This window comes from Lycium barbarum, chromosome 8 (assembly GCF_019175385.1).
Source record: "Lycium barbarum isolate Lr01 chromosome 8, ASM1917538v2, whole genome shotgun sequence".
NCBI lineage: Eukaryota > Viridiplantae > Streptophyta > Magnoliopsida > Solanales > Solanaceae > Lycium > Lycium barbarum.
The window spans coordinates 68,074,259-68,146,347 of record NC_083344.1 but is presented as its reverse complement, the minus strand read 5'-3'; the positions used below and the strand labels follow the sequence as shown (position 1 = coordinate 68,146,347).

Here is a 72,089-nt window from a genome sequence, read left to right as displayed (position 1 = left end):
CATAATACAATATATATGCATCCCCTCTAGTTGACACATGTCCAACCAAAATGACATGTGTCCCACTTGGACATGTCATCCTCCATATCCAATTATATTTATCCATGTATTTTAGTGGGGCCCACTTAATAATCTGATTTGGTTAATTAATTTCCCAGTTCACTAATATCTCCACTAATTGTAATTAATTACCAAAACCGTGCAATATAAAAATCGGAATTTAAAAATCCTTGTCTCATGTCTCAAAATAATCTCATCCTTAAATGTATGTCGATTAGCTTACGAATAATCCAATGTACAAAAATACGGGATATAACATCCTTTCCCCCTTTGGAACATTCATCCTCGAATGTTAAACTAGTCCTGCACTCCCAATATTTCCTTGAATGTCCTTTTATTGAATTATGTCCTTCACATGCCTTTTTCATCTGTCGATTCCATTCAATTTATCATGACGCATTCCAGATCTCTAAGTAACCATTCCCGTAATATTTCCTCTTTCTGTTGCTTCTCGAGGTAATGATTCCACGTCGTTGTCTTTATGGTTGATAGTTGTATTGCAAGCTCTCTTGTTGAAATGTTACTCTCTCTCTTGTCTGCATACTGTTAAGTTGTATTCATGGTGCTCCTAGTCATAACTCAACTTTTTCTTCTCCTATAGTTACTCTTTTAAGGTGTATCGTTCACCTCGCTTTACCTTTCAATCTTTAAATAAGGTCTTATAACGCGCAGACTTCCCTCTTTGATTTATTAGACTTTACAATTCTTGAAGTATTTCATACCTTTGGTAACTCGTAGACCCTTCACAGACTTTACGAATAAAACGACATTTCCCAAGGTGTAACATTATTTTACTCCACTAACCTTGCATTGCTCTGCGGTTACAGTCCGTATTCTGGAATCCTCAGCATCATGTGTTACTTCTCGACTTTTTTTAAAAAGTTTTTAACAGTCACTTTGCCTTTTGCTCTTAATCTAGATCTTTAGGGTTGGCTATTGAGTAGCGTTGGAGTTCCCTCATATAATAACTTTACATAAATCTGCTCTGTAATCTTGCTATATAATTCTGAAAGAATTTTTGATCTGACATATAAATTCACCGTCTTCTAGTAACCAGCTCGTTCTGATCGTCTCGCTTAAACCATTTCATGATTTCCCTTAACCCAACTTGTAACACTTTAGGCATATTATCTCGTGTCGTTTCCTTAATTTTAATTCAAACTCTTCTATTGCTTCTTTACTCAGATTTTGCTCTTAGTTTTTTTTTTCTATCACACATTATGTTGCAATCTTTACAAGAATATGCGAAGGTGCACAAATTAGCCCGAGAAATACTTTAGCGTCGTTCCACTAGTCTTTATGTCTTACCTTGCATTCTCCTTTTGTACCTTTCAATCGGTATCGGGGCTCAACAATGGCCATGTCCTATTCGCCTTCAGTACTAATCCTATCTCGGTAATCTAGCTCAAACCATCTTACGCCTTCCCTTAATGTATCCAAAATATCACATACGCATTGTTATTACTGAATCCTTACTCTTCTTATCAAGTACTAACTTGGTATCATCCTTAGTATACAAATATCCGTAGGTTGCATAACTATTCTTGTACAACTTATATAAAACATATCCAATCTTAGTCATAGCGTTTCCTTCTCCTGGTTCATTATGCTCTACTTATAAGTCGCAATATCATTAGCGAACAACTCTATTGCCAACATCTTAGCCTTTAACCAGTATAGCGTAACTATTCCTTATAATATCTCTTATGTTACTCGTTACCATTCTCTTGTCATACTCTTTCTTTTTATAAGCATCCACTTTTAATGTACTTAAATTCAAGATCATTACAAATGATTCTCAGCTCTGTCTCAAATACCACCCTGGCTTCTATCCATTTATTGTTGGCTTTCAGATCTTATTAACTTGTTTCAGCAAGGGATCTCCATTGAAATTTAAGCATCTATCTCAAATATATTGCAGTGTCAATTGTTTCCATCTTACACCTGCATTTCTCTCACCCGCTTCCCCCCTTTAGGGTGTACTTATATCATTATCTATTTATATTCTGCTCTTTGTCCCCATTTTCAATCTCAAATTCATCTGACTCTTTTTTGATTCACTTGGTATACTGTACCATATCCATGTCCTTTCTTTACAATTTATAACTTTGATTATCCTCGTACGAAACCTTAATAAAATCACGAAGTCACGAGAACCTTTCTATATATAGTGTAAAATCTCATATGACGATCTGTACTTGAGTAATGCAACCCATGTAGCAACTTATCCAAGGCCACATTCCACTTACTCCGATCAGTAATTAGTTAGTACTTGTAGTCGTTCCCAATTCTCAATTAGATAGCACTTATTTTCGGATGATAAGTGTCCAAAGTTCTATTAATATTATCTTTATTCCAACCTATATCATATATTTCATTTAATAAATTCACAATACCTCATCTGTTCCTCAGGCCTACAGTCCTTATCCTTTAAGGATTTCACTACTTCCGAGGTGAAGTCATATACACGCAATACCCCCTTATGCCTTATACTCTTTTACCCTTGTTGTGTACCCAAAACTGGCTTCTAACTTACTCAAAATCATATTAAGTTCATCTTCATAATGGTCTTATCTTATCACCTTGTCGTCATACTACACCTTTAAGCTCGTTGCTATATATTCCCCTTTTATTTTTCACTCGTACTCAATCAATTACGTCTATCTTGGGTGCTTTATTTAGCATTCCTTCCCGTTTCTCCATTCCGTGTCCATCTTTTATTCTGTGCACGAGGAATCCCTTGCTACTCCTGTATCCTTCAGAAAACACTACTTCTACATAATCCCTTTCTTTTTTTCCAAGTGTATTCTGTTCATCCCTATTTGTTCTTATCATACCAGTCATTTTCTGGCACTCATTCTGCTTCGTTGATCATCTTTCGGTAGTTTGGTCTTTCACAACTCTGTCACTTATATTACTCGTGTTCTCGGCTATACATGCCGTAACTTATTACTGCACTGTTATCTCGCTCGCTTCCTTCTTATTTCCTTCTTTCAATTAACTCCTTCTTTTCTTGTGCTCGCTTTTCTTTCCGTTATCACATAATCTGAATTCTGAACCTTTCCTATAAAAGAACTTTATAAGTCTTTCTTATTCGTTTTATACCTTGCCTTTCCATTTCACATTTGCCTTTATACTTTAGTCACATAGATCACGTCATATCTTTTAGTCACTTCCTCACCGGGATTTACTCATTCTCATAACAATCCTCATTATATTCGCATTATATCCTGTTCGTAATCAATCCCATACTGTAACACTCTCTCCTCCTTTTTTTTAACCCTATTCACGATTCTGACTATAGTTTAATCACACTCTGTGGAGTAGGCGTACCTAACCTTTTACCCTTTCTGGTTAATCTTAACCTCAATACCTCACAAGCCATCTTAACAATACATTCATAATTTTCGCGATTCTTCTTCCTCTGTACTCCTGTCTCAATCATACTGTTATTTCTTCTAACTATAAACTCGTCATAATTTATCCCTGCTTGTCAATTCAGTGATACCTCAATAAAATACCCTCTTAAGATTTGCCAGCCTTTTCTATATCATCTCTTAGTATCTCAAGCCCTTCCAAATTATGCAAGCATTTCATCAACAACACATGAAACACATGATCTAAGACAACCCACAAGTCTGAGTTTTCCTTCTATAAATTCCATCTCCAATTAGTTAATTAAGAACTAATAAACTCAAGGACATAAAGATATGATGAAATGTTACCTCAACAACACAAAAACGCTCCAACTCCAAGATTATGTCACCATGAAGCGTCCTCCAAAACTAGCACATGAAGAAGAACTAGAATCCGACAAGCACCACTGGACTTCTAATGCTTGATTCACATAGTTCACCTCCAGATTTGTTCTTGGGTCGTGAATGAACTATTTAGTTCATAAACTACTTGCTGTATGCTTTGTACTCTTCAAATAAAAGTGAAACTTAATTGTGGACGTTTTTGCTCTTCAACATGAGCCTCTTCTAAGGTAAAATGTGGCTGGAAAGTATTCTGGTCCGGTCAAATGAATTCCAAACTTTGCTGCTCATATTTGCTTCTTCGAAATAAAATTTCCCAAATAAAAATAAGGCCTTTTACGGATGACATGGAGGGTATCACTTAAAGCTTTAATCCAACATGATAAATTTACCCTATCGATATCGACCTCATAATTAGCATTACTATCAATTCAACAGTTAACCTTATTTCTCGAAGTCAGCCTTGCAACTTGGTCAAATCCTATTATTACTGTTGAAACGACCTTTCAAGACATATTACGAACTTATATCTCATTCCCTTTTTATTTCTAAGAAAATTTTGGCAGAGTTTCCTCTATATTTCTTACTATCTCAAAACCTGCACGCAGGAAATACCAATAATGCCTCACCGGGCCAACATATATACGTATATATTATCTCGTATCACAGCCGCATAAGGCTCCCAATTTCAAGTAAAAGTATGAAGATGTCGAAACTTACCTCACATATCACACCTCGAGACGTACCTGATCCTTTAACGATCTGTCCTGTTATACCTTCCTATCTACCTTCCCTTTCATTCTTCAACTTTACACTTCAATCATACTTCAATATTCTTACCTTATCTGACGTGCATCTTTCGCACCGGTGCTTACCTGTGTACTTTATAGCTTCCAATATCATCAGTCACTTTCTTCTGGCGATGCCGTTCTTCAGCTGAAATCAAGGGTTAGTATAAGGAATTTCATTTCCTATGGCTGGGCTCTATCGCACGAACTAAGATAGAAGGAAAGATAACATCCTAAGAACAATATGGAAACTTTGCAAAAATAACCTCAAAGGTTCACAACGTCATCATATATAGGTATCCAGATAACCTGTTTCCTGAGGAGTCACAACTAATCAAAATATAATATGATACGCAAGCCGGCAAGGCTGCCACTACATGTCAATATGAAACGCAAGCCGACAAGGCTGCCACAACATGTCAATACCACACATAAGTCGACAAGGCTGTCACAACAGGTCAATACTATACGTAAGCCACAAGGCTGTCACAACATGTCAATACCATACGTAAGCCATATAGACACAGCTGAACAAAACTTATACACAACCCACACATATGTCTACAGACCTCTATGAGTGTCGATAGTGGAACATGACGGGACAGGGCCCCGCCATACCCCTGGATAAATATACATATATATATATCATAAGATTTGTATCAAACGTCTAGGCTCCGGAACAATGGAGCTCTCCCAAACAGCTGAGTAGAAATCCTAAGCTGGAGGATCACCCAATTGGGTATCTGTACCTGCGGGTATGAAACGCAGCCCCCCGGAGAAAGGGGGTCAGTACGAGATATGTACTGAGTATATAAAGCATGAAATATAATAAAGAGGATTATGACTGAAATAGAGATCACAGTAGACAGGTATGACATTCAAAATACCAATACACTTGCCTTATGAAATGTAGATCAGGCATATCAATATCATATACCATACCCGGCCCATTATGGGACTCAGTGAATAAAGTCATCATATGCCATCCTTGGCGCCATAATCACATCATCATATCATCATATCATCGCATCATCATATCATCATATATACATATATACCGTACCCGGCCCTCTAGTGAGGGACTCGGTGAACAATGCAGTGAAACTGTGCACGAAAATATACCCGGCCCGGGACTCGGTGAAAGATATAATGACATTATGCACGAGCAGAGTAATGAGTAACCATATGCAAATCAAATCATCATCTGAGACTCTATAGGGTAGACAGAATGAACTAACACTTGAATATCAACGAAGGTAGTTATGTCAAGTATCCCTCGAACGTCATTATGAATTATGTCAAATGGGACTACAAGAATCATAAACGCGTACCGAGACAATATGAAATAACTTATGGAAATCAAGGACAATAACTACCCTAGTGTGTCTAAGAATAGGAGCTTATACATTCGTCGTTTGTTCATTTCATGTAAATCATGCCAAAAAGAAAGAAGGGTAAGCTTTACATACCTTTAACGCTTATCCGTGATACGATACGTATACACTGCCCGCCATGTCTTAACCTATATTAAGACGTCAAGACTATGATTAAGCTACGGATAGGCATAAAACGTATTTCAACGTTAGTAGCTTATTTCTAAACAATTGGGCGGCACTTCCCCTATATTGTTCACTTCCCTCTCTTTTAAGCCGACTATAAAATGACCAAGACAACATTCAATAATCGCTAACATAACAGCTACGACATATTCAAATTACTCCTAAAAATCTACAGCCACCATACTTCATCGAAATGGCTTTATAATAGTTCAACAATTACCATAACCCAACACATAATCTTATTAACACTTAGTCCTCCAATTTAACACCATCAACAACACGTCCCAAACAACCCTTAAAAGAAATACAACTTCCACTTAAAATATCAAAATCTCCCATTTTCATTATATAATCAATGACAATAATAACAACAACACTAATTAAAAATTTATTCACCATTTCTAGATTAAGACAGCCCCCTATACGGCCCAAATAAAATCTCCACATCAATCATACACAGTTCTTTGCATCCAATTCCATATAATACAAATTAATCTCTCCCTTACAACATCTTTAACTCCAATTACATTTCAAGAGGAAGAAATCTTACCTTGAATTAATTAGGACAGATCCTATAATAACTTGCTCAATTCGCACCACTTCCTCTTCCTCACTTCCACACCCTTAGGTTGCTGCCTTCTTGACGTGTAAAACACCTTAGGGGATTATATTTTTTTTTTATTGAAGCTGGCCGTGAGCTGCGCCAAATCTGCCATTGCCGTGAGTTGCCATGGCATGGAAGCTCTTTTCTCTTTCAACAAGTTGGTGAAATGGAAAAATATGATTCATTAGTCATCATAATACAATATATATGCATCCCCTCTAGTTGACACATGTCCAACCAAAATGACATGTGTACCACTTGGACATGTCATCCTCCATATCCAATTATATTTATCCATGTATTTTAGTGGGGCCCACTTAATAATCTGATTTGGTTAATTAATTTCCCAGTTCACTAATATCTCCACTAATTGTAATTAATTACCAAAACCGTGCAATATAAAAATCGGAATTTAAAAATCCTTGTCTCATGTCTCAAAATAATCTCGTCCTTAAATGTATGTCGATTAGCTTACGAATAATCCAATGTACAAAAATACGGGATATAACATCCTTTCCCCCTTTGGAACATTCATCCTCGAATGTTAAACTAGTCCTGCACTCCCAATATTTCCTTGAATGTCCTTTTATTGAATTATGTCCTTCACATGCCTTTTTCATCTTTCGATTCCATTCAATTTATCATGACGCATTCCAGATCTCTAAGTAACCATTCCCGTAATATTTCCTCTTTCTGTTGCTTCTCGAGGTAATGATTCCACGTCGTTGTCTTTATGGTTGATAGTTGTATTGCAAGCTCTCTTGCTGAAATGTTACTCTCTCTCTTGTCTGCATACTGTTAAGTTGTATTCATGGTGCTCCTAGTCATAACTCAACTTTTTCTTCTCCTATAGTTACTCTTTTAAGGTGTATCGTTCACCTCGCTTTGCCTTTCAATCTTTAAATAAGGTCTTATAACGTGGAGACTTCCCTCGTTGATTTATTAGACTTTACAATTCTTGAAGTATTTCATACCTTTGGTAACTCGTAGACCCTTCACAGACTTTACGAATAAAACGACATTTCCCAAGGTGTAACATTATTTTACTCCAATAACCTTGCATTGCTCTGCGGTTACAGTCCGTATTCTGGAATCCTCAGCATCATGTGTTACTTCTCGACTTTTTTTAAAAAGTTTTTAACAGTCACTTTGCCTTTTGCTCTTAATCTAGATCTTTAGGGTTGGCTATTGAGTAGCGTTGGAGTTCCCTCATAATATCTCTTATGTTACTCGTTACCATTCTCTTGGTATCATCCTTAGTATACAAATATCCGTAGGTTGCATAACTATTCTTGTACAACTTATATAAAACATATCCAATCTTAGTCATAGCCTTTCCTTCTCCTGGTTCATTATGCTCTACTTATAAGTCGCAATATCATTAGCGAACAACTCTATTGCCAACATCTTAGCCTTTAACCAGTATAGCGTAACTATTCCTTATAATATCTCTTATGTTACTCGTTACCATTCTCTTGTCATACTCTTTCTTTTTATAAGCATCCACTTTTAATGTACTTAAATTCAAGATCATTACAAATGATTCTCAGCTCTGTCTCAAATACCACCCTGGCTTCTATCCATTTATTGTTGGCTTTCAGATCTTATTAACTTGTTTCAGCAAGGGATCTCCATTGAAATTTAAGCATCTATCTCAAATATATTGCAGTGTCAATTGTTTCCATCTTACACCTGCATTTCTCTCACCCGCTTCCCCCCTTTAGGGTGTACTTATATCATTATCTATTTATATTCTGCTCTTTGTCCCCATTTTCAATCTCAAATTCATCTGACTCTTTTTTGATTCACTTGGTATACTGTACCATATCCATGTCCTTTCTTTACAATTTATAACTTTGATTATCCTCGTACGAAACCTTAATAAAATCACGAAGTCACGAGAACCTTTCTATATATAGTGTAAAATCTCATATGACGATCTGTACTTGAGTAATGCAACCCATGTAGCAACTTATCCAAGGCCACATTCCACTTACTCCGATCAGTAATTAGTTAGTATTTGTAGTCGTTCCCAATTCTCAATTAGATAGCACTTATTTTCGGATGATAAGTGTCCAAAGTTCTATTAATATTATCTTTATTCCAACCTATATCATATATTTCATTTAATAAATTCACAATACCTCATCTGTTCCTCAGGCCTACAGTCCTTATCCTTTAAGGATTTCACTACTTCCGAGGTGAAGTCATATACACGCAATACCCCCTTATGCCTTATACTCTTTTACCCTTGTTGTGTACCCAACACTGGCTTCTAACTTACTCAAAATCATATTAAGTTCATCTTCATAATGGTCTTATCTTATCACCTTGTCGTCATACTACACCTTTAAGTTCGTTGCTATATATTCCCCTTTTATTTTTCACTCGTACTCAATCAATTACGTCTATCTTGGGTGCTTTATTTAGCATTCCTTCCCGTTTCTCCATTCTGTGTCCATCTTTTATTCTGTGCACGAGGAATCCCTTGCTACTCCTGTATCCGACAAGCACCACTGGACTTCTAATGCTTGATTCACATAGTTCACCTCCAGATTTGTTCTTGGGTCGTGAATGAACTATTTTGTTCATAAACTACTTGCTGTATGCTTTGTACTCTTCAAATAAAAGTGAAACTTAATTGTGGACGTTTTTGCTCTTCAACATGAGCCTCTTCTAAGGTAAAATGTGGCTGGAAAGTATTCTGGTCCGGTCAAATGAATTCCAAACTTTGCTGCTCATATTTGCTTCTTCGAAATAAAATTTCCCAAATAAAAATAAGGCCTCTTACGGATGACATGGAGGGTATCACTTAAAGCTTTGATCCAACATGATAAATTTACCCTATCGATATCGACCTCATAATTAGCATTACTATCAATTCAACAGTTAACCTTATTTCTCGAAGTCAGCCTTGCAACTTGGTCAAATCCTATTATTACTGTTGAAACGACCTTTCAAGACATATTACGAACTTATATCTCATTCCCTTTTTATTTCTAAGAACATTTTGGTAGAGTTTCCTCTATATTTCTTACTATCTCAAAACCTGCACGCAGTAAATACCAATAATGCCTCACAGGGCCAACATATATACGTATATATTATCTCGTATCACAGCCGCATAGGGCTCCCAATTTCAAGTAAAAGTATAAAGATGTCGAAACTTACCTCACATATCAAACCTCGAGACGTACCTGATCCTTTAACGATCTGTCCTGTTATACCTTCCTATCTACCTTCCCTTTCATTCTTCAACTTTACACTTCAATCATACTTCAATATTCTTACCTTATCTGACGTGCATCTTTCACACCATTGCTTACCTGTGTACTTTATAGCTTCCAATATCATCAGTCAATTTCTTCTGGTGATGCCGTTCTTCAGCTGAAATCAAGGGTTAGTATAAGGAATTTCATTTCCTATGGCTGGGCTCTATCGCACGATCTAAGATAGAAGGAAAGATAATATCCTAAATGTCCTGTAGCTTCCTGTTTATAGATGTGGTGCACAACACACCGATAAACAAGACTCTACTAGACACGGTCTGTAGACACTCTGAGGATGAACTGCTCTGATACAACGACCCAACCCCGTGGGCCATGACTAGTGCCCGAGCTGGACACTCGTATACGTACCTGTTAAATATAGACAAAATGATTCTTAAGAACAATATGGAAACTTTGCAAAATAACCTCAAAGGTTCACAACGTCATCATATATAGGTATCCAGATAACCTGTCTCCTGAGGAGTTACAACTAATCAAAATATAATATGTTACGCAAGCCGGCAAGGCTGCCACTACATGTCAATATGAAACGCAAGCTGACAAGGCTGCCACAACAGGTCAATAATATACGTAAGCCGACAAGGCTGTCACAACATGTCATTACCATACATAATCCATATAGACACAGCTGAACAAAACTTATACACAACCCACACATATGTCTACAGACCTCTATGAGTGTCGATAGTGGAACATGACGGGACAGGGCCCTGCCGTACCCCTGGATAAACATACATATATATATATATATATCAAAAGTTCTGTATCAAAAGTCTAGGCTCCAGAACAATGGAGCTCTCCAAGACAGCTGAGTAGAAATCCTAAGCTGGAGGATCACCAAATTGGGTATCTGTACCTGCGGGCATGAAACGCAGCCCCCCGGAGAAAGGGGGTCAGTACGAGATATGTACTGAGTATATAAAGCATGAAATACAATAAAGAGGATCATGACTGAAATAGAGATCACAGGAGACAAATATGACATTCAAAATACCAATACACTTGCCTTATGAAATGTAGATCAGGCATATCAATATCATATACCATACCCGGCCCATTATGTGACTCGGTGAATAAAGTCATCATATGCCATCCTTGGCGCCATAATCACATCATCATATCATCACATCATCATATATACATATATACCGTACCTGGCCCTCTAGTGAGGGACTCGGTGAACAATGCAGTGAAACAATGCACGAAAACATACCCCGCCCGGGACTCGGTGAAAGATATAATGACAGTATGCACGAGCAGAGTAATGAGTAACCATATGCAAATCAAATCATCATCTGAGACTTGATAGGGTAGACAGAATGAACTAATACTTGAATATCAACGAAGGCAGTTATGTCAAGTATCCCTCGAACGTCATTATGAGTTATGTCAAATGGGACTTCAAGAATCATAAACGTGTACCGAGACAACATGAAATAACTTATGGAAATCAAGGACATTAACCACCCTAGTGTCTCTAAGAATAGAAGCTTATACATTCGTCGTTTGTTCATTGCATGTAAATCATGCCAAAAAGAAAGAAGGGTTAGCTTTACATACCTTTAACGCTTATCCGTGATATGATACGTATACACTTCCCGCAGTGTCTCAACCTATATTAAGACGTGAAGACTATGATTAAGCTACGGAAAGGCATAAAACGTATTTCAACGTTAGTAGCTTATTTCTAAACAATTGGGTGGCACTTCCCCTATATTGTTCACTTCCCTCTCTTTCAAGCCGACTATAAAATGACCAAATCAACATCAACAACCACACATTCAATACTATATTAAGACTGGCTAAGACATGACTCATGTATACTCCGAACAGCCCATATAACATTCCAATCAGCCCATGCGTTACAACATTCAATAATCGCTAACATAACGGCTACGACATATTCAAATTACTCCTAAAAATCTACAGCCACCATACTTCATCAAAATGGCTTTATAATAGTTCAACAATTACCATAACCCAACATATAATCTTAATAACACTTAGTCCTCCAATTTAACACCATCAACAACGCGTCCTAAACAACCCTTAAAATAAATACAACTTCCACTTAAAATATCAAAATCTCCCATTTTCATTATATAATCAATGACAATAATAACAACAACACTAATTAAATATTTATTCACCATTTCTAAATTAAGACAGTCCCTCATACGACCCAAATAAAATCTCCACATCAATCATACACAATTCTTTGCATCCAATTCCATATAATACAAATTAATCTCTCCATTACAACATATTTAACTCCAATTACATTTCAAGATGAAGAAATCTTACCTTGAATTAATTAGGACAGATCCTATAATAACTTGCTCAATTCGCACCACTTCCTCTTCCTCACTTCCACACCCTTAGGTTGCTGCCTTCTTGACGTGTAAAACACCTTAGGGGATTATAATTTTTTTTTATTGAAGCTGGCCGTGAGCTGCTCCAAATCTGCCATGGCCGTGAGTTGCCATGGCATGGAAGCTCCTTTCTCTTTCAACAAGTTGGTGAAATGGAAAAATATGATTCGTTAGTCATCATAATACAATATATATGCATCCCCTCTAGTTGACACATGTCCAACCAAAATGACATGTGTCCCACTTGGACATGTCATCCTCCATATCATATTATATTTATCCATGTATTTTAGTGTGGCCCACTTAATAATCTGATTTGTTTAATTAATTTCCCAGTTCACTAATATCTCCACTAATTGTAATTAATTAACAAATCGTGCAATATAAAAATCGGAATTTAAAAATCCTTGTCTCATGTCTCAAAATAATCTCGTCCTTAAACTTATGTCGATTAGCTTACGAATAATCCAATGTACAAAAATACGGGATATAACATGATAATAGTGATAATGATATTGATGACGATTATAATAGTCATAGCGATGACGATAACGATGACGATGATGATAGTGATGATAATAGTAAAGATGCTTATGAGCCATTATGTATATGTGTCTATGTATGCCTATTATGGAACCCCGAGCTTATAAGACCGGGTAGAATATGTATGTATGTTTATGTAACGCGCGCGCACCACTGCAGTTGGGTACGGACAACACTGAGCCTTGGTAGGTCCAGGTACGGACAACACTGAGCCTTGGTTGGCTAGGTATGTATGATCACCGAGCCTAGCTATGGTTGGGTACGTGATACACCGAACCTTCGTGGTTGGGTATGCTATGTAAATGATATGTGTAGGACATGTATATGTGTATGCTATGGGTAGGTATATGATATAGGTATGAGTATGAATATGAATATGATACAATTACGAATAAGAATATGTACATGATATGAATGTGAATAAGTATATGTAAATGAGTACGGATATGAATATGGATGTGGATACGGATGTATGTACACAATCACGCACTCGAAATGGAAAGTTCCTATGTAAGGCAAGTAAGTGCTTATGACGATGATTCCACTATCTCCAATCTTATGCTATTTCTTATGTTGCTTATTATGCTTCTATATTGATATTGATCATGCTTTACATACTCAGTACATTCTTCGTACTGACGTCCTTTTGTTTGTGGATGCTGCGTCATGCCCGCAGGTGCACAGGGAGACAGACTTGATCCATAGCTACATTCTCAGGGACTGCATAGCGGAGCTCCATTTCATTAAGAGCTATAGCTTTTGGGTACTTATTCTTTTGTGTACATAATTATGGGCATAGCGGGGTCCTGTCCCGCTTATGTGACATGACATACTCTCCTTAGAGGCTCGTAGACATGTGTATATGGTTAGATATGTTTGGCCTTGTCGACCTATATTTTGTATATCATTTTGTAGCCTTGTCGGCCTATGTACATTGATATGGGCATAGATGTTAATGATGCTATAAAGGTACTGTTGTCCAATGAGACTAGTATGATTGATGAATAGAAATGTATGTTTGAATATGTGGCTCACCTAGATCTAAGTGTAAAGGTACGCTAAGGGGTGCCCGGGTGGGCTAGCACCAAGTGCCTGTCGCGACCCCTAGTTGGGTTGTGATAAAAGTGGTATCAGAGCAGTTCTGTCCTAGGGTGTGTCTACGAGCCGTGTCTAGTAGAGTCTTGGTTATGGGTGTGTTGCGCGCCACACTTATAAACAAGAAGCTGCGGGCATTTTAGAAATAAATGACCTTCTTTCTTCATAAGAATCGTGCGATAGAGCTATGATATAGGAACTTCTTGTTCCTTAACCGTGTGTTGTGTATTTCAGAAATGCCTGTAAAGAGAAAGCCTACAGCAGCCCAAAAGGGCAAGACGGTGGCAGAAAAGCGGGCTGAAAGAGCACCGCAACTGGTAGTAGAGGAAAGTAACTCCCAGAGTGCGGCTCAATCTCAGTCCTCCCGTTCAGTACCTACATTTGAGGAGCGTGAGGGAGCCTCATCCCCAGCTCCAGCACCTCCGGCTCCTCCACTGGATGCTTCAGGCCAAGATGTAAAAGAGGCCATACATTTGCTTACTCAATTAGTTGCTGCCCAGACTCAGTGGCAAAGTACAAGGCAGGGTGATAGGGCTGTTAGTGCAAGGGCCCGTGACTTCATTACCTTGAACCCTCCGGAATTCTTTGGATCAAAGCCGTATGAGGACCCTCAGGATTTTATCGATGGTATGTTGAGGACGCTTCGGTTGATACATGCTTCGGACACCGAATCGGTAGAGTTAGCGTCATATAGATTGAGAAATATCTCGATCCATTGGTACACGGTTTGGATGGCTTCACGGGGAGCCAATGCATCTCCCCCGGTATGGTAAGAGTTTGTTGATGCTTTCCTCCGACATTATATGCCTCTAGAATTTCGGTGAGCTCGAGCCGATAGGTTCTTAAATTTGAGGCAGGGTAGCATGAGTTCTTTAGAGTACAGTCTCCGCTTCAATTCTTTGGCGAGGTATGCTTTGGCCATGAGTTCTTTAGAGTACAGTCTCCACTTCAATTCTTTGGCGAGGTATGCTTTGGCCATGGTAGCGGATATGGGTGACCGAGTGCACCGGTTTGTGAAAGGCCTAGGGCCACATTTGATGGATAGGTGCTTGACTGCGTCCCTTCAGGACAATATGGATATTGCACGCATTCAGGCCCATGCTCAGAACTTAGAAGAAAGCCTACAACGGCAAAGAAGTGAACGCGAGCATGATAGGGGACATAGCAAGAGGGCCAGATCTTCTGGTCCGATGAGCGAGTTCAGAGATGGGCGCAGGCAACAGTTTTCTAGGCATTCAGGAAATTCTATGACCAGTGCACCTCAATAGTTCTCAGGCCAGAGAATTGATAGATCTACTCGTTCCGGGCCGAGTCAGAGTTTTTCGGGGTCTCAGTTCAGAGGTGATTCGGGTCAGGCGAGGCCACTGATGTGCCGCGGATTTGTGGCACATTCGACACCTTTTTACTATGAATTTTTGATGTTTTCAAGTAAGTCTGGTTCTCATTAATATGTTTTGTTGTGTTTTAGGAAAACAATGGCCTAAAAGCAAAAAGCAAATAACAAAAGAAAAATTGGCCAGAAATGAAGAATCGAAGTTCCGTCGATCAGCTGACGAACCGTCCTTTGAAGCGTCGATAAGCTCGATTTTCCAGTGATGACAAAGTTGTAGACGACAAAGGACGGAGGCATCGACGAAGCGTCGAACTGATCGACGAAGCGTCGAACTGATCGACGATTCATCATTTGTGTCGTCAGGCAGGATGTCTCAACAAGAGCAGAGAAAGACGAAATACTCGATGGAGCGTCGAACTGGTCGAAGACACCGTCGAATGGAACACATGGCTGAAGGTACAAAGAACGGAGAAATCGACGGATCGTCGAACGATCGACGGTCCGTCGATTTGCTATCAGGGGCAATTTTGTCAGTTGCTGCTGTGCGTTTTTGGAGCCTACTTAAAGAACATTTTAGGTTTTGTTTGGCAGCCAGATTTTATTGTAACCACGTGAAAAGTTCCATTGGTGGGTGAGCATTGAATACTCCCCTTTTGGAGCTTAGTGAAGACACCATGATTCCATTTTCCATCATCTTTATTACACTTTGTAAGCTTTATGTCTCATTTATTGCTTACTACTTTTGAGACCATAATGTGTGAGTAGTTTCTTTAATCAAAGTCGTGGACCCAAATGATGGGTGCTATGTAATGGGTGTCTAACATTGCATATATATATAATGGGTTGTGATGTGTTTTATTATTTCTCGTATTCATTGTTCTTTTAGTGGTTGCAAACACTTGTTCATGCACAAACCCTAGTTTATTTGGAAAGATTAACTAGGGTGTGATTTGAAATAATATAACAAGGACTCGGGGCGCTAACCCTCGTTTAATGAACTCGCTTAGGGATAAGATGAGTTCTACTTGACATATTTAATCAACCTTATTTATAACCTTTCTGCATTTGGGAAAATCATGAAAAGAAATATTTTCTAACTATTGAAAAATATTAGAAAGTGTATTAGAGATTAAGTGCATACATAACCTCGACCCATTAGAAATATATCATATTGACACCCATAGCATAACATCTAATCATCGCGGGGACACAACTTTGGTTCTCCAAATCCAAACAAATTCCAAACATTTCAAAATAGCAAATACAAACCAAATCTCTTTTAAAAATATTCGGAATAGGATTAAAGCCTTTAAAGACTAGTATCGCATACAATTAGTACCCTTTTCTCTCCATATTCCCTGTGGGATTCGACCCCAACCTTGTTTGGGTTACTATATTTGACAATGTCCGCTTTACACCATTAATAGGTGTAATTTGAGCGTATCAAATTTTGGCGTCGTTGCCGGGGAATACGGTTTAGAAATTACGGATTGTTGTGTACTCTTCTTTAAAACTTTTTCTATTCCATCACACCTTCTTTGCTGTTGTGGTGAACTAGGTGAGCATGGCAGGAAGACAGAATCAGAATCAGGGAAACCAAGGTGGACTCCAAGTGAACCCACCTGCACCAGAAGAGGATGAGAAAGAGAATATATTTGCGGAATTCATCAATGAAGCTGATTATGCTTCTGCTGTAATTCCTCCCAGAACTAGAAATGCTACTTTCAAAATTGATAGTTGTATCTATCAGCTACTGAAACTTGAAGGTTATTTCCGAAATTCTTTAGAGGATTTTCCACTCCGACATTTGAAGAACTTCTTACATGTGTGTGCTCAAAAATCCGAAGGTGTTGTTTCTGCTGATGCACTTCGGTTACGGGTCCTTAAATATTCCTTGGCTGGCCAAGCAAGGGAATGGTATGAAAAGCTCCCCAACAATTCTATTCATACATGGAGCGAGTTAGCCAATACATTTTTGAAGAAGTGGTTCCTACCAAGCAAAAAGGCTGAGCTTCGAGATAAGATCTTTGAGTTCAAACAATTTTTGAGGGAACAATTATATTCGGCATTGGAGCGTTTCAAGTACTATCTAGCTCAATCTCCAACTCATGGGTTTCCGGATGCTATTCTCGCCGAAAAGTTCTGCAAGGGGTTAGATACAATGAATCAAATTGCTGTCAACACAGCAGCTGGGGGATGCTTCATGGACAAATCATTTGTCAGCATCACCAGGTTGCTCGATAAGCTCACCACCCACAATCAAGCTTGGAACTCAAGCAATAGTGAAATCCTGTCATATGGCAGTCCCTCTGCTGCCGCGGTGGCCAAAGAAAATCATGAGCGAGATCATGCTTTTGCTCAATTGCAAACCACCGTGGATTTATTTCAAAGAGGCTTACGGAGAAAGAAGCTAAAAGTGTGAATGTTGTCGAAGAAATGCCATCTCATGCTCCCGAAATGTACCAAGTCTCAGAAGAAGCTTATCTAGAGGGGCAGCCACAACGTGAGGATGCTAATTATATCGATCACTCTCAGGGGGGTTATCAAAAGAAATGGAGACCCCAACAACAAAGCAATCAATATGGCCAAATGAATATGGTGGTTCGGATAGGAGGGATTACAACAACAACAATTATAGTAATCGGAACTCCAATGCCTATGTTCCACCAAAGGGTCGTACTTCTAACTCTCAAATTGGCGAGAAGGTACTTCCAATGATCAAGGGGCCTCTCGAATGGAATCTATGCTTGAAAAGATATTGGACAACCAACATAAGAGTGACAAGAAGATGGAAAATTTGACCGAAGTGGTAGGCTCTCACACCGCTTCGATTCATAAACTTGAGTCACAAATGCGAGATATTTCTCGTGAGCAACATCCACCACAAAGAGGGGGCCTTCCTAGCGACACAATTCCGAACCCAAGGGGTAGTGGAGGTGATCACATTGCCTCATGCAAAGCTATTTCTACTAGAAGTGGAAAGATCATTAATGCGGTAAGGCAGAGAGTGGTTGAACCTATCATTGTCAAGCCGATTGTTGATGAGGTTATTGAAGAAGAAGTTAAAGAAGAAATAGAGGCACCAATTGAGGTGCCTACTATTGTTGAGAAAGAGAAGGAAGCACACCCTAGTGGTTTAAAGGGTGACGAGGAGGCAAGTGTTGAAAAATCTACCGATGGTAGCACCCAAAAGAGCAAGGTCACGGGGGAAATTAAACCCTTGACCCAAATATATAAATCTCCTCCCCCGTTCCCACAAAGATTGATGAAAAGAACGGAGGATGCCAAGTGCTAACACTTCTACGACCAATTGAAAGGGTTGTCAATGAATATCCCATTTCTTGATGCATTCCACGAAATGCTGGGATTTGCTAAATACTTGAAAGATTTATTGATGATGAAAATACCAATCAAGCATGATGCGGTAGGAGTCACCCACCGTGTGAGCGCTATTATTTCGTCATCAAATGTTGAGAAGAAGGGAGATCCCGGGGCTTTTACTATCCCTTGCACCATCAGTCATCATGATTTTGCTCGTGCTTTATGTGAGAATAGGGCTAGTATTAATTTGATGCCACTAGCCATATATAAGCAAGCCGGTTTGGGAACACCTAGATCGACGAGCATGCGTTTCCAAATAGCCGATAGAACCATCAAAAGACCAGTAGGGGTTGTTTATGACATCCTTGTTAAAGTGGGGGAATTCTTATTACCGGCAGATTTTGTCATCCTTGATTGTGCGGTTGACAAAGAAGTCCCAATTATCTTGGAAAGGCCATTTCTTGCCACCGGGAAAGCTCTAATGGACTCAGAAAAGAATGAAATAAAATTTCGGGTCAATGATGAAGAGGTAACTTTCCAAGCTAGCAAGGGGTTAAAATTGCCTAGTGCTTATGAGAGAATTTTGGTCATTGATTCTTTCGATGTGGTAGACAAAGCGGTGGATCATAAGTTAGATGAGGAGCACTTTGACGAAACACTTTCGGCTATTTTGGTGAACTTCGAGGCAGATGACATGAAGGGGTATATTGAAACAGTTAATTCTCTCATTGGCCGGGGTTCGTACTCTTATGAACCGAAGAAATTATCTCTTGATCTTGATAAAAGAACCACTCCTCCGGCTAAGCCGCCAAAACTTGAGCTCAAGCTACTTCCCCCTCATTTGAAGTATGCTTTTCTTGGCCCAGATAATACTTTACCGGTTATTCTCTCATCTTTGTTAAATAAGGAACAAACTCAAAAGGTGCTTGAAGTGTTGCAGGCTTATGGAAGATATATTGGGTGGACTATTGTGGATATTAGGGGAATTCCTTCCGGTATTTGTGAACATAGAATCGAACTTGAGGAAGATAGTTCATCAAGTGTAGTGCATCAAAGGAGGCTAAACCCTCCTATGGAAGAAGTGGTCAAGAAAGAGATAATCAAATGGTTGGATGCGGGTGTTGTATACCCAATTGCGAATAGTCCATGGGTTAGTCCGGTGCAATGTGTGCCAAAGAAGGGGGGCATCACTGTTGTCCCTAACTCTAAGAATGAGTTGATTCCTACAAGGACAGTCACCGGATGGAGAGTGTGTATGGACTATTGAAAGCCAAACACCGCAACTTGTAAAGACCACTTCCATATGCCTTTTATTGATCAAATGCTTGATCGGCTAGCAGGAAGAGCTTATTATTGCTTTTTGGATGGGTACTCGGGGTACAACCAAATTAACATTGCACTTGTCCTTATGGCACTTTTGCTTTCAGTCGCATGCCTTTTGGCTTGTGCAATGCCCCGGCTACTTTCCAACGGTGTATGATGTCTATTTTCTCGGATATGGTGGAAGATTTCTTGGAAGTCTTCATGGATGATTTTTCTACTGTTGGTGACTCTTTTGACGAATGTCTTTCCAATCTCGGTAAGGTATTGAAGCGGTGTGAAGAAACCAACCTTGTACTTAATTGGGAGAAATGTCATTTCATGGTGAAAGAACGGATTGTCCTTAGCCATAGGATTTTCGAGAAGGGTATTGAGGTGGACCGAGCAAAATTTGATGTTATAGCCAAGATCCCCCCACCAATCTCTGTCAAAGGGGTTCGTAGCTTCTTGGGACATGCCGTTTTCTATCGGTGGTTCATCAAAGATTTTTCCAAGATCGCCAACCCGATGTGTAAGCTTCTTGAAAAAGAAGCTAAGTTTGCATTTGATGAGAAGTGCCTTAAGACATTTAATGAGTTGAAGGAAATGCTCACCTCTACTCTAATTATTGTATCTCCGGATTGGTCAATGCCATTTGAGCTCATGTGTGATGCAAGCAGATTTGCTATTGGTGCGGTGCTTGGGAAAAGGCACAACAAAATCATGTACCCAATTTATTATGCGAACAAGACCCTCAATGGAGCTCAAATGAACTATACCGTCACCGAGCAAGAGCTTCTAGCCATTGTCTACGCGTTTGAGAAGTTCCGGGCCTATCTACTTGGATCCAAAGTGGTTGTTCATATGGATCATGCGGCCTTGAGATATTTGATGACAAAGAAAGATGCAAAGCCACGGTTGATTCGTTGGGTATTGTTGTTGCAAGAGTTTGACTTTGAGGTCAAAGATCGAAAAGGTTGTGAAAACCAAGTTGCGGATCATCTATCTAGACTTGAGGAAGCTGGGAGACCAAGTGGAAATCTTGAGTTAACTGATGTTTTCCCTGATGAGAGGCTCTTTGCTGTATCTTGTAAGGTTGGCCCTTGGTATGCAGATATCGCCAACTTCTTGGTGACGGGCCTTATCCCCGATGATATCAAGGCTTATCAAAAGAATAAATTTTTTAGAGATAGTTATCAATACTATAGGGATGAGCCCTATTTATTCCGCACTTGTGCCGACAACATCATTCGGCGATGTGTGGCCAAATTCGAGGCCATGGAAATCTTGAAAGCTTGCCATGACTCTCCCGTGGGGGGTCATCACAGTGGGAACCGCACAACAACTAAAGTGCTTGAATGTGGCTATTATTGGCTCACCATTTATCATGATGCAAATTTGATGGTGAAATCTTGTGACCAGTGTCAACGCCAAGGGTCAATTGGGAGGAAGCACAAAATGCCAACGAATTTTGTCATGGAGGTTGATCTATTTGATGTGTGGGGCATCGACTTTATGGGCCCATTTGTGAGTTCTCATGGTATGTGATACATCCTTGTTGCGGTTTACTATGTGTCCAAGTGGGTTGAAGCTGTAGCATTGCCCAACAATGATGGCAAAAGTGTCACCAAATTTCTCAAAAGAAACATATTCACAAGGTTTGGCACTCCATGGGCAATAATTAGTGATGGTGGCACTCACTTTTGCAACAACCAACTCACTAATCTCTTTGATAAATATGGAGTGCAACACAGGGTGGCAACTCCTTACCACCCCCAAACTAGTGGGCAAGTCGAAATCTCCAATCGGGAGATAAAGAGCATTTTAGCCAAGACGGTTAATGCAAACAGAACTGATTGGTCATCTATTCTTGATTATGCTCTTTGGGCTTATAGAACAGCGTTCAAGACACCCATTGGTACTTCTCCTTATCGGTTGTTGTTCGGTAAAGCTTGTCATCTACCTGTTGAACTTGAACACAAGGATTTGTGGGCATTAAAAAAATTGAACATGAATTGGGACGAAGCAACCAAGCTGCGGTTGTTTCAAATGAATGAAATGGATTAGTTTCGGTATCATGCCTATGAGAGTGCGAGTTTGTACAAAGAAAGGATGAAGCACTATCATGATCTCAAACTTCTGAAGCGATATTTTCAACCGAGTGATTCGGTGTTGCTGTTCAATTCAAGGTTGAAGCTCTTTCCAGGCAAGTTGAAATCCAAGTGGTCCGGCCCTTTTACTTTGGTGAGTGTGTCACCCAATAGGTCAATGGAGTTACAGTCCGACAATGGGACACGTACTTTCAGGGTAAATAGCCATCGGGTAAAGCACTACTATTGGATGGTTGATGGAGACAAGATTGTTGATGCTCACCGGTTGAAACATGGCACCGGATCTTAGCATCAAAAGTGGTATTACGTCGTGCCACGACGTTAAATTGTGCGCTTCTTGGGAGGCAACCCATGTGCATTTTCGTAATTTTTTTTATTCATTCTGTTGCTTTTTGTTGTTGTGCTGTTTTAATGTTTGTTGATGTGTTGAGGAACCTAAGTCTTGAACTCAGAAATTTCCAGGAAAGCAATTACACGACACATTCGACGGAACGTTGATCAGATCGACGAACCATCGAATTCCCCGTCGAGTGGATCGAATGAAAGATTGGTCACTGGAAATAATGGCAATTCGACGACAGGTTTGACACTCCCTCGAACTGATCAACGGTCAGTTCGACGGGCGTTCTTCTCTTTTTTTCATATAAAAAAAGGGGTGTTCACTCGACGGAGCGTCGAGTTAATTGACGCTCTATCCTTTTTACCCGACGGTTCAACAACGTGGGTTATAAACCCACGATTATTTGCATTATGCCTCATTTCCATAACGTCTCTCTCTCTCTCTCCACCTCTCCCCCTTGCCATAACCGTTACCCCAACCCCACCCACTTCGCCCTTCTTTTACCACCCCACACCCGCCACTCCCCCCCTGACCTACTACTCTGTCCCTCTGTGTGTGTGATTGTTCGGGTGTTTTTCCTTCTTTAAGGGATGAAATCATATTCTTTCTATTTTAAGGTATGTTAATTATTGGATTGTGTGCTCCATTGTGTTGATTGTTTTTGCATTCCATGGCTTGTTTTGATTATTTTTGCATTATTTTATTATTGCACCTGGGATGCTCATATTTTTTGCTGGGGGTGGTTTGTTGGTTTATTTTTGGTTGATTGGGTCATTGATCTTTAGTCGAGTCGGAGGGCATTACGACAAACACAACTCATTCATGAGGTTGTTGTTATTTTGCCCACCAACTGTTCGATGAAATGCCAAAGTAAGGCATTGTGTGTCACGATGGCTTGGAGGACATTACGACCTTTGAGTTGTGTTGCCCGCCAAGTGATTTCCCTAGTCTAACCCAAGCCAACATGGGGTGAAGTCTTAGTAACCCCAAAATACGCGACGATTGGCACATCGGCCAAAGAAGTGTATGGGGTCTATAGTTTTAGCATGCGAAAAAATTCGACGTTGAGTAGGATGGTCCGTCGGTTGTGGTTTGTTGTTTTGTTTGTGGTTGATTGGGTCATTGATCTTTAGCCGAGTCGGAGGGCATTACGACAAACACACCTCATTCATGAGGTTGTTGTTATTTTTCCCACCAACTATTCGATGAAATACCAAAGTATGGCATTGTGTGTCATGATGGCTTGGAGGGCATTACGACCTTCGAGTTGTGTTGACCGCCAAGTGTTTTCCCTAGTCTAACCCAAGCCAACATGGCGTGAAGTCTTAGTAACCTCAAAATACGTGACGATTGGCACATTGGCCAAAGAAGTGTATGGGGTCTATAGTTTTAGCATGCGAAAAAATTCGATGCTCAGTTCGAATGAGCCTTATCAAAAGTTCTTAACCAAAACAACATCGACGGTGGATTCGACGACCCGTCGAATCGATCGACGGGGCATCTTTCTCACCGTCTTTTAGTCAAAATTTCAGTGGCTAACAAGAGATCGACGGCTCGTCAATCAATTCGACGGGAACTTCGACGCTCCGTCGATCTGTTCGACGACTCTTGTAGCATATCGACAGACCACTGGCAGCTTTAACATTATCGCATGTCTTGTACTTGTGTCTGATTCTGGTGTGTTTCTATGGTTGTCTTAACAATAAAGTGTGTTATTTTCTCAGGTATGCCTCCAAAGAATCCAGTCAAGCGGGGTGGTGGTCCCAGAAAAGGCCGAGGTCGGGGTCAAACAACCCTTACTCTTAGGGATGAACCCTCTGGCTCTGAATGTCAAGCGGTAGTCCCAACGACTAGATCGAGGGCACAGACCACTACGCCCCAAGCAGAATCACCCACTTTACTCTGCTCTCAGTCTACAGAGGGGACTTCATTCTCCACATCCGCTAATTCTAGCGATGCAGCAACAGAACAACCAGCCGCTCCTGAGCGAAATTCAGATGAGGAGCAAGAGCGGCTGCGGCTGCAAAAGATGGAGATAGCTGCAATCCGCTTCCCCTATGAAGGGTACCACAAGTACTATGTAAAAGGGGCCACTACAGTTAGCGGGGGTAATCTGAGGAGAAATATTCAGGAAGAAGAACAAATCAGTATGAGCGGCTTAGAGAGCTACCCTCGGATTACTGATCTCATCCAGCACTATCATCTTGAGGCATTCACACAACCTCCAGGGGATTATTGCCCGATCATGGTTCGGGAATTCTATACTACCTACAGAGTAATGCTCGAGCAGCGGCACAAGAACAAGAAATCTTTGAAAGCCGCCCCTCCATTAGACACAGTGTATGTTCGAGGTGTCCATGTTGACATCTCAGCCCGCACAATCAACAAGTTTTATTTTGGTGATGACTTCGTGGCACTGACCACGGTGGAATATGATGATAAATTTGAAAGAAGGGCTGAGAAATCTGTATGGGAATGGTTTACGATGGTGATGGCTAGAGGGCCGGCGGACCGGGCCCCATGGGTGAGAAACTTGGCTGCCAAAATCAATAAGGCAGATATCAGCTTGGAAGTTAAATTTTGGTGGAATTTCGTCATATATCGGGTTCTGCCCACTGGAACAGATATCATAGTCAAGCCGGACAGAGCAGTGGTTGTGGCTGTTATGCTATCCAGGTACCCAATGAACTTGGGTGATCTGATCAGTAGAGCCATTCGGGCACGCGTATTGTCACGACCCAGCTAGGAGCCGTGACGGGTCTTGTCCCGTCTTCATGTTTAGCACTCCAGTAGAGGCTCGTAGATACGCAGTGTGGGTTAGATGGTCTCACGAGATGTTATCATGTATAATATGTATATATACTTTTGATGGCCAAGATGCTTATGCATATAAAAGTATTCTACGTTCTAAACTGATAAAAGATGATTTTCTTATGTCTTGAGTATGAATTGATAAAAGAGCACTAAACGAGTAGATGAGTAGCAGCACGAGTGGTGCTCAGTGGCTAGCCCCGGGTACCCGTCACGGCCCCTAGCTGGGTCTTGACAAAAGTGGTATCAGAGTAGTTCATCCTAGGAAGTGTCTACGAGCCATGTCTAGTAGAGTCTTGTTTATCGTGTGTAGCGCGCCACACTAATAAACAAGAGGCTACAGGGCATTTAGGAAAAATGACCATTTTTCATCTTAAGAGATCGTGCGATAGAGCTGTATTATAAGATTATCCCCTACCTAATTGTGCGTTATAGTTTCAGCAAAGCTGATGAAAGGAAAGGCTACGGCAGCCCAGAAGGGCAAGATGGTGGTTGAAGAAGGGCTTGATTGAGAGCCGTCTATAGATGTAGAGGAGGGCGAACCCCAGAATAAGGCCCCACCTAAGTTTTCCCATACTTTGCCCACTTTTGAAGATCAGAGGGGAGCTTCAACTTTAGCTCTAGCACCCCCTGTTCCTCCTCCGAACGCCTCAGGCCAAGAGATGAGACAAGATATTCTTCTACTGACTCAATTGGTAGCCGCTCAAGCTCAGCGGCAGGATATGGGCCACGATAACAGGGATTGAAGAAAGAGGGTTAGTTCTTCAGGGTTTGATCATGAGTGTAGGGGTGCTCCGAGGCAACAATTCTCTAGTCACTCGGTTCGTGAACAAGTGGTGCTCCTCCATTGTTTCCTAGACCCAGATTTGATGGATCTACTAATTCTAGGTCACCCCAGAGTCTCAGAGTTTCTAGTTCTCGAACTCAGAGTGGTTCTCGTCAGACGAGATCCCCGGTACCACGATGTACTCAGTGCCGCTTGGGCTCGAATATTTGTTATACCTGTACTCGGCCAGGCTATATCATGCGCGACTGCCCATGGAGGCGTGGTAGAGATAAGGCTCGACCTATGGGGTTAGTAGCTGGCTCTTCGTCATTAGTACGCCCTCCAAGGCCAAGGCCACAGGTGTTAGTAGGTGGTGATAGAGACCAAAGAGTAATGCCCAGTCCAAGTGGATCCCAGTATCATATCCATACGTTAGCTGAGCGACAGGATCTTGAGTCTTCCCTTGATATTGACCCAGGTATATTGTCAATGTCCTTTTACGATATGTGTACATCGATTGATTCGGATCTTATGCTGTCATGAATCACCCCCGTTGTGATGATTGTGTTGAGGTGGGAAATATGAGCCAATCCGACAATTTGAGATGACTATATTTGTTAGTAACCTAGTGATAGCCAGAATCATGATTTCGAGTAAGTTGATTGATAGCGAGTAAATATACATAATATGTGTATGTCTATAGATATTGGAATTCTAGACTGAGTGTGCAGGCACAACTTATGGGACAAACTCTACTATGTATATTCTTTAGTAGTAAGTGACCTTGTGTTGTGCAGTTGTGTATTATGTGTGTTCCGATATATGTCATATTGAGACGTCAGACGTGTTTTCTGGGCTATGTGCAGGTTTGGGATCGTTATGTTTACGAGAAACTCTGCCAAATTTTCCTAGAATCCAAGGGAGATAAAGTATAAGCTTGTGACATGTCCTGACGAGAAATGATAACGTGCAACAGGGTAATGGCAAGACGAGATTATGTTAGGAGTATCATTGACAACTACAAGAGATTAGTAACGGTAATTATAAGATCGACAATGATATGGTAAAGAGAAATACTAGGGTAAATTAGGAAGACCGGTAGTGCTGAAGCACAACGTAGAAGATAAAAGGTAACTCCAATAGAGTGCGATACCGAGGTATTGATTGGAGGGATAAGCACGAGAAAGACGCGATACGTTTACTAGCGAATAAAGTAACAGTACCCGGAGACAGAGGTACGAATACAAAGGGTTATGATGAATGAGAACACGTTAATAAAATGACTTATATGGTAAATGTAATAGACCTGATTAGGAGGAGTAAATGATTGATCATAAATGGGAGAAAACAAGATAAATTGAGGAGGAAAGGAATGTAGAGGAATAAGGATAGGAATAGGAAGAGAAGGAAATGTGCTGCAAAGTACGCGCACTTGAGAAGTAGTCATGTTACGATTAAAGTAAAATGTATCTCCTATGAGTATCCTATACCAAGTTAGAGCAAGTAAAGTATATGAAGTGATGAGCTGAAAGGAAGAAAAACGGATCTCTTCGAATGTGTATCGATTACAGGCAATTGAATAAAGTGATAATAAAGAATAAATACCCTCTTCCCAGAATCGATGATTTATTTGATTAACTGCAGGGTGCCAAATGGTTTTCAAAAATCGACTTGAGGTCGGGTTATCATCAAGTAAGAGTTAGAAAGGCGGATATTCCAAAAACTGCTTTCAGGACAAGATATGGCCACTATGAGTTCCGAGTAATGTCATTTGGGTTGACAAATGCCCCGGCGGTGTTCATGAATTTAATGAATAATGTGTTCAGGCCATTTTTGGATATCTTCGTGATAGTATTTATCGATGATATTCTGGTGTATTCTCGCACAGAATCAGAACATGCAGATCACTTGCGAATTGTCCTTGGAATTCTTAGAGCTCGAGAATTATATGCAAAGTTCTCAAAGTGCGAGTTTTGGTTGAATTCGGTGACATTTCTAGGTCATGTTACTTCAGATAACAGCATCCGAGTTAGCACAAAAAAAAAAATAGAAGCTGTGAAGACTTGGCCAAGGCCTACGATGCCCACAGAAGTTCGTAGTTTTCTGGGTTTGGCAGGCTATTATAGAAGGTTCGTAATGGGCTTTTCATCTGTTTCAGCCCCATTGACGAAGTTAACTCAAAAGTCCACTAAATTTCAGTGGAACGATGCATGTGAGCATAATTTCCAAGAGTTGAAAGATAGATTGACCTCAGCTCCAGTGTTAACACTTCCGGAAGGGCCAGATGGCTATGTTGTGTATTGTGATGCTTCCGGTGTGGGACTAGGATGTGTACTGATGCAGCATGGGAAGGTTATTGCATACGCTTCGAGACAGTTGCGGAAACATGAGAATGAATTATCCAACTCACGATCTCGAATTGGCTGCGGTTATTCATGCATTGAATGATATGGAGACATTATTTGTATGGCATGCACGTCGATATCTATACTAGATCACAAAAGTCTCCAACATATTTTTAAGCAAAAGGAGTTGAACCTGCGGCAGAGGCGGTGGTTAGAATTGTTGAAAGACTATGATGTAAACATTTTGTACCACCCCGGAAAAGCGAATGTAGTAGCCGACGCGCTTAGCCGTCGATCCATGGGCTAGTTTATGTGAAGTTCCTCCGGGGAAGAAAGAGATGGTTCGTGAGCTCCACCAATTAGCTAATCTTGGAGTACGGGTGATCGATTCAGGAAGCACCAGAATTAGTATTGATAATCCTACAGCCTCGCCCTTGAGTATTGAAATAGAAGAGCACCAGTATGCAGATCCGCGAATGTGTCATTACAGGGATGTGTCTCGTGAAAAGGGAAAGTCTCCATTTGAATTTTCCATAAATGGGGTCCTTAGATACCGAGGTAGGCTATGTGTGTCGGATATGGCGAAATTGCACCAACGGCTTCTAGAAGAAGCTCACTATTCTCGGTATTCTATTCATCCAGGTGTGACCAAAATGTACCATGATCTCAAACTAATATATTGGTGGGATATCATGAAGAGGGACATAGCAGAATTTGTAGCACAGTGCCCAAATTGCCAACAAGTAAAAGCCGAACATAAAAAAAAACCAGGAGTATTATTGCAAGCTATGGAAATCCCTACTTGGAAATGGGAAGTGATTAATATGGATTTTATTATGGGATTATCCCGCTCACTGAGGGAAATATGATTCTATATGGGTGATCGTGGACAAACTCACAAAAGCAGCTCATTTTCCTCCGGTCAGAACTACGTACGCAGCGGAAGATTATGCTAGGTTGTACTTGAAGGAAATTGTGCGACTTCATGGAATCCCATTATCCATCATTACAGACAGAGGGGAACATTTTATAGCTAAGTTTTGGAAATCCTTTCAAGAAGGTCTTCGTACTCAAGTCAGGTTCAGCACGGCATTTCATCCACAGACTGATGGACAAGCCGAACGCACTATTCAGACCTTGGAAGATATGCTACGAGCATGTGTGCTGGACTTTGGTGGTAGTTGGGATGATCATTTACCCCTTATTGAATTCGCATACAACAATAGCTACCATTCGGTATTCAGATGGCCCCTTATGAAGCTTTATATGGAAGGAAATGTAGATCCCCAATTGGATGGTTTGAAACAGGAGAAGCACGATTAATAGGCCCCGAGTTGATTCAACAAGAAGTCGAAAAAGTCAAGATCATCCAGGATCGATTGTTGACAGCCCAAAGTCGCCAAAAGTCGCATGCAGACAACCGCCGACGAGACTTGGAAATTCAGGTGAATGACTAGGTATTTCTGAAAGTATCGCTAATGAGAGGGGTGATGAGATTTGGCAAGAAGGGGAAGTTAAGTCCAAGGTATATTAGACCTTATAAAATTGTCCGTAAAGTGGGTCGTGTAGCCTATGAATTGGACTTTCCTTCAGAACTTGAGTCTGTACACCCAGTTTTTCATGTTTCAATGCTCCGCAAGTGTATTGGAGACCCAACAAGAATAGTTCCGGTTGATGATGTCCAAGTGACAGAAAAACTGGCATATGAAGAAGTACCCGTTGCCATTTTAGATAGACAGGTGTGAAGACTTCGAAATAAAGAGGCCGTTTCAGTCAAAGTTTTATGGCGAAACAACAACAGGGAAGAAATGACTTGGGAAGCAGAAGAGAAGATGAAAGCCCAATATCCACATCTATTCCAATCTCCAGAAGAGGTTCATGGTGATGCTCCGAGATTATAAGGTATGTATGCTTACTTCTATATCTTTGGTCGCGTGTGGCCATAAATATGTTGCTTTTACGTTGTGGCCCTATGAGGCAGTGGTATGATATTATGGGGTGTTGTGACAGGATGGTAGTGTTATATTATAAAGGAAGCTCTGGCGAAATTTTCCTAGAATCCCCGCTAACGTAACATTCGAGGACAAATGTTCCAAAAATAGGGGAAGAATGTTACACCTCGAAAATTTTTCGTGAGCCTACAATGAATAGACCAACGAAGAGCATGAGTGTGTGATGTTTTACTAAGTAGGGAATGACCATTTATGAATTTTGGAAATAAGAAAGTTGCAGAATTTCATTTCAGCCCAGTGGTCGTAAAATAGAATATGGCCCGTAAAGTGATTTACGGACCGTAAAGTGCCATCGTCCTTCAACATTCCAAAAATTTCAACTTTCTGCCAAATGTTAAATGGTAAAATACGACTCAGAATACGGACCGTAAACTGTGACCGTAAACCACCATGACCTACAGCAAACCTTTGTTTTTCTGATATGCTTAAATATGGTCGTGGAGGACGGACCGTAAACCAGTATACGGCCCGTAAACTGGGTTTACGGCCACTGTACACCCCGACTACTGTTCATTAAAAATCAGATTTTGAGTTATTAAAAAGGGACCCTAAGCTCATTTTATTTCATTTCTCACCTACACGGTTCAAGAACTCTCTAGAATACTCCAAGACACTTCATCCACAAAAATTTAAGAGAATCAAAGGGAGATCAAGATCAACAACACAAAATCCATGAAACAAAGTGTGTGAAACTCAAGTGAAGTTCATCCAAATCAAGAAATTCCAAGAAAGGAAAAATAGGGTTTTGGTGAAGGAGGAAGAATTCCACTCTAGGCTTGCTCCACCACCATCTAAGGTAAGTTTCATGACTCTACCATGTTGTTTAAGGAATTGGAAAGCTAAGATGCTTGAATTGTAGAAAGACATGAAAAATGGGCCTTAAATGGGTGAATAGTGTCACAATTGAATGGTAGTTAAATGGAATCATGAATGTTGATATGCTATGATTATGAGTGCGTTGTAAATGATGTTTAGACCATGAAATAAGTACTACATATGAGAAAACGTGATAACGAGCTATAATCATAAATGTGGAGAAATTGGAGAAAAATGGTGGATTTTGCTCAATGTATATAAATGACGATTGTTGATACGATATTGTGAGTGTTGTTGTAAATGTTTGGGGGGTTGAAATGAAACATGGGAAAAGTAGTAGAAACAAAGGAAATGCTGCCCAATTTTCCCTAGAAATAACGATACGAAGGTAGTCGATTAACTAATGTTAATTCGAATTCTCTCGTGAAGGTAGCGACGTGATATCGAAGGAGAACAAGTGAACGATAGCTTAGCTAAACGACAAGGTATGTGAGGCTAGTCCCTTTTTCAAGATGGCATGAATCTCATAGCATGATTTTCCTTCCTCTTAATGAGTTCCTTTATTCCGGAAAGCTAAAAGCCTATACTCATAATTGGCTATATAAGATAAGACATATGTGTCACGACACAACTAGGGCCGCGACGGGTACCCGGGGCCAACCACCGAGCACCGCTCGTGCTATCACTCATCTTGCTCGTTTAATGCTCTTTTATTACTCTTATAATCAAAACATAGGAAAGTCATATTTCATATAAAACATAAATACTTTTATACACATGTGCCTCTCGGCCATCAAAATACAATATACATAAACATGAAAAACGTGAGACCATACCACCCACACTGTGCATCTACGAGCCTCTACCGACATACTATACATCTAGACGGGACAAGACTTCGTCGTGCCCAAAATATACATATGCACCAAAAGAATAATCATAAGCACCTCCGAATGATGGAGTGCTCTCTATCATAATCTGGATCGAGCTCACCTCCCTGTCTACCTATAGGCATGAACACAGCGTCCAAAGAAAACGGACGTCAGTACGAATGTTGTACTGAGTATGAGAGGCATAAACAATAACAATACATCAAAGAAATAAGAGAAGTATCAAATATGGAGCAACTGTATCTGGCTGTGAATCGTAATGCATGCTGACTTACTTTATGCTCATCATCATCTCATGTATGCATAACATGTATATGTGCGAGTAAACTGCCCGACCATATAGGTGCGGTGTGATAATCAATAACATTAGCCCGCATCGAGGCCTCCCGCGTCCGGGGTACCATCTCATGCCGCCCACTAGTGGTGTCTGCCCATTCCATTTGGCCATGGTGTATAACATAGCTACCCGCCTTAGCGGTGACTGCCCGGCCAACTAGGCGCGGTGTAATATAATCATGACATGCTCATCATAAAATACTTATAATACCATTCTTATCATAATATTCTTATCGTCGTACATGCATGAGGACTCTAGAACAATGTATGTTATCGAGGTGACGTAAGGTCGTGAACCCTCGATTCCATTATGAACATTCACGAGCATTCTGCCTCACCTTGAAAGGATTAGTATATAAGGTGAGTGGATACACGGAATGACATCATTTACTTTATAAGGACGTCACATCATATCTTTTGACTCATATAGCTATTCATGATCTTAGGCTCTTGGCTTTCCGGAATATAGGAGGATCATGGAAAGGAAGAGAAATCATATCATGAGATTCATGCCACTGAAAGAAAGGGACTAGCCTCACATACCTTTGTCGTTTAGCTAAGCTATCATCCACTTGTTCTCCTTCGATATCACGTCGTTACCTTCACGAGATAATTCGGACTAACGTTAGTTAATTGACTACAAGAACGCATCGTGATTTCTAGGGAAAATTGGGCAGCATTTCCTATATTTCTACTACTTTTCCCATATTCTATATCAACTCCCAACATTCATAACAACATCCATGATATAGAGACCAACAATCATTGTTTCCGTACATTGAGTAAAATCCACCATTTCTCTCCAATTTTTCCACATTTAATGGTTATAGCTCGTTATCGCGTTTTATCTTATATAATACTCATTTCATGGTCTAAACATCGTTTACAACGTATTCATAACCATAACACATCAACATTCATGATTTCATTCCACTATCATTCAATTGTGACACTATTCACTCAGTAATGGCCCATTTTCTATATTCTTCTACATTTCAAGTATCTAAGCCTTCCAATTACTTGAACAACATGGTATAGTCATGAAACATACCTTAGATGTTGGTTGAAAAAGCCTTGAATGAGAATACTCCTCTAGCACTAAAACCCTTCGTCACCTCTTTTGGAATTTCTTGAAGGAGATGACTTCCAATTAGGTTTCATACACTTGGTTCCATAGATTTGGTGTTGGTGATCTTTGTTTTCCTTTGATTTCTATTGTAGTGGAAGAGTGGAGAGTTTTCTAGATGGTTCTTGAAGTGTGGAGAGTGGATGAAATGAAAAATGGACCCTTACACTTAAACTTAAAAGCTGGCCGAGCCAACTTATACGGACCAACATACGGTCCGTACTATTTATACGGACCGTAGGTATGGGCGTACATTTGGTCCAGTGGCTAGTGGCCTCTTGGACAATTATACGGTCCAATCTATCGCTGGTATAAATTATACGGTCCGTAGATTGGGCCGTATAATGCCCAGTGATTCCGTTTTCGTTCTCGTTGTCTCGTTTGATCTCCGATCCTTATGGAACCTTCTTGGAACTTGTTTAACATCTCAACATCAACCTAAAGGGCGTTACTACACTTCTCTAAGACATCATTATGCCATCACAAATCGTTGCTCGTTATTCTTACCCGATACACTACATATGGTTTGCTTTTCTTAGCAACTATCTTTCCATATCTCCCATGCTTTTAAATTCTCGTTTAGGGTCGTCAAATACTACTTCTTACTCATCAAAACACCATATACGTCCTGACCTTCGTTGTCCTATTCACAGTACATGTAAGGGGAATTTTTCGAGGTGTAACATCCTCCCCCCCTTTTTGGAACATTCGTCCTCGAATGTTAAACACTCGGGATTCTACGAAAATTTCGCCAGGGTTTCCCCTGTAATTGGGCACTACCAACCTGTCACAACAACCCATAATATCTTCGCCTCATAGGGCTACATCATAATATCAACATATCTAGGGCCACACACGACCAACAGTATAAAATAAAGCATACGTACCTCATCTCGTTGACGTTGCATCTTGAATCTCCTCTGGGGGTTTGAATAAATGCGGATATTTGGCTTGCATATTCTCCTCCACTTCCCAAGTCATTTCTTCCCGATTATTGTTTCGCCACAAGACATTGACTGAAGAAACCTCTTTATTTGGAAGTATTCGCACCTGTCAATCTAAAATGGCAACCGGTACTTCTTCATATGTCAATTTCTCTGTCACTTGGACATCATCAACCAGAACTATTCTTGTTGGGTCTCCAATGCACTTGCGGAGTATCGAAATATGAAAAACTGGATGTACGGAATCAAGCTCTGAAGGTAAGTCTAGTCTGTAGGCTACACGACCCACCTAACTAACGACTCGATAGGGTCCAATGTACCTTGGGCTCAACTTTCCCTTTCTACCAAATCTCATTACCCCTTTCATTGGCGATACCTTCAAAAATACCCAATCATTGTCCTGGAATTCCAAGTCTCGTCGACGATTATCCGCATAAGACTTCTAGCGACTTTGGGCTGTCAATAATCGATCTCGCATCACCATGACTTTTTCGACTGCTTGTTGAATCAAGTCGGGGCCTATTAATTGTGTCTCTCCGGTCTCAAACCATCCAATTGGAGATCTACATTTCCTTCCATACAAAGCTTCATATGGAGCCATTTGAATACCGGAATGGTAGCTATTGTTGTATGCGAATTCTATAAGGGGTAAATGCTCATCCCAACTACAAAATCCAACACACACGCTCGTAGCATATCCTCCAAGGTCTGAATAGTATGTTTGGCTTGTCCATCCGTCTGTGGATGAAACGCCGTACTGAGCTTGACTTGGGTACCTAGACCTTCCTGGAAGGACTTCCAAAACTTATCTGTAAACTGTGCCCCTCTGTCTGTAATAATGGCTAATGGAATTCTGTGAAGTCGCACAATTTCTTTCAAGTACAACCTAGCATAATCTTCCGCTGAATACGTGGTCTTGACTGGAAGAAAGTGAGCTGCTTTGGTTAATCTATCCACGATTACCCATATAGAATCGTATTTGCCTCCGGAGCGAGGTAATCCTACAATGAAATCCATATTAATTTCTTCCCATTTCCATGTAGTAATCTCCATTGCCTGTAATAAGCCCCCTGGCTTCTGATGTTCGGCCTTTACTTGTTGACAATTTGGACATTGAGCTACAAATTCCGCTATGTCCCGTTTCATGCCATCCCACCAATACAGTGATTTGAGGTCATGATACATCTTGGTCGCACCCTGATGAATAGAATACCGAGAATAGTATGCTTCCTCTAAAATTCATTGGCGCAAATTTCCCACATCCGGTACGCATAGCCTGCCCTGATATCTTAGGACCCCATCTATGGAAACTTCAAATGGAGACTTCTCTTTTTCACGAGATAGGTCTCGGTAATGGCTTAACTGAGAATCTTCATATTGCCGTTCCTTCACTTCTATACTCAAAGATGACACTGTGGGGTCATTAATGCTAATACTTGTGCTACTCGAATCAATTGCACGTACTCCGAGATTTGTTAGTCGATGGAGCTCACGAACCATTCCTTGCTTTTCTGAAGGAACTTCACACAAACTACCCATTGATCGACGGCTAAGCGCATCGGCTAGCACGTTTGCTTTTCCGGCATGATATAGAATATTCACATCGTAATCCTTCAGTAATTCTAACCATCGCCTCTGCCGCAGATTTAACTCCTTCTATTTGAAAATATGTTGGAGACTCTTGTGATCTGTATAAATATCGACGTGCACACCATACAGATAATGTCTCCATATCTTCAAGGCATGAATAATCGCAGCCAATTCGAGATCATGAGTTGGATAATTCTTTTCATGTTTCCGCAATTGTCTCGAGGCATATGCAATAACTTTGCCATGCTGCATCAATACACATCCTAGTCCCACACCGGAAGCGTCACAATATACAACATAGCAAAGTGGCCCTTCTGGAAGTGTTAACACTGGGGCTAAAGTCAATCTGTCTTTCAACTCTTGGAAACTATGCTCACAAGCATCGTTCCACTGAAATTTCGCCGACTTCTGGGTTAGCTTCGTTAATGGAGCTGAAATAGACGAGAAGCCCTCTACAAATCTTCTATAATATCCCGCCAAACCCAAGAAACTACCAACTTCCGTAGGCGTTGTAGGCCTTGGCCAAGTCTTCATAGCTTTTATTTTCTGAGTGTCGACTCGGATGCCAACATCTGAACTAACATGTCCTAGAAATGCCACAGAATTTAGCCAGAACTCGCACTTTGAAAATTTTGCATATAATTCCCGAGCTCGAAGAACGCCAAGAACAATTCTTAAATTATCTGCATGTTCTGATTATGTGCCAGAATACACCAGAATATCATCGATATATACTATCACGAAGAGATCCAAGAATGGCCTGAACACATTATTCATTAAATTCATGAACACTGCCAGGGCATTTGTCAACCCAAACGACATCACTCGGAACTCATAGTGGCCATACCTCGTTCTGAAGGCTGTTTTGAGAATATCTCCTTCTCTAATTCTCACTTGATGATAACCAGATCTCAAATATATCTTCGAGAACCACTTAGCGCCCTGTAATTGATCAAACAAATCGTCAATTCTGGGGAGGGGATACTTGTTCTTTATTGTTACCTTGTTCAGCTGTCTGTAATCGATACTCATCCATAGAGATCCATCCTTCTTTCTTACGAACAAGACCGGTGCTCCCCACGGCGATGAACTGGGCCTTATAAACCCCTTTTCAAGCAAGTCCTTCAACTGTGCCTTCAACTATTTCAATTCTGCCGGAACCATTCGATAAGGAGGAATAGAAATAGACTCAGTGTCAGGTAACACATCAATAGCAAAGTCAATTTCTCTTTTCGGAGACGCCGTATTACCCTTCCATTCAAGCACGGGCTCTCCCGGAAATTGAAATTGAACCATCTTCATCCGGCAATCAACATTAGCATAACATGAGGCCAACCAATCCATACCCATAATTACATCGAAATCAATCATTTCAAGCTCAATCAAGTCAGCTTTAGTCTAGAGATCACATATCACAATGACACAATTTTTGTACACTTTCCTCGCTATTACCGGATCACCAACCGGAGTGAATACCTCAAAAAGTTTAATTGGCTCGGATTGCACCCCAATACAATCAGCAACATACGGAGTGACATAAGAGAAAGTAGAACCTGGATCGATCAAAGCATATACATCACGGCAAAATATAGTCAATGTACCTGTGACAACATCTGGAGAAGTCTCAAGATCCTGTCGCCCAGCTAAAGCATATACGCGGGGCTGAACAGCACCTGAAGTAGATGCTCCCCCTCTACCTCTGCCTCTACCTGCTGCAGTCTGAGAAGTTTGTGCTGTCGGGCGTACTGAAGAAGACCCAGCTGCTGATCCTGTAGGCTGAGTCCCAACTCTACCTCTCGCCGAAGGACAATCTCTCATCATATGGCCAACTTTCCCGCAGGCATAACATGCATCCGAACCCTGACGGCACTGCCCGGAATGCAATCTACCGCACTGGCTGCACCGCGGTACTTGAGGTCTCCGCTGGCTAAAATCTCCCCTGAACTGAGAATCTGAGGCCCTCGAACTCTGGCCCTGTCCTGACTGAAAAGAACGATCAAACCTCCTATCTGAGAATCTGGGAGGCGCACTAGTCGCTGACTGACCTGAGTGTCTATAGTGCATCTGTCTCGGCCCCCCTCTATATTCACTGCTCGCTCCCATAGATCTAACCCTCTTACCTTGTCTTCTGTCACTATCACGATCACTTCTTTGCAGCTGTTGTCGTTCCTCAAGATTCTGAGCATGGGCCTGTATTCGGGAAATATCCATCCCATCTTGCCAAGAGGCCGTCAGACAATCTCTAAATAAATGTGACCCCAAACCACTCACAAATCTATGGACCCGGTCTCCCATGTCGGCCACCATAGTTGGGGCATATCTAGCCAAAGAATTGAATTGCATACTATACTCTCGGGCACTCATACTTCCTTGCTTTAGGTTCAAGAACCTGTCCGCTCTAGCTCGACGGACCTCGGGTGGCAAGTAATGACGAATAAAGGCATCCACAAATTCCTGCCAAACCGGAGGAGGCGCATTCTCTCCTCTTGATGCCATCCAATTGTTATACCATAATACCGCCACATCGCGGAGTCTATAAGAGGCCAACTCCACGGATTCGGTCTCGGAAACATGAATAATCTTTAAGGTCCTCAACATTTCATCAATGAAGTTTTGCGGATCTTCGTCCGACTTCGACCCAAAGAACTCCAGAGGATTTAGAGTCATAAAATCACGGGCTCTCGTACTAGCTGAACGATCACTCGGGCCCGCATTCTGTCGTTGTGCCTGAGCGGCAACCAATTGTGTCAATAAATGTATGGCCTCGGTCACTTGTTGACCCGAAGCACCCGGTGGAGGGACCGAAGCTGAGGCTCCTCCTTGCTCTTCTACATTGGGCGAGGCCTCATTTTGTGATTCACCTTCCCCTACAATCGTCGGGAGCTCTCGTTCTACCCGCCTTTTGGTCGTAGGTTTGCCCTTCTGGGCGGCTGTAGATTTTCCCCTTGGCGGCATTCTGAAAGCACAACACACTTTTAGGAAAAATGAAATCTTATGTATGGCTCTATCGCACGATCTAATAAGAAGAAAGATGGTCATTTTCCTAAATGCCCTGTAGCCTCTTGTTTATTAGCGTGGCGCGCAACACACCATAAACAAGACTCTACTAGACACAGCTGGTAGACACTTCCTAGGACGAACTGCTCTGATACCACTTTTGTCACGACCCAGCTAGGGCCGCGACGGGTACCCGGGGCCAACCACCGAGCACCGCTCGTGCTATCACTCATCTTGCTCGTTTAATGCTTTTTTATTACTCTTATAATCAAAACATGGGAAAATCGTATTTCATATAAAACATAAATACTTTTATACACATGTGCCTCTCGGCCATCAAAATACAATATACATAAACATGAAAAACGTGAGAAGATACTACCCACACGGCGCATCTCCGAGCCTCTACCGACATGCTATACATCTAGACTGGACAAGACTCCGTCGTGCCCGAAATATATATATATGCACCAAAAGAGTAATCATAAGCACCTCCGAACGATGGAGTGCTCTCTATCAGCTGACAGCTACTAAGAATCTGGATCGAGCTCACCTCCCTGTCTACCTGTGGGCATGAACACAACGTCCAAAGAAAACGGACGTCAGTACGAATGTTGTACTGAGTATGAGAGGCATAAACAATAACAATACATCAAAGAAATAAGAGAAGTATCAAATATGGAGCAACTGTATCTGGCTGTGAATCGTAATGCATGCTGACTTACTTTATGCTCATTATCATCTCATGTATGCATAACATGTATATGTGCGAGTAACTGCCTGACCATATAGGTGCGGTGTGATAATCAATAACATTAGCCCGCGTCCAGGCCTCCCGCGTCCGGGGTACCATCTCATGCCGCCCACTAGTGGTGTCTGCCCATGCCATTTGGCCATGGTGTATAACATAGCTACCCGCCTTAGCGGTGACTACCCGGCCAACTAGGCGCGGTGTAATATAATCATGACATGCTCATCATAAAATACTTATAATACCATGCTTATCATAATATGTTTATCGTCGTACATGCATGAGGACTCTAGAACAACTGTATGTTATCGAGGTGACGTAAGGTCGTGAACCCTCGATTCCATTATGAACATTCACGAGCATTCTACCTCACCTTGAAAGGATTAGTATATAAGGTGAGTGGATACACGGAACGACATCATTTACTTTATAAGGACGTCATATCATATCTTTTGACTCATATAGCTATTCATGATCTTAGGCTCTTGGCTTTCCGGAATATAGGAGGATCATGGAATGGAAGAGAAATCATATCATGAGATTCATGCCATAGAAAGAAAGGGACTAGCCTCATATACCTTTTTCGTTTAGCTAACCTATCATCCACTTGTTCTCCTTCGATATCACGTCGTTACCTTCACGAGAGAATTCAGACTAACGTTAGTTAATTGACTACAAGAACGCATCATGATTTCTAGGGAAAATTGGGCAGCATTTCCTTTATTTCTACTACTTTTCCCATATTCTATATGAACTCCCAACATTCACAACAACATCCACGATATAGAGACCAACAATCATTGTTTATATACATTGAGTAAAACCCACCATTTCTCTCCAATTTTTCCACATTTAATGGTTATAGCTCGTTATCGTGTTTTCTCTTATATAATACTAATTTCATGGTATAAACATCATTTACAACGTATTCATAACCATAACGCATCAACATTCATGATTCCATTCCACTATCATTCAATTGTGACACTATTCACTCAGTAATGGCCCATTTTCTATATTCTTCTACATTTCAAGAATATAAGCCTTCCAATACCTTGAACAACATGGTATAGTCATGAAACATACCTTAGATGTTGGTTGAACAAGCCTTGAATGAGAAGACTCCTCTAGCACTAAAACCCTTCTTCACCTCTTTTGGAATTTCTTGAAGGAGATGACTTCAAATTAGGTTTCATACACTTGGTTCCATAGATTTGGTGTTGGTGATCTTTTTTATCCTTTGATTTCTCTTGTAATGGAAGAGTGGAGAGTTTTCTAGATGGTTCTTGAAGTGTGGAGAGTGGATGAAATGAAAAATGAACCCTTACACTTAAATTTAAAAGCTGGCCGAGTCAACTTATACGGACCAACATACGGTCCATACTATTTATACAGACCGTATGTATCGGCGTACATTTGGTCCAGTGGCTGGTGGCCTTCTTGGCCAATTATACAGTCTAATCTACGGCTGGTATAAATTATACGGTCCGTAGATTGGGCCGTATAATTCCCAGTGATTCCGTTTTCGTTCTCGTTGTCTCGTTTGGTCTCCGATCCTTATGGAACCTTCTTGGCACTTGTTTAACATCTCAACATCAACCTAAAGGGCATTATTACACTTCTCTAAGACATCATTATGCCATCACAAAATGATTGCTCGTTATTCTTACCCGATACACTACATATGGTTTTCTTTTCTTAGCAACTATCTTTCCTTATCTCCCATGCTTTTAAATTCTCGTTTAGGGTCGTCAAATACTACTTCTTACTCATCAAAACACCATATACGTCCTGACCTTCGTTGTCCTATTCACAGTACATGTAAGGGGAATTTTTCGAGGTGTAACAATATGATATGATGTTATTTATTGCCCACACTAACCTTATATGTTAGTTCCTTCAAGGTGAGGCAAAATGTCAATAATTGCTCCATAATGAAATCGGGGGATCACGACCTTACGTCACCCCGATAAAGTAAAGTTGTTCGTAAGCCTTATGCATGTATTATGATAAGTATGTTACGATAAGCATATTATGATGAGTACATGTTGATGACATTACACTGCGCCTATAAGGCCGGGCATCCCCGTTAAGCCGGGAGGCTTACAGATTATTACACCGTGTCTATATGGCATGGGCAGTACCACTAGTGGGCGGCGTGAGATGGTACCCCGGACGCGGGAGGCCTGGACGCAGGCTATTGCTATAATTATTACACCGATCTGATATGGGCGGGCAGCTTATACATTATTACACCATACCTATATGGGCGGGCAGCTTATATATTTATGCATACATGACATGATGACGATTATGAGTAAGGTAGCATGCACTATTTCTTTTACACTTGACAGTCAGATACAGTTATTCCATATTGATACTTCTTTTATATCATTACCTTATTTCACTGTCTATGCCTCTCATACTCAGTACAATATTCGTACTGATGTCCATTTTCTTTGGACGCTGTGTTCATGCCCACAGGTAGACAGGGAGGAGAGCTTGACCCAGATCCGTAGTAGCTGTCAGCTGATTGAGAACACTCCATTGTTCGGAGGTGCTTATGATGATTCTTTTGTGTACAACCATGTATATGTATATGTATGTTGGGCATGACGGGTCTTGTCCCGTCTTCATGTTTAGCACTCCAGTAAAGGCTTGTAGATACGCAGTGCGGGTTAGATGGTCTCACGAGATGTTATCATGTATAATATGTATATATTCTTTTGATGGCCGAGAGGCTTATGCATATAAAAGTATTCTACGTTCTAAACTGATAAAAAATGATTTTCTTATGTCTTGAGTATGAATTGATAAAAGAGCACTAAACGAGTAGATGAGTAGCAGCACGAGTGGTGCTCGGTGGCTAGCCCCGGGTACCCGTCACGGCCCCTAGGTGGGTCGTGACACGTACCACAGGATGCGAAGGCCTTGATATTCCCGTGCCTTATCACGCAGTTATGTAGGTTGGCCCAGGTGAGGCACATTGATACATTTGTAGCTACTCTCCCCACAACAAAGGTGTGTGATATCACCCGGAGTAGGGATGAGACCCTCCGTACATCTCAGGCCACCAGTACTTCATTGCTAGATCTCATGGGTGAGCAGGCTGAGCATGTCATTGATTCACTCCCTCAGGGCACAATCGATATAGGCATGGAAGGACTGTCCACAACAGAGGCCTCCACACTATCTGTAGCTGATGCTACCCCTTCTTCTAAGCCACCACCTCGTCCTGCTGTTCCATTTGAATATCCTATTCCTCCGTCAGCCGCAACATCAGTTTTCGAGGATCTCTTTGTCCTCAACAGAGCCAACTTCAGAGAGTTTGCAATCAAGGCAGAGCGTGCTGATCAGCAGGTGACCCGGATATTACAGCAGTTGGGTAGGTTTTTCGGGAAGGAGATTGCACCGGAGTTGGAGCCTCTTCAGGAGGCTATGGAGAGGCATTATGCTAGGGTCAATGCACGACATGACAGTTTAGAGATGCAGATACTCACTATTGAGAAAAAGAGTGAGTCTGGTACTTCGGGAGATTTGAAGACCGAGCTTGACCATCTTCGAGCTGAGATTGTGGCCCTTCGAACAAGAGAGAAGGTTATTGTGGATGACTCGACACCACCTGCACTAGTCGCCAGCATTTCCGATTTGATCCGAGTAGTTGACTTGGTGACTGAGGATGAGCCTAAGGAAAGTCGCCAAAGAAAGAGGCCTGTCACATTGGCTGATGATGAGGATGAGGAGGAGGATAATGAGGAGGAAGACCTCGAGCTTCAGGAGGGTATTCGGCGGTCGCGCCTGGACACGAGGTTCACCGGCGCATCTTTCAGCACTAGTGCTATCCCGACACCAGTAAGGCTGATTACGATAGCTCCTCAGGACCTGCAGCCACAGAGCCAGTCAACTCCACCTCTTCAGTCCACTGAGCCAGTAGTAGGAGGAGACACCTCAGCAGCAACAACAAGATTAGAGCATTTCAGGTCGACCCCTCTACCATGGGGTGATGGTATGATTTTTGATGCATTGGGGACAATGCATCCCTTTTTTGCTGGGGGTGGGGTAACCTGATGTACCTTGTAGTATATATTTGTTAAATTTTATTTAAAGTAATTGTGACTTTCATGGTTGTAGCATTTTGAACTTTTGGCATGAATTTTGAATGAAAAAGGATATTTGTGAACTTGAAAATGGATTGATTTGAAATTGACCCCTCCGAAAGTTTATTGAGTATCTCATGTTGTAATGAATTGACATGTTTGGTTCTTTTTGTGACATGATAGATATTAGAGTGTGGATGAATTGAGTGTTTAAATCCTTATGTCATTGTGAGTGTGAGAACTTCTTGTGTTCATTGTTATCATATGTGGATCCAGAACTTGCCTGGTAGGTCGTGCTTTATTGCTTAGGATAGTCGGTTGTGAAGTGATCATAGGCTTTCCTTCTAAATAGTCACGTCAGCCTTAAAAAGCCCAAAACCTGTTCTATATGAATATCGCTAGTTCCCACGTTGAGCCTTTGACTTCTTCTCTTGATTAGCTGTAACAAACCTTTTCCCCACTTCATGAATTCATTCCATCTTTGCACCCATTCCCTCCTTGACACTACTAGAGCAAAGAGACAAATCGCCTAAGCTGGGGGTGGTATATGTGTGATGTAAAGGCCAAGAGCCTAAAGCTGGGGGTGTGTGAGTTGCATAGTCGAGAACTGGATGTGATAGCGGATAAAATTTGAGAAAAGTTTATAATATATATATATATATATATAGGTTTATAATAATAATAATATTGTCTCATAAAAAGATTGTAAATTCTAGTAAGAGTAAAATCACATCTTAGTCATGAGTTGAAGAATGAATAGATTGGCCATGAGAAAAAAGGTCAAAATCTGTAGTGTCGAGGAGGATGATTCACTAATTCCCAAATTAGTATCCTACCCGTCCCCGAGCCTACATTACAACCCAAGAACAAGTCCTATAGTGATCATAACTGAACCATCCGAAAGTGTTAGGCATTGAAATAAAAGGCAATCATATGGTATCTGCACTTGTAAATCATGAACTTCTTTGTGAGCGCGAGTGCTTTCTATTCTCATCCATCCTTGTTCCGATTCTTATTGTAAAATTGTGCGTGGGACATTCTCTAATCTAAGTGAGGGCATAATGGTGAATACTCGCACGCATAAATGCTTCTAATAATGTGATGTCATCGATTGAAGCGTCATGGTCAATTCTAATAAGTTTGTTTTGAAAGAACCCTGTTTGGGAATGAGGAAAGAGAGAGTTGATTTGAAAAATGCACAAGCCGGTAGCGATGAGCAAGCACCATTGTAGTGACTTTTACTTTATTTTTAGCATAGTTGTAATTTTATTTTGTGGTTGTTTTGTCTGACTTGCTTGAGGACAAGCAAAGATCCTAAGTTGGGGGTATTGATGTGCCGCGGATTTTTGGCACATTTGACGCCTTTTTACTATGAATTTTGGTTGTTTTCAAGTAAGTCTGGTTCTTGTTAATATGTTTTGTTGTGTTTTAGGAAAACAATAGCCCAAAAGCAAAAAGCAAAGAACAAAAGAAAAATTGGCCAGAAATGAAGAATCGACGTTCCGTCGATCAGCCGATGAACCATCCTTTGAAGCGTCAATAAGCTCGATTTTCCAGTGATGAAAAAGTTGAAGATGACAAAGGACGGAGGCATTGACGAAGCGTCGAACTGATCGACGATTTGTCATTTGTGTCGTCAAGCAGGATCTCTTAACAAGAGGATAGAAAGACGGAATACTCGACGGAGCGTCGAACTGGTCGACGACACTATCGAATGGAACACATGGCTGAAGGTACAAAGGACGGAGAAATCGACGGATCGTCGAACGACCGACGGTCCGTCGATCTTGCTATCGGGGCAAAATTTTGTCAGTTGCTGCTGTGCGTTTTTGGAGCCTATTTAAAGAACATTTTAGGTTTTTTCTAGCAGCCAGATTTTATTGTAACCACGTGAAAAGTTTCATTGGTGGGTGAGCATTGAATACTCCCCTTTTGGAGCTTAGTGAAGACACCAAGATTCCATTTTCCATTATCTTTATTACACTTTGTAAGCTTTATGTCTCATTTATTGCTTACTACTTTTGAGACCATAATGTGTGAGAAGTTTCTTTAATCAAAGTTGTGGACCCAAATGATGGGTGCTATGTAATGGGTGTCTAACATTGCATATATATATAATGGGTTGTGATGTGTTTTATTATTTCTCGTATTCATTGTTCTTTAAGTGGCTGCAAACACTTGTTCATGCACAAACCCTAGTTTATTTGAAAAGATGAACTAGGGTGTGATTTGAAATAATATAACAAGGACTCGGGGTGCTAACCCTCATTTAATGAACTCGCTTAGGGATAAGATGAGTTCTACTTGGCATATTTAATCAACCTTATTTATAACCTTTCTGCATTTGGGAAATCATGAAAAGAAATACTTTCTAACTATTGGAAAATATTAGAAAGTTTATTAGAGATTAAGTGCATACATAACCTCGACCCATTAGAAATATATCATATTGACACCCATAGCATAACATCTAATCATCGCAGGGATACAACTTTGGTTCTCCAAATCCAAACAAATTCCAAACATTTCAAAATAGCAAATACAAACCAAATCTCTTTTCAAAATATTCGGAATAGGATTAAAGCCTTTAAAGGCTAGTATCGTATACAATTAGTACCCTTTTCTCTCCATATTCCCTGTGGGATTCGACCCCAACCTTGTTTGGGTTATTATATTTGACAACGTCCGCTTTACGCCATTAATAGGTGTAATTTTTGCGTATCAGCCACCCGTACCACGATGTTCCCAGTGTGGGAAGTTGAATTAGGGTCATTGCCGATTGGATTCAGAGGGTTGTTATTCATATGGACGACCAGGCCATATTATGCGTGATTGCCCCTCGATTCATGGTAGAGGTAGGACCCAGCCTTCAGGGTCTGTAGCCGGATCTTCAACATCTGTACGCCCTATGGGGCCAGGTTCACATGTGCCAGTCGGCCATGGTAGAGGCAGAGGGAGAGCCCCCAGTTCTAGCGGTCCTCAGCACCGTATTTATGGTTTGGCTAGACGCCAAGATCTTGAGTCTTCTCTTGATGTGGTCACAGGTATATTATCGGTATTTTCTCATGATGTATATGCTTTGATTGATCCGGGCTCCACATTGTCGTATGTTACTCCGTATGTTGTGGGTCGATTTAGAGTCGAACCGGAGTCGATCAAACCTTTTGAGGTGTCTACACCCGTTGGTGAAATAATAGCTAGCCGAGTATATAGAAACTGTATAGTTGTTATTTGTGACCGTCGTACTGTGATTGACTTGCACGAGTTAAAAATGGTGGACTTTGATGTTATTACTGGCATCGATTGGTTGGCCTCTTATTATGCCAGTGTTGATTGTAGGATGAAAATGGTTCGCTTCCAATTTCCGGGAGAACCAGTTCAAGAATGGAAAGGGAATACTGCGTCACCAAAAGGTAGGTTTATTTCCTATCTAAAAGCAAGGAAAATGATCATGAAAGGATGTATTTATCATCTAGTTTGGTTTAAAGATGTACAAGCTGAATTGCCAACTCTTCAGGCCTCCCTCCTGAGCGGGAGATTGATTTCGCTATTTATGTGTTGCCGAACACCAAACCTATATCTATTCCTCCATATAGAATGGCTCCCGCAGAATTGAAAGAGTTGAAGGAGCAATTGAAAGACTTGCTTGAGAAAGGCTTTATTAGGCCTAGTTCATCCCCGTGGGGAGCACCCGTATTGTTCGTCCGAAAGAAAGATGGCTCCTTGAGAATGTGCATTGACTATCGGCAATTGAATAAGGTGACGATTAAGAACAAATATCCTCTCCCGAGGATTGATCACTTATTTGATCAATTACAAGGTGCCAAATGGTTTTCAATGATAGATTTGAGGTCCGGGTATCACCAAGTGAGAGTTAGGGAGAAAGATATCCCAAAGACAGCCTTCAGAACAAGATATGGCCATTTTGAGTTCCGGGTAATGTCATTTGGGCTAACTAATGCACCGGAAGTATGTTACACCTCAGAAATTTCCCTGCGAATGTACAATGAAAAATTGCAGGTTGGCACTTTGATCCAGTTGGTCGTAAAGTGGAATACGGCCCGTAAAGTGATTTACGGACCATAAACTGAGTAGTAAACTGCCATGATCTCCAGCATGCCTTTCTGGTTTTGATATGCTTAAATACGGTCACAAAGGATGGACTGTAAACCAGAATACGGCCCGTAAAGTGGGGTTTACGACCACTGTGCATCCCGACTACTGTTCATAAAAAAATCAGATTTTGTGATTACTATAAGGGACCCTTTTCATTCATTTCATTTCATTTTCTCATCTACACCACTCAAGAACTCTCTAGAAAATTCTCCAAACACTTCAACCATAAGAATAACAAGGAAATCAATGATCAACAACATTAAATCCATGAAAGAAAGTGTGTGAAACTCAAGTGAAGTTCATCCAAACCAAGAAGTTCAAAAAAAGAGTGAAGTAGGGTTTTGGTGCTAGAGGAGTAAATCCATTCAAAGCTTGTTCAACCATCATCTAAGGTAAGTTTCATTACCATTTCATGTTGTTTAAGGTATTGGAAGGTTAAGACACCCGAATTGTAGAAAAGCATAGCAAATGGGTCATAAATGAGTGAATAGTGTCATGAGTGAATGGTAGTTGTATTGAATCATGAATGTTAGTGTGTTGTGAGTATATATACGTTATAAATGACATGTTGTTATACCCCGCGTTTTATGTAATTGGATAATTCAAGACAATCGCGGGAAAACGACAAGCGAGGCTACATTTTATTGTGTTTGGCACTTGAGTTGTTTATGAAGAGTCTAGGAGTGGAAATAATGAGAAAGGTCAAGAGCATGAAGGGGAGTTCACGACATGACTCGTGGAAATACGGAGGAAGACGAAGGGCAAAATTGGAAGTTGGAAAAATTGCCTTCAAGAATTTCAAGTAGTAGCCCAAAATATAAATGGGCTTGAAGGTTTTCTTTGGGAATTTATAGGCCCAACCGGCCTTGGAGAGGGTCCAAGCCCAATATGAAATAAGACTTAGTCAATATAAGGGATGACTAAGTCATCTTCATCCATTAAGTGTCTAGAAATTTCAAGAACTCAAAAGAAAGAAAGAAGGGGAGAAACCCCAAGGCCTTTCGGCCAAGAACAAAAATTCCAAGAAAAATTGAAAAAAATCTCTCCAAAAATTATTTTCTATCAAGTAGAGGGTGCACAACAAGGTGAAGTTGTTGTTGGAGCAAGAAAAATTCAAAATCATATAGGTTTCCAAGAGATAAGCAAGTGAGAAGTTGAAGAATAAAGGTAAAATTCTAACCTTGCTTTATGTGTTATACATGGTTTATATGTGTTGTAGTATGCTAAAATGGATGAAATTTATGAAGGAGAGAAATATAGTACATGGCCGTGTGTATGTATATATGTGTATGAGCCATGCTTCAATTATTTTAATTAATGTTTGGTTGTTATTGTTGTGAATGATATATGGAAAAAAAAATGGAAGTTGAATGAATATTGAGAAGTTGTAGTGTGTATGTTGGTGTTGGCCGTGTGGTTATGGAAAAAATGGAAGAGAATGAGTCAATTTTATTTAGTATGATGTTGTTGGAATATAGATTATGAGGTTGTCATTGTTTTCATAAAAGTTAGAAAGTTTTGGAAGAAGTAGTAAGTTGATTGAATATGGAAGTTGTTAGTATTGTTGTTGTTGGAATTGTGGTTGATATTTTGGCCGGGTTGAATTCCCGGGATTGTTGTTGATTGAAATTAGCCAAGTTGAACTTGGTGGGATGGAGTATTTATAGGGGAAGTGCTGTCGAAATTTCGGTAGCCAAATGTTTCCTTAAGATTCTAACTCAAAGTATACTAATGAAAGTTTTGGTAAACTTGACCAAATTGCAGATTTTGACGAGATTGTGACGCGATTTTGGAGTAGCTAAAGGAGCGGAGAGAGGTATGTAAGGCTTCACCCTTCTTTCTATGGCATGTCTTAGTTGTAAGAAGTCGGGCACAAGCCTCGGGGACGACCTCAATCCCCGGAATCCGCACCTAAAGTTTTCAACTTTTCATTCAATTGAATTGAAGTAGAAAGTGCGCAAAATGATAGAAAGACCTCCTAGACCTCTATGACGTGCGTAAATGGGACCCGATCACCCTAGAACCCTCACAAGTAATGACATGACCTGTAGTATATGTAAATAATATACGCCACCTCATCCGGCCCGAGGTGGGCCCGCTACCCCCGGACTTTCCTATAGTATTGGTTGATGTACTTCAAGTGAACCCGAAGGGAACCTTTGATCCCGATCTTGTTACCATGAGATAAGTACTATGATTCCTCTAACGAGGATGCCTCTGTGATGACAAGGATGACCATGATGTTAGATAAGCGGGAATGCCTATAATACGTACCACCGGAATGACCCTATGACTAAGACGACTAAGCTAAGCATCTTATACGAATATGAAAGTGACAAACTAATTCTTGAAACTTATTTATATTCCCTAGCCATGATTTTATTTTCTAGAAGATTTCAAAGTCTATGAAATGACATCTATAATACCCCGATTTTATTTTACGTCCATTATAATATTATCCTCCATTGATACTCTCATCTTAAATACTTGTTTTCTTTCCGAGGTAAGACAAAACGATCACTATCCTTTCATAAGATAATCGGAGGTCACCGACCTTACGTCACTCCGATGGATACATGATTCTCCTTGGCCCCCTTGTACGCTTATACACTATATGTATATGTAGATAATGTAAGTAAATGTATGTAAAACACATATGTATGTACAAGCTGTGTATATAATCAAAGATCTAGAGCGCTATAGTCGCCGACATCCATACATGATACCAGAGTATGTCTATAATCAAAGATTCAGAGCGCTATAGACGCTGACATATAAGCATGATGTATGTACACGTATACGGGGAAGATGGGGATAAGGGCAGAGCGTTATACACGCATTTCCACCTGATCAGTTGGCATTACATGACATGATATCGTCCCGGACGCGGGATGCCCGGACGCGGGAAGTACATTTATGGCTAAATGGATCGGCTGCCGACGCCTCGGCAATATGAGACATCTTATTTTTACATATATGTATAAGAAGAGATTTTCAAAGGAAAGCTATGTAATAAGATGATATACTATGACACGAAATGCTATGATATGATAAGATAGGATATGATAAGCTAGACTATATTGTGGCAAGCCACACTATGACATGATACGCTAGAATATAAAATACCGTGAGGTGATAAGCTACGATATGACCGGATACGACATACTATGATAGTGCAGAGCGTAATGTGACAAAATGCAACATGATATTAACCCTAGTTCCTAAGTCTACGAAAAAGAAACGTTGCAGAAGGAAAAAAAAAAAAAAAAAAAAAGGGGGACAAGTCCATATGAAAGCCGGCCCGAGAAGGGGCCTCGCTACGTGCAGGTTATTTCCTTGCTGCATTATCGATCCTACGATTCCCTGATATTGTTAATCATGCTCTATATTACTGCTTCTATTATTTTCCATGCCTTACATACTCGGTACACTATTCGTACTGACGTCCCTTCTTGTGGACGCTGCGTTTCATGCCGCGCAGGTCAGCAGGCTGGTGGACGTGATCTATAGGAGCTTATCAGCAGTACTCTACAGTGCTCCAGTTGTTCCGGAGCTTTACTTCAGCGGTACTATTTTGTATATGTATATTCGGGCACGATAGTACTCGGCCCTTTCTATGTGTAATTACACTATGTCTAGAGGCTCGTAGACAGATATGTACAGTTAGGCAGGTTCAGTAGATATACGATGTTTGGGCATTATGATGTTGTTGTATAAAGTATTAATGACGTTTGCAAGTCTATGTTTCAAAAAAAAAAATATGGCACTGTTTATACGAGATAGATAAGGGGTGCTCGGTACAAGTATCGGGTACTCGTCACGGCCCCTAGTTGGGTCGTGACAGAAGTGGTATCAGAGCAGTTCGGTCCTAGGGTTTGTCTACGAGCCGTGTCCAGTAGAGTCTTGTCTATGGGTGTGTAGCGCGCCGTACTTATAGGCAGGAGGCTACAGGGCATTTAGGAAATGTGACCTTCTTTGCATTCTAAGATCATGCGATAGAGCTACGCTATTAGGCTTTCATGTTCCTTCTCCTAATCCCTTGTTATGATTTCAGTAATGCCGCCGAAGAGGAAGGCTACGGCAGCCGAGAAGGGCAAGAGGGTGCCCGGTAATAGAGTCGAGCGGGAGCTAGAAGAAGGAGAATCTCATAATGCAGCTCCCCCTCAGACTGTTCCTATCCCCCCTGCACCGGCAGAGCAGGGAAGAGCTCCAGCTCCAGCCCCCGCACCTCCAGTTCCACCGCCAGCAGCTCCGGGCCAGCAGATGGCAGAGGCCATCCAGCTATTGACCCAGTTAGTTGCCGCACAGGCTCAGCGGCAAGATGTAGACTCGGGAGACAGGGCGGTAAGCGCAAGGGCTCGTGACTTTATCACTTTGAGGCCTCCAGAGTTCTATGGATCAAAGCCAGAGGAGGACCCGCAGAGCTTTATAGATGAGATGCTGCGGACTCTGAGGATTATACATGCTTCTGACACGGAGTCCGTAGAGTTGGCTTCATACAGACTGCGGGATGTGGCAGTTCTGTGGTATAGCAGTTGGGTATCTTCGAGGGGAGCAAATGCACCCCCTCCGGTCTGGCAGGAGTTTACAGAGGCATTTCTACGACATTTCCTACCGCCAGAGGTTCGACGGGCTCGAGCCGACATGTTCCTAAACCTTAGACAGGGAAATATGAGTGTTCGGGAATACAGTCTTCGTTTCAACTCATTGGCCAGGTATGCCCCAGCTATGATAGCGGATAGGGGAGATCATGTGCACCGTTTCGTGAGTGGGTTAGGGCCACATTTGGTTAAAGAATGCTTGACGGCCTCACTCCAAGACGGGATGACTATTACCCGTATCCAGGCCCACGCCCAAAATTTGGAAGAACAATATCAGCCACGGAGGGAGGAGCGCTATCCAGACAGGGGTTCCCGAAAGAGAGGCCGGTTTTCCAGGACTAGAAGTGAGTACAGAGGGGGACAGACACAGGGGCAATTCGGGTACTCAGACCAACCGGCGGCCAGTGCACCTCCTCGATTTGCTGATAGGGGGTTTGACCGTTCTACTCACTCGAGACCGGATCAAGGTACCCGAGCCTCAGAATCTCAGTTTAGGGCTGATGCTGGCAGGATAATGTCACCCCCGCCACGATGTGCTCGATGCGGCAGGCCACACTCGGGAGAGTGCCGCGCAGGTACGGGTGCTTGCTATACTTGTGGGCGGGTTGGCCATTTGATGCGTGATTGCCCATTGAGAGATGACGGAGACCGAGCCCAGCCTACCGGGTCCGCAGTTGGTTCATCGTCGACCGTACGCCCTCAGGGACAGGCCTCCCAGGCTCCAGCAGGTCGTGGCCGAGGCAGAGGAGGGATACCCAGCGCAGCCGGTCCTCCACACCGTATATATGCACTGACAGGACGACAGGACCCTGAGCCTCCCGCTGATGCGGCCACAGGTACTTTTTTGTTGGTATTTTCTATAATATGTGCATTAATTGATTCGGATTCTATCTTATCCAACCCTGCCCTTTTGTATTGCTAAACATACTAAGAATTTGGATATTAGAGTGAGGAATAGTCACCCGCACAGGTAAAAAGTGAATCTTTGTGATTGCGAAGGCTAAAATAGTCATTAAAAGAGAAATATTCGCTACGAGGGTGTTCAAACATTGCTGAGACCCCAACTTACCCCATATTATATAATATAGGTAGTACGGGGAAGCGGAAGTAAAAATACTAACACCGTGACGCTGAAATGCATCAGAGTTTCAAGGTTAAGCGTGCTCAGGTGGGAGTAGTTTCATGATGGGTGACCCCCTGGGAAATATGCCGAAAATTTCGTAAATGCAGAAATAAGAAACGAATGTAAAATTAGGTAGCCCAGAGTAAATTGGGGTGTGGAAAGTGGTTAGAAACCCCACACGAGTCACATAGGCCGAGCTGGACGGAACTAACGGAAAAAGGGGAAGCCGTGACAACAGAAAGCTTTGGGAATGAAGGAGGAAAGTACAGAGGTCACAGGGTGAGACCAATATTGAGTCCACACTGACTAAGGCAAGGAATTCCTAAGGTGGCGATGTATAGGAACATGTCTAGTGAAGGGATAGACGCAGCAGACTCCACGAAGAAGGAAGCGCTATTGTAAAGATCGTAAAGGGCAATCTAAGCCTCTAAGATGGACATGCTAAGGGACATGAGGCATCTACAACGGAGACCTCCCCGAAATGATGTGTTACGCTATGAGGCGAGTTTAACATTCGAGGACGAATGTTCTAAAGGGGGGGAGGATGTTATACCCCGCGTTTTATGTAATTGGATAATTCAAGACAATCGCGGGAAAACGACAAGCGAGGCTACATTTTATTGTGTTTGGCACTTGAGTTGTTTATGAAGAGTCTAGGAGTGGAAATAATGAGAAAGGTCAAGAGCATGAAGGGGAGTTCACGACATGACTCGTGGAAATACGGAGGAAGACGCAGGGCAAAATTGGAAGTTGGAAAAATTGCCTTCAAGAATTTCAAGTAGTAGCCCAAAATATAAATGGGCTTGAAGGTTTTCTTTGGGAATTTATAGGCCCAACCGGCCTTGGAGAGGGTCCAAGCCCAATATGAAATAAGACTTAGTCAATATAAGGGATGACTAAGTCATCTTCATCCATTAAGTGTCTAGAAATTTCAAGAACTCAAAAGAAAGAAAGAAGGGGAGAAACCCCAAGGCCTTTCGGCCAAGAACAAAAATTCCAAGAAAAATTGAAAAAAATCTCTCCAAAAATTATTTTCTATCAAGTAGAGGGTGCACAACAAGGTGAAGTTGTTGTTGGAGCAAGAAAAATTCAAAATCATATAGGTTTCCAAGAGATAAGCAAGTGAGAAGTTGAAGAATAAAGGTAAAATTCTAACCTTGCTTTATGTGTTATACATGGTTTATATGTGTTGTAGTATGCTAAAATGGATGAAATTTATGAAGGAGAGAAATATAGTACATGGCCGTGTGTATGTATATATGTGTATGAGCCATGCTTCAATTATTTTAATTAATGTTTGGTTGTTATTGTTGTGAATGATATATGGAAAAAAAAATGGAAGTTGAATGAATATTGAGAAGTTGTAGTGTGTATGTTGGTGTTGGCCGTGTGGTTATGGAAAAAATGGAAGAGAATGAGTCAATTTTATTTAGTATGATGTTGTTGGAATATAGATTATGAGGTTGTCATTGTTTTCATAAAAGTTAGAAAGTTTTGGAAGAAGTAGTAAGTTGATTGAATATGGAAGTTGTTAGTATTGTTGTTGTTGGAATTGTGGTTGATATTTTGGCCGGGTTGAATTCCCGGGATTGTTGTTGATTGAAATTAGCCAAGTTGAACTTGGTGGGATGGAGTATTTATAGGGGAAGTGCTGTCGAAATTTCGGTAGCCAAATGTTTCCTTAAGATTCTAACTCAAAGTATACTAATGAAAGTTTTGGTAAACTTGACCAAATTGCAGATTTTGACGAGATTGTGACGCGATTTTGGAGTAGCTAAAGGAGCGGAGAGAGGTATGTAAGGCTTCACCCTTCTTTCTATGGCATGTCTTAGTTGTAAGAAGTCGGGCACAAGCCTCGGGGACGACCTCAATCCCCGGAATCCGCACCTAAAGTTTTCAACTTTTCATTCAATTGAATTGAAGTAGAAAGTGCGCAAAATGATAGAAAGACCTCCTAGACCTCTATGACGTGCGTAAATGGGACCCGATCACCCTAGAACCCTCACAAGTAATGACATGACCTGTAGTATATGTAAATAATATACGCCACCTCATCCGGCCCGAGGTGGGCCCGCTACCCCCGGACTTTCCTATAGTATTGGTTGATGTACTTCAAGTGAACCCGAAGGGAACCTTTGATCCCGATCTTGTTACCATGAGATAAGTACTATGATTCCTCTAACGAGGATGCCTCTGTGATGACAAGGATGACCATGATGTTAGATAAGAGGGAATGCCTATAATACGTACCACCGGAATGACCCTATGACTAAGACGACTAAGCTAAGCATCTTATACGAATATGAAAGTGACAAACTAATTCTTGAAACTTATTTATATTCCCTAGCCATGATTTTATTTTCTAGAAGATTTCAAAGTCTATGAAATGACATCTATAATACCCCGATTTTATTTTACGTCCATTATAATATTATCCTCCATTGATACTCTCATCTTAAATACTTGTTTTCTTTCCGAGGTAAGACAAAACGATCACTATCCTTTCATAAGATAATCGGAGGTCACCGACCTTACGTCACTCCGATGGATACATGATTCTCCTTGGCCCCCTTGTACGCTTATACACTATATGTATATGTAGATAATGTAAGTAAATGTATGTAAAACACATATGTATGTACAAGCTGTGTATATAATCAAAGATCTAGAGCGCTATAGTCGCCGACATCCATACATGATACCAGAGTATGTCTATAATCAAAGATTCAGAGCGCTATAGACGCTGACATATAAGCATGATGTATGTACACGTATACGGGGAAGATGGGGATAAGGGCAGAGCGTTATACACGCATTTCCACCTGATCAGTTGGCATTACATGACATGATATCGTCCCGGACGCGGGATGCCCGGACGCGGGAAGTACATTTATGGCTAAATGGATCGGCTGCCGACGCCTCGGCAATATGAGACATCTTATTTTTACATATATGTATAAGAAGAGATTTTCAAAGGAAAGCTATGTAATAAGATGATATACTATGACACGAAATGCTATGATATGATAAGATAGGATATGATAAGCTAGACTATATTGTGGCAAGCCACACTATGACATGATACGCTAGAATATAAAATACCGTGAGGTGATAAGCTACGATATGACCGGATACGACATACTATGATAGTGCAGAGCGTAATGTGACAAAATGCAACATGATATTAACCCTAGTTCCTAAGTCTACGAAAAAGAAACGTTGCAGAAGGAAAAAAAAAAAAAAAAAAAAAAAAGGGGACAAGTCCATATGAAAGCCGGCCCGAGAAGGGGCCTCGCTACGTGCAGGTTATTTCCTTGCTGCATTATCGATCCTACGATTCCCTGATATTGTTAATCATGCTCTATATTACTGCTTCTATTATTTTCCATGCCTTACATACTCGGTACACTATTCGTACTGACGTCCCTTCTTGTGGACGCTGCGTTTCATGCCGCGCAGGTCAGCAGGCTGGTGGACGTGATCTATAGGAGCTTATCAGCAGTACTCTACAGTGCTCCAGTTGTTCCGGAGCTTTACTTCAGCGGTACTATTTTGTATATGTATATTCGGGCACGATAGTACTCGGCCCTTTCTATGTGTAATTACACTATGTCTAGAGGCTCGTAGACAGATATGTACAGTTAGGCAGGTTCAGTAGATATACGATGTTTGGGCATTATGATGTTGTTGTATAAAGTATTAACGACGTTTGCAAGTCTATGTTTCAAAAAAAAAAATATGGCACTGTTTATACGAGATAGATAAGGGGTGCTCGGTACAAGTATCGGGTACTCGTCACGGCCCCTAGTTGGGTCGTGACACATGTAAACCATGAGATAAGTGTGATACAGGAGAAAATACGATAGTGAACCCAAAACCATAAATGTGGGAAAAATGAAGAGAAATGGCGAATCGTGGTCATTGTATATGAATGATGATTGTTGATTGCTATATTGTAATTGTTGTTGTGGGTGTTGGAAGTTGACATGAAATATGGGAAAAGTAGTGTAAACAAAGGAAGTGCTGCCCAATTGTCTCTAGAAATAGTAGTGCGTTCTTATAGTCGATTAACTAACGTAAATGCGAATCCTCTTTTGAAGGTAGAAACGCGATATCGAAGGAGAACAAGCGAGCGATAGTTTAGTTAAATGTCAAAGGTATGTGGGGCTAGTCCCTTCTTTCTAATGGCATGAATCCTATAGCGTAACTTGTTTCTTATCCATGAGCCTATGTCTATAATTAGCTACACAAGGTAATGAGTTAAAGTATAGAAAGTCTAATGATGTTATTTATCGCTTACACTCACCTTATATGCTAATTCCCTCAAGGTGACGCAGAATGTCCATGATTGTTCCATAATGCAATCGGGGGATCACGACCTTACGTCACCCCGATAGAGTATGTATTATGATAAGATAAGGATATTGTGATGAGCATATGATGATATTACTATTACACCACGCCTATTTGGCCGGGCAGTCACCGCCAAGGCGGGCAGCTATGCGATACACCATGGCCAGATAGCATAGGCAGACACCACTAGTGGGCGGCATGAGATATTACCCCGGAAGCGGGAGGCCTGGACGCGGGCTCATGTTATGATTATCACACCGATCCGATATGGACGGGCAGTTTATACATGGTGCATATATGATATGATATGATGATGAGCATGAGTAAGACAGCATGATTTGTTTTCTTATACTTGGCAGTTAGATTCCGATGTTCCATATGGGTATCTTCTTTATATCATTAACTTATTTCATTGTTCATGCCTCTCATACTCAGTACAATGTTCGTACTGACGTCCGTTTTCTTTGGACACTATGTTCATGCCCACAGGTAGACCGCCAGGAAAGCTCGATCCAGATCCGTAGTAGCTATCAGCTGATTGGAAGCACTCCCTTGTCCCGGAGGTGCTTGATTATTCTTTTGTGTATATAGTCATGTATATGTATTTATGGGCATGATGGGGTTTTTTCCCGTCCCTATGTTTAGTACTCCAGTAGAGGCTCGTAGATGCACAGTATGGGCCAGATGGTCTCACGAGATGCTCTCATGTACATGTATATATTATTTTGATGGCCGAGAGGCTTATGCATATAAAAGAATTTTTGTGTTCTTAAAATGAAAAGATGATTTTTCTTATGTCCTAAGTATAAATCGATAAAAGAGCATTGAATGAGTAAGATGAGCAGCAGAACGAATGGTGCTCGGTGGCTAGCCCCGGGTACCCATCGCGGCCCCTAGCTGGGTCGTGAAAAAAGTGGTATCAGAGCGGTTCAGTCCTAGGAAGTGTCTACGAGCCGTGTCTAGTAGAGTCTTGTTTACGGTGTGTTGCGCGCCACATCAATAAACAGGAGGCTACAGGGCATTTAGGAAAAATGACCATTCTTCTTCTATGAGATCGTGCGATAGAGCCATGTGTAAGATTTTATCCTCCCTAATAGTGCGCTATGATTTCAGAATGCCGCCAAAGGGGAAGGCTACAGTCGCCCAGAATTACTAGACTACGACAAAGAGGCGGGTAGAAAGAGAGCCTCCGATGAATATCAAAGAAGGCGAATCACATAATGAGGCCTTATCTAATACCTCTTCTACCCTGCCTAATGTGGAAGGGAAAGGAGGAGCTCTAGCTCCAATTCCTCCACCGGTTGCTTCGGGTCAACAAATGACCGAGGCCATTCAGCTATTGACACAATTGGTTGCCCCATAGGCACAACGGTAGAACGTGGGTTCAAGAGATCGGGCAGCGAGTACAAAGGCCCGTGATTTTATGAGTTTAAATCCTCCAGAATTCTTCGGATCAAAGCCGGATGAAGATCCGCAAAGTTTCGTAGATGTGATGTTAAGGACATTGAAGATTGTCCATGCCTCTGAGACCGAATTCGTGGAGTTGGCATCTTATAGACTCCGGGATGTGGCGGTGTTATGGTACAACAATTAGGTGTTATCAAGAGGAGATAACGCGCCTCCTCCGGTTTGGTAAGAGTTCGTAGATGCTTTTATTCATCACTATTTGCCACCCGAGGTCCGCCGAGCTAGAGCGGATAGGTTTCTAAATCTGAGGCAAGGAAATATGGGTTCCCGGGAATATAGCATGAAATTTAATTCCTTGGCAAGGTATGCCCCGGCTATGGTGGCCGACATGGGAGACCGGGTGCATAGATTTGTAAGTGGCCTAGGGCCACATTTGTTTAGAGATTGTTTGACGGCGTCCTTGGAAGACGGGATGGATATTTCCCGAATACAGGCCCGTGCTCAGAATTTGGAGGGGCGACAACAACAACAAAGGGGTGATCGCGACAGTGATAGAAGACAAAGCAAAAGGGTTAGGTCTATGGGCACAGACAGTGATTATAGAGGGGGATCAAGGCAGACATATTCTGGGTACTCGGGCCAGTCAGTGACGAGTGCACCTCCTCGATTTGCAGCTAGGAGATTTGATTGCTCCTTCCGTTTAGGTCAGGGCTAGAGTTCGAGGGCTTCAGTTTCCCAGTTCAGGGAATAATATAGTCAGGGGAGACCCCCAGTGCCGCGATGCAACCAATGCGGCAGATTACATTCCGGGCAGTGTCGTCAGGGTTCGGATGCCTGTTATACCTGTGGTCAGGTGGGGCATATGATGAGGGATTGCCCGTCGATGAGTGGCAGAGTTGGAGTTCAGCCTACAGGTTCCGCAGCTGGCTCTTCATCAGCACACCCGGTAGGGCAGACCCCCCAGATGAAAGCAGGCCGAGGTAGAGGCCGAGGGGTAGCCTCAACTTCAGGTGCCACCCAGCCCCGCGTATATGCTTTTGTCGGACGACAGGATCTCGAGTCCTCTCCGGATGTAGTTATAGGTATATTGTCTATATTCTCTCGTGATGTGTATGCATTGATAGATCCAGGTTCTACGTTCTTTTATATTACACCATATGTTGCTGGTTGTATTGGGGTGAAACCCGAGTTAATTAAACCCTTTGAGGTACTCACTCCGGTTGGTGATCTCGTGATAGCAAGGCAAGTGTATAAAAATTGTGTCGTCGTGATATGTGATCGTTAGACCAAAGCTAATTTTATTGAGCTGAAAATGGTAGATTTCAATGTAATCATGGGTATGGATTGGATGGCGTCGTGCTATGATAATGTTGATTGCCGCACAAAAGTGTTTCGATTCCAATTTCCGGGAGAGCCCGTGCTTGAATGGAAGGGTAATGCAGCATCACCGAAAGGTAGGTTTATTTCCTACCTTAAGGCAAGGAAGATGATAGCCAAGGGCTATATTTATCACTTAGTTCAGGTTCATGACACAGAGGGAAAGCCGCCAACTTTCCAGTCAGTTCCGGTAGTGAATGAATTCCCAGATGTGTTTCCGGACGAACTTCCAGGTCTTCTACCAGAAAGAGAGATTGACTTCGCCATAGATGTGTTGCCGGACACCAAGCCCATTTCTATTCCTCCTTATCGAATGGCCCCGGCGAAATTGAAAGAGCTAAAAGCACAGTTGAAAGATCTGCTTGACAAGGGATTTATCAGACCTAGCTCATCGCCGTGGGGAGCACCAGTCTTGTTCGTGAGAAAGAAGGACGGATCCTTACGAATGTGTATCGACTACAGGCAATTGAACAACGTGACGATAAAGAACAAATATCCTCTTCTAAGGATTGACGACTTATTCAACCAATCGCAAGGTGCCAAGTGGTTTTCTAAAATAGACTTGAGGTTGGGTTATCATCAAGTGAGGGTTAGAGAAGCGGATATTCCCAAAACAGCCTTCAGAACGAGATATGGCCACAATGAATTCCGAGTGATGTCGTTTGGGCTAACTAACGCTTCGGCCGTTTTCATGAATCTGATGAATAATGTATTCAGGCCGCTCTTGGATTTGTTTGTCATAGTATTTATTGATGACATTCTAGTATATTCTCGCACAGAATCAGAACATGCAGATCATTTGAGAATTGTACTTAGCATTCTTCGAGCCCGAGAATTGTATGCAAAATTTTCAAAGTGCGAGTTTTGGCTAAATTCTGTAACATTTCTGGGTCATGTTATTTCCAATGATGGCATTCGAGTTGACACTCAGAAAATTGAAGCGGTGAAGACTTGGCCAAGGCCTACAACGCCTACAGAATTTCGTAGTTTTCTGGGTTTAGCAGGATACTATAGAAGATTCGTAGAGGGCTTCTCGTCTATTTCGGCCCCATTGACGAAGCTAACCCAGAAGTCAGCAAAATTGCAGTGGGATGATGCCTGCGAGCGCAGTTTCCAAGAGTTGAAAGACAGGTTGACCTCAGCTCCGATCTTAACACTTCCAGAAGGGTCAGATGGCTACGTGGTATATTGTGATGCTTCCGGTGTTGGACTAGGATGCGTATTGATGCAGCACGGGAAAGTTATTGCATATGCGTCGAGGCAATTGCGGAAACATGAAAGGAATTATCCAACTCATGATCTCGAACTAGCTGCGGTTATTCATGCCCTAAAAATATGGAGGCATTATTTATACGGGGTGCACGTTGATATCTATACAGATCATAAGAGTCTTCAGTACATTTTTAAACAGAAGGAGCTGAATTTACGGCAGAAGCGGTGGTTAGAATTATTAAAAGATTATGATGTTAACATTTCATACCACCCCGGGAAGGCGAATGTAGTAGCCGACGCACTTAGCCGCCGATCAATGGGCAGCTTATGTGAAATCCCTCCGGAAAGGAAAGAGATGGTTCAAGAACTTCACCGATTAGTAAATTTGGGAGTGCGTATAATTGATTCGGGCGATGCCGGGATTAGTATAAATGATTCCACAATTTCGTCCTTGTACATGGAAGTGAAAGAACAACAATATGGAGATCCTCAATTGTGTCATTACAGAGACACGTCTCATGGAAAGGAAAATTCTCCGTTTGAAGTCTCTATGGATGGAATTCTTAGACACCGAGGCAGGTTATGTGTGTTGAATGTAGCAGAATTGCCCCGACAAATTCTAGAAGAAGCACATTGTTCTCGGTATTCTATACACCCAGGTGCAACCAAAATGTATCATGATCTCAAGACGATGTATTGGTGGGATGGCATGAAGAGAGACATAGCCGAGTTTGTGGCACAGTGTCCAAATTGCCAACAAGTAAAAGCTGAACATCAGAAGCCAGGGGGCTTGTTACAGGCAATAGAAATCCCTACTTGGAAATGGGAAGTGATAAACATGGATTTTATAGTGGGATTACCTCCTTCCCGTGGCAAGTATGATTCCATATGGGTGATCGTGGACAGATTGACGAAGGCAGCCCATTTTCTCCCAGTTAGGACTATATACTCAGCGGAAGATTATGCAAGGCTGTATCTCAAGGAGATTGTGCGACTTCATGGTGTTCCATTATCCATCATCACAGACAGAGGAGCACAATTTACAGCCAAGTTTTGGAAATCCTTTCAAGAAGGTCTAGGCACTCAAGTGGAGCTTAGCACGGCGTTTCTGGCACGACCCAACCCCGTAGGCCATGACTAGTGCCCGAGTTGGACACTCATATTATCTGTTAACTATAATCATTTATAATCAGCATGTCATGATCTCATTTGTATAAAAAGGTAGAGTGTTATTTTAAAGCTCCCAAGTTTTGTATGTCTTAGGCACCTGTCTCCTGAGGAGTTGCACTTTTTAAACAACAACATGTATATATTCCTACGCAAGCCGACAAGGTTGCCACGATATGCAAAATACCAAACATACATATATATGCAAGCCGACAAGGCTGCCATTACGAATGGGTACGCCCCAAACATAAGTCATAGTCGTAAAACGCATCAACAACTACAAACAGACCCACACAGATGTCCACATACCTCTAAGAGTAATGACTGTATCATATGGCGGGACAGGGCCCCGCCGTACCCAATTAAACACATATGAGTACAACATAATGGAGTTATACCACAAGCTAGCTCCGGAACAAAGGAGCAGTCCAAAATAGCTGAATAAGTGTCCTAGGCTGGCGGATCTCCGAAACGAGCGTCTGTACCTGCGGGCATGAACGCATCCCGCCGGTCAGTACGGAATATGTACTGAGCATGTAAAGCTTGAAACATAGTAATAGACTTATATTGAGACGAGGTATATAGGATTCAATGCAACAACCAAAATTTCGTAAAACTTGCCTTTGAACATATTTCATCTGTATCATTCTCATATCAATGTCATTATAGAGTTTTGTAATCAAAGCTGCATAGCATAATCATTCTGTATATAACTTTTATTACGTGTCCCGACCCTTTAATGAGGGACTCGGTAATTAAAATCATAGCATCATAATCATAAACATGTACGTGTCCCGGCCCTTTAATGAGGGACTCGGTAATAAGGAATATATGCCCTCCTGGCCACCATCTCCATATCATTATATCATCATCTTATCATCATATCATCTTGTCATCATATCATCATCATATCATCATACCATCATATATATATATATATAACATGTCCCGACCCTTTAATGAGGGACTCGGTGAATAATATAGTAAACATGTGCATGAAAACGTATCCTGGCCCGGGACTCAGTGAAGGATATAGCGGTAGGCACGAGCAGAATAACAGGCAACCACATATATGCAATTTATCTTTTTGAGCTCCGCTACACCATCACTATCAGAGGAGCCTAGGGCAGCAGCAGCTGCAGGTCAGGAGACAGACTTACGACCAGCTCCTGCGGCTCCAGCACCCGAGCCTCCAGCTCCCCAGACAGGGGCAGAGGATAGGGCTATGCGTGAAGCAGTACAGTTATTGACTAGGTTGGTATCGGGACAGGCTCGCAGACGTGGGTTAGGAGGTGATGATGCGGATAGACGCGACAGTTTGAGGGTTCGCGATTTTCTGACTTGTAAACCCCCAGAGTTCTATGGGTCAAAGCCCGCAGAGGATCCACAGGAGTTTATTCGACATATGCTGCGTACGTTGCGGATGACTAAATCTTCCGAGACTGAGTCGGTCGAATTGGCTTCCTATCAATTGCGGGATGTGGCAGTTAATTAGTATGAGTCCTGGGAGTTTTCCAGGGGTGAGGATGCTCCACCAGCAGTATGGGACGAGTTCGTAGAGGCTTTTCTGGGTCATTTTCTGCCTCCAGAGAAGAGGCGAGCCAGAGTTGACAAATTTATACACCTGAGGCAGAATGGTAGAAGTGTTCGGGACTATAGCATCGAGTTTGATTCGCTGGCTAGGTACGCGCCCGCTATGGTAGCTGACATGACAGATAGGGTGCATCGTTATGTAATGGGCTTGGATAATTATTTGATTGATAGCTGCATGGCAATGGCATCTCAGCCCGGTATAAATATCGCTCGAGTGCAGGCATATGCCCAGGGAGTTGAGGGTCGACAGAGAGGGCGTCGATTTGATAGGGAGCAGGACAGGGGTCAACATAAGAGAGCTAGATCAGCTGGGTATCATTCTGGTGACTTTCGGGGCGGGCAGCCCCAACAGCAGTATAGTCGATATCCTTCCCAGCCGTCACGGAGTGCACCTTCACGATTTACTGGTAGAAGGTTTGATAGCACGGGGTATTCGGGAGCTGGTCAAAGCTCCATGACTTCAGGGTTCCAGACGCACAGGAATTCGGGCCAGATGAGACCACCTGTACCCCCATGTCCTCGATGTGGCAGACGCCATTCAGGGGAATGCCGTCTTATTACTGGTGCTTGCTTTTCTTGCGGCCGTCAGGGCCATACTATGAGGGAATGTCGATTTGGGGGTGGGGCAGGTGGGCCAGCTCAGCCTACGGGATCAGTTGCGGGTTCTTCTTCTTCTTCAGTTGCTATGCGCCCTATGGGGCAAGGTATTCCGACACCAGCAGGCCGTGGCAGAGGCCGTGGAGGGGCTTCTAGTTCTGGCGGTCCTTCCAACCACTTATATGCTTTAGCCAGCAGACAGGATCAGGAAGCGTCGCCAAATGTGGTCACAGGTACATTATCGATTTTCTCCCGAGATGTATATGCATTGATAGACCCCGGTTCCACATTATCATATATTTCCCCTTTTGTTGCTAGTAAAATTGGGATAAAATCTGAACCTATAGAACCATTTGAGGTAGCTACACCAGTAAGGGATTTTGTCTTGGCAGAGCTAGTATATAAAGATTGTTTGGTAGTCATATGTAATCGTTGTACCAGGGCAGATTTGATAGAGTTAGCTATGACTGAGTTCGATGTTATTATGGGGATGGATTGGTTAGCTTCCTGCTATGCTAACGTTGATTGCCGAGGCAAATTAGTTCGGTTTCAGTTTCCAGGGGAACCAATTATAGAGTGGAGGGGGAACACAGCATCGCCGAGGGGTAAGTTTATTTCATACCTCAAGGCAAGGAAGATGGTTAGAAAAGGCTATATTTATCACCTGGTTCGTGTGCATGACTTGAAAGCAGAATCACCGACTCTACAATCTGTCCCGGTGGTTAATGAATTTCCAGGTGTATTTCCAGATGAACTTCCAGGCCTTCCTCCTGAACGTGAGATAGAGTTCACTATAGATGTATTGCCAGACACTCAACCTATATCTATTCCTCCTTACAGAATGGCACCTGCAGAGTTGAAAGAATTGAAGGAGCAACTGAGAGATTTGCTGGAAAAGGGTTTCATCAGGCCCAGTACATCACCTTGGGGAGCACCAGTATTATTTGTACGGAAGAAAGATGGGTCGCTGCGAATGTGCATTGATTATAGGCAGCTGAACAAAATCACGATAAAGAACAGATATCCCCTCCCCAGGATTGATGATTTATTTGATCAGTTGCAGGGTGCTAAATGCTTCTCAAAGATAGACTTGCGGTCAGGTTATCACCAGGTGCGGGTAAGGGAGACAGATATTCTGAAGACTGCATTCAGGACTCGATATGGACATTACGAGTTTAGAGTGATGTCTTTTGGGCTGACCAATGCTCCAGCAGTGTTTATGGACTTGATGAACAGGGTGTTTAAGCCATTCCTTGACTTGTTCGTGATTGTATTCATTGATGATATTCTGATCTATTCACGATCGGAAGAAGAGCATGCAGAGCATTTGAGGACAGTACTCAGGGTACTCCAGCTCCAGAAGTTATATGCTAAGTTCTCTAAATGTGAATTCTGGTTGACTTCTGTAGCATTTCTGGGGCATATTGTTGGAGCAGATGGTATTCGGGTAGACTCGCAGAAAATCGAAGCGGTCAAAACCTGGCCTAGACCTACGACGCCTACTGAGGTACGTAGTTTTCTGGGGCTGGCAGCGTATTACAGGAGATTTGTAGAAAAGTTTGCCTCTATTTCAGCGCCTTTAACGAGGCTAACACAGAAGGTGGCTAAATTCCAGTGGACCGATGCTTGTGAACGGAGTTTTCAATTATTGAAAGATAAGTTGACTACAGTTCCTGTTCTAACTCTTCCTGAAGGGCCAGATGGCTATGTTGTTTATTGTGATGCTTCCGGTGTTGGGTTGGGTTGGGTTGCGTGTTAATGCAGCACGGCAGAGTTATAGCCTATGCCTCCCGACAACTAAGGAAACATGAGAGAAATTATCCTACACATGACCTGGAGTTGGCAGCAGTGATACATGCTTTGAAGATATGGAGACATTATCTTTATGGCGTGCATGTTGATATTTATACAGATCATAAGAGTCTCCAGTATATTTTTAAGCAGAAGGAACTGAATTTGCGACAGAGGAGATGGTTAGAGTTGCTGAAGGATTATGATGTTGATATTCTCTATCACCCAGGAAAGGATAATGTGGTAGCAGATGCACTCAGCCGTAAATCTATGGCTTGTTTGGCCGGCGTACAACCAGAAAAGAAGGAGATAGTTCGTGAGATCCATCAGCTAGCTAGTCTTGGAGTTCGTTTGGATGATGCTGATAATGGTAGCATTATTGTACGAGGTGTTGCTGAGTCCTCTATTGTAGAAGAGGTAAAGAGACGGCAATATGAGGATCCTGTTCTGGTACATTATAGAGACACAGCACTTCAGAAGGATGAGACCCCATTTAAGATGTCAGCCGATGGAGTACTACGATATAGAGACAGATTATGTGTACCTGAGGTTGCAGGGTTGCGGCAGCAGGTAATGGGGGAAGCACACTATGCTCGTTATTCTATTCACCCGGGATCGACAAAAATGTATCATGATCTTAGGTGTTTGTACTGGTGGGACGGCATGAAAAAGGACATAGCAGAATTTGTGGCCCAGTGTCCAAATTGTCAGCAGGTCAAGATAGAGCACCAGAAGCCTGGAGGGCTATTGCAGGAGATGGAAATTCCAACCTGGAAATGGGAAGTAATTAATATGGACTTCGTCACAGGTTTCCCTCGCACTCCACGGAAGAATGACTCTGTCTGGGTTATTGTTGATAGACTGACAAAATCAGCCCACTTCCTTCCAGTCAGGACTACGTACTCAGCTGAGGATTATGCCCGATTGTATCTTAAGGAGATAGTGAGACTTCATGGAGTTCCTACAGCTATTATCTCAGATAGAGGGGCCCAGTTTACAGCTAACTTCTGGAGATCCTTCCAGGAGGGATTGGGGACACAGGTGAGTCTCAGTACCGCATTTCATCCTCAGACTGACGGGCAGGCTGAGCGTACCATCCAGACGCTACAAGATATGTTGAGAGCTTGTGTTATTGATTTCAAAGGCAGCTGGGAGGATCACTTGCCGCTTATCGAGTTTGCTTACAATAACAGTTACCACTCTGGCATTCAGATGGCGCCGTACGAAGCCCTGTATGGCAGGAAATGCAGATCCCCTATAGGCTGGTTTGATGTTGGCGAGGCTAAGCTGATAGGCCCAGATATGGTTCAGCAGGCTGTCGATAAGGTGAAACTTATTCAGGAAAGATTACTGGCAGCTCAGAGTCGGCAGAAGGCGTATGCGGATAATCGACGTCGACACTTGGAATTTCAGGTTGGCGATTGGGTGTTCTTGAAAGTGTCACCCATGAAGGGTGTTATGAGGTTCGGAAAGAAAGGGAAGTTGAGCCCAAGGTACATTGGACCTTATCAGGTCATTCGTAAGGTAGGCCAAGTTGCTTACGAGTTAGACCTGCCAGCGGATTTGGCAGCAGTACATCCGGTCTTCCATGTGTCCATGCTTCGGAAGTATATAGGCGATCATTCCAGGGTTTTCCCTACAAATGATATTCAGGTAACAGAGGAGCTATCATATGAAAAGCAACCTATTGCCATACTTGATCGACAAATCAGGAGGTTACGAACAAAAGATGTGGCGTCGGTTAAAGTGTTGTGGCAGAACAATAATAGGGAGGAGATGACTTGGGAGGCTGAAGAGGAGATGAAAAAGAAATATCCTCACTTGTTTTCCACATCTACAGGTAATTTAAACTCCCTTACTTGATTGTGTTAACTTGTCTGCTCAATTTATATGTTAGCAATAAGGAAAACCCTTCCCAAAACCCTTATAGAACCTAACGGGATAAAATTGACATTCGAGGATGAATGTTCTAAAGGGGGGGAGGATGTTATGTCCCGTATTTTCATACGTCGGGACATTTTAAAATAAGTGCGACAAGTTAAAGGCAAGACTATCTTAAGATATGAAGTAGAGATTTTAACTTCCGGTTTCGTGTCGAGTCACAATTTATTCACAATTCACGTGTGGCATTAAACTAGTAATGGAAAATTGGGATTAAACTAACCATAATTGGATTAATAAATGGGATTGGAAAGACCAAAAATCAGTCCATTTAAATGGACATAGCTAGCCGTGCACTATAGTGCCTTGGTCAAAGAATATTGACCCAAGTTAGTATGATACACATGTCCAAAGCATTGAGGGAGTGTATATACAAAATAATCTGATTCATATCTCACTACATTACACCATTTCAACACTACAAAGTGAGAGAACACTTAGAGAGAGAGAGAGGGAAACTAGTGTGTAAGAAGGTGTATTAGTTGTTGAAGAGAAAATCTGAGAGTTTCGGCCAAGAGCTAGCTGAGAGTGAGGTCCAAAAATCTGCTCAAAATTCCAGTTTTTCTCCATCAAATTTACCCCTCATCTAGTGTGTAAGAAGGTGTATTAGTTGTTGAAGAGAAACAAGAAAGTGAATCACTTAATAGAGTTGAAGTTTCGGCCAAGTGAAGCACAAGATTGAAAGGTAAGAATGTTTGTTGTTTCTTGTGTTGCATGATGATTTGAATGTATAATTCATGCATGTTGTTGTTGGATTGTGGTTGTAGTTGAAGTAGAGAGTGAGCCATGTGTGAGGTGGGTTCATGACTGATTTCATTGTGCATGTATTGTTAGTGAATTGAATATGTATCAACATATGTAAATGAACAAAGATTGTGGGAGTTTGGTTGTGATGTTGCATGTTGGCTATTGGACTGTTTTTGCTCGAATTTAAAATGAATCATGTGTTGAAGATTCTGATGAACTTAATCTTGTTGAACATGTATTGGAAATGAATTGAATGCATTGTAGTTGGATAAACGAATGAAAATCATGAAGTTGGAGTAGTTGTGATGAAACCGGGTAGGGGGCTGTTTTGGACGAATTCATGGACTGTTTTGGGCTATAATTTGATTGTTGTTGTTGTGGAAATTGTAGTGTATTGTATGCATGTTGAATATGTAAATTAAGGTGTTCAAGAAACGAATTATGTTGAGGGGTAAGGGCAGTCCAAAAACCGTGGACAGTTTTAGGGATTAGAAGTGAAATTGTGTGTGTTGAATGTTGGTTTTTGTTGCAAACGTGTAGTGAATGTAAAATGCCATGATTAAAGTTAAAACTGAACTGATTGTGGGCTGTTGTAAGAGTGAAGATGATGCTAAAACAGTTCCAAGATTCATGAAAGTAAAGTCATTAAAAGTGTTGTGTTGTTGCAAGTTAAAACTGGAAATTTGCTAAGTAAGAATGGAAATGATGTGTGTGTTGGTTTGCCGTGTGTATGAGACTGTTTTTGATGGTGTATGGACTTCCCAAGTTCCCTAAGTCATGCTTAAACATGTTTTGATCAATATATGAAAGAACGACTAGCCATGTTAGCTTGTAACGCTAGTTGGGTTAAATGCGAACGAAACGTCGTTTAATTGTTAGAAAGGAGTTGTGAATGTCACAATACGTGTTGAATGCCCTTGTAGACTAATTGTAGTTCTTCACATCTTGATATAGGATAAGTATTGTTGGGCAGCAAGTACAAGTTAGAATAAAACTAAACGCAAAAGGTATGTAAAGCCTATTCCTTCTTTCTTTTGGCATGTCCTAGACGTAAGAATGAAACGATATGAATTTTGGGGTAAATTCTATTCTCTAGTTTCATGTATGGCTTATGAATCTATATTTCACTAATGTTATTGTCATGTACCTACAGTATGAGTGACTAATGAACGATGCATGAAAGTTCCTATACTTAAAGAATTGCACAACTAAAGACATACTTGACTTCCAAAAGCTATACCATATTAAAGTGACATATGTACACGAAGTCTAAAACGTTTCTTGTAATAGTTTGTTATGAGACTTGAAATGAACTGAAGGTGAACATTATCTTGACACTTAGAGCGGGTTAGTTGCTTATCCCTTGAGTCTAAAAAGATGATTTGCATATATGTGGTTGCTTATTATTCTGCTCGTGCTTACCGCTATATCCTTCACTGAGTCCCGGGCCAGGGTACGTTTTCGTGCGCACATTTATTATATTAATCACCGAGCCCCTCACTAGAGGGCCGGGACACGTTATGTATATATATATGATGTGATGATATGATGATATGATGATATGATGATATGATGATATGATGATATGGAGATGATGGTGGCCAGGAGGGCATATTCCTTATTACCGAGTCCCTCAGGAAAGGGCCGGGACACGTCTATGTTTATGTTATGATGCTATGATTTTAAATTACCGAGTCCCTCATAAAAAGGGCCGGGACACGTCATGTATGTTTTATACAGAATGATTATGCAGCTTTGACTACAAAACTCTATAATAGCAATGATATGAGAATGATACAGATGAAATATGTTCAAAGGCAAGTTTTATGAAATTCTGTTGTTGCAATGCATCCTATGTACCGTGTCTCAATATAAGTCTATACTATGTTTCAAGCTTTACATATTCAGTACATATTCCGTACTGACCCCCTTCCTTCGGGGGGCTGCGTTCATGCCCGCAGGTACAGACGCTCGCTTTGGAGATCCGCCAGCTTAGATCATCTTTCAGCTATTTTGGACTGCTCCTTTGTTCCGGAGCTAGCTTGTGGTATAACCTCCTTATGTTGTGTCCGTATGTGTTTATTTGGGTACGGCGGGGCCCTGTCCCGCC

At 41.6% G+C, this 72,089-nt stretch overlaps 1 protein-coding gene and 1 non-coding gene across 2 annotated transcripts; one reads left to right on the top strand and one right to left on the bottom strand.

Annotated features, from left to right (window-relative positions):
• Positions 1-17,411: 17,411 nt before the first annotated feature.
• On the bottom strand, positions 17,412-17,517 carry LOC132608511 (small nucleolar RNA R71). Its single transcript, XR_009570425.1, has one exon. It is a non-coding gene; the product is annotated as a small nucleolar RNA R71 (small nucleolar RNA).
• Positions 17,518-52,821: 35,304 nt separating this feature from the next.
• Positions 52,822-57,533, top strand: LOC132605095 (uncharacterized). Its single transcript, XM_060318368.1, has 2 exons — positions 52,822-53,507; positions 57,254-57,533. Exons 1-2 carry the CDS (start codon positions 52,895-52,897, stop codon positions 57,280-57,282), a joined length of 642 nt encoding a protein of 213 aa, XP_060174351.1. The 5' UTR covers positions 52,822-52,894; the 3' UTR covers positions 57,283-57,533.
• The last annotated feature ends 14,556 nt before the right edge of the window (positions 57,534-72,089 follow it).

Bases quoted from the DNA above. Each gene is read 5' to 3' on its own strand.
- LOC132605095 (XM_060318368.1), top strand. From the start codon at position 52,895: ATGACTATTACCCGTATCCAGGCCCACGCCCAAAATTTGGAAGAACAA. The intron at 53,508-57,253 runs GTACTTTTTTGT...CATGCCGCGCAG, and splicing joins TCCCGCTGATGCGGCCACAG to GTCAGCAGGCTGGTGGACGT.